General features: G+C 39.9%; 3 long non-coding RNA genes across 3 annotated transcripts; 1 reads left to right on the top strand and 2 right to left on the bottom strand.

Annotated features, from left to right (window-relative positions):
• Positions 1 to 7,174: 7,174 nt before the first annotated feature.
• Positions 7,175 to 8,249, bottom strand: LOC134203801 (uncharacterized). Its single transcript, XR_009977709.1, has 3 exons — positions 7,673 to 8,249; positions 7,339 to 7,559; positions 7,175 to 7,240 (listed from the first exon to the last, which is right to left on the bottom strand). It is a non-coding gene; the product is annotated as an uncharacterized LOC134203801 (long non-coding RNA).
• Positions 8,250 to 13,310: 5,061 nt separating this feature from the next.
• Positions 13,311 to 13,943, bottom strand: LOC134203802 (uncharacterized). Its single transcript, XR_009977710.1, has 2 exons — positions 13,519 to 13,943; positions 13,311 to 13,459 (listed from the first exon to the last, which is right to left on the bottom strand). It is a non-coding gene; the product is annotated as an uncharacterized LOC134203802 (long non-coding RNA).
• A 13,046-nt stretch (positions 13,944 to 26,989) lies between these two features.
• On the top strand, positions 26,990 to 28,092 carry LOC134203800 (uncharacterized). The gene is made up of 3 exons (XR_009977708.1): positions 26,990 to 27,293; positions 27,444 to 27,520; positions 27,594 to 28,092. It is a non-coding gene; the product is annotated as an uncharacterized LOC134203800 (long non-coding RNA).
• The last annotated feature ends 27,119 nt before the right edge of the window (positions 28,093 to 55,211 follow it).

Here is a 55,211-nt window from a genome sequence, read left to right as displayed (position 1 = left end):
TCCTGGAAAGGATTCCCATGAATCCTAGAAAGGATTCTAAGGAATCCCGAAAGGATTCCCCTGGTTAAGGATTCCGAAAGGATTCCTAAGGATCCCTGAAAGGCGATTCCCCAATGAATCCTGGAAGTGACTCCCTCATGAATCCCTGGAAAGGATTCCCAAGGAACCTGGTGATTCCCCTGGCGAACTCCAAAGGATTCCATGAAGCGAATCTCAGCGAAAGGATTCCCAAGGAATCGAAAGGATTCCCCAAGGAGTCCTGAAAGGATTCCCCAAGGAATCCCGAAAGGATTCCCAAGGAATCAGGAAAAGTTCTGAGCGAATCGAAAGTTCCCCAAGGAATCCTGGAAAGGATTCCCAAGGAATCCCGAAAAGATTCCCCAAGGAGTCTCGGAAAGGATTCCCCAAGGAATCCTGAAAGGATTCCCAAAGGAATCCCGAAAGGATTCCCCAAAGGAATCCTGGAAAGGATTCCCCAAAGGGAATCCTGAAAGGATCTCCCCAAGTGAATCCCCGAAAGGACAATTCCCAAAGAGAATCCAGTTTAAAGGTCGAAAGGATTCCAAGCGAATCGAAAGGATTCCCTGGAATCCCGAAAGGATTCCCCAAGCGAACTCCCGAAGTTGAGGAATCGAAAAGTTCCCCAAGGAATCCCGGAAAGGATTCCCCAAGGAATCCTGGAAAGGATTCCCCAAGTTGAATCCCGTTTAAAGGATTCCCGAAAGTTCCCAAGCGGAATCCTGGAAAGCGATTCTGAAAGGAATCCTGAAAAGGATTCCCCAAAAGGAATCCTCGAAAGGATTCCCAAGCTGAATCCCGGAAAGGATTCCCCAAAGGAATCCTGGAAAGGATTCCCCAAGGAATCCCGGAAAGGATTCCCAATAAGGAATCTTGGAAAGGATTTCCCAAGGAATTTGAAAGGATTCCCCTCAAGGAATCCCGAAGAATCGAGGAATCAGAATAAATCCCAAGGAATCCTGGAAAGGATTCCCCAAGGGGAATTGCTGGAAAGGATTTCCCCTAAGTGAATCCCGGAAAAGGATTCCCAAGTTGAATCCTGGAAAGGATTCCCCGAGGAATCCCGGGAAAGGATTCCCCAAAAAGGAATCGAAAATCTGAAAGGATTCCCAAGGAATCCCAAGATCGAAAGGATTCCCCAAGGAATCCTGGAAAGGATTCCCCAAGGAAATCTCCCGGAAAGGATTCCCCAAGGAATCCTGAAAAAAGGATTCCCCCAAGGAATCGAAATTTAAAGTCGGGGAAAGGATTCCCCCAAGGAATCCCGAAAGGATTCCCCAAGTGAATCCCAGAAAGGATTCCCAAGGAACTCGAAAGGATTCCCCAAGGAATCCCGAAAGGATTCCCAAGGAATCCCGAAAGGATTCCCCAAGGAATCCTGAAAGGATTCCCCAAGGAATCTGGAAAGGATTCCCCAAGGAATCCTGAAAGGATTCCCAAGGAATCCTGAAAGGATTCCCAAGGAATCCCTGAAAGGATTCCCCAAGGAATCAAAAGGATTCCCAAGGAATCCCGAAAGGATTCCCCAAGGAATCCCGAAAAGGATTCCCCAAGGAATCCCTGAAAGGATTCCCCAAGGAATCCCGAAAGGATTCCCAAGGAATCCCGAAAGGATTCCCTCAAGGAATCGAAAGGATTCCCCAAGGAATCGAAAGGATTCTAAGGAATCCCGAAAGGACTCCCACAAGGAATCCCGGAAAGGATTCCAAGGAATCCAGAAAGGATTCTAGGAATCCTGAAAGGATTCCCCAAGGAATCGAAAGGATTCCCCAAGGAATCGAAAAGTTCTGGAAAGGATTCCCCAAGGAATCGAAAGGATTCCCCAAGGAATCTGAAAGGACCAAGGAATCCCGAAAGGATTCCCAAGGAATCCTGAAAGGATTCCCCAAGGAATCGAAAGGATTCTGAGGAATCCTGAAAGCGATTCCACAAGGAGATCGAAAGGATTCCCAAGGAATCGAAAGGATTCCCCAAGGAATCCAGAAAGGATTCCCTAAGGAATCCCGAAAGGATTCCCCAAGGAATCCCTGGAAAGGATTCCCCAAGGAATTCTCGAAAGGATTCCCAAGGAATCGAAAGGAGTTCCCCAAGGAAGTCGAAAGATTCCCCAAGGAATCCCGAAAGTTTTGACAATCCCGAAAGGAATCGAAAGGATCGAGGATTCCCCAAAGGAATCCCGAAAGAAAATTCCCGAAAGGAACTCGAAAAGGATTCCCCAAGGAATCTTTGAAAGGATATCCCGAAATCCCAAGGAATCGAAAAGTTCCCAAGGAATCCCGGAAAGGATTCCCCAAGGAATCGAAAGGATTCCCAAAGGAATCTTGAAAGGATTCCCGAGGAATCGAAAGGATTCCCCAAGAAATCGAAAGGATTCCCTCAAGGAATCTCCCGAGAATCTGATTCCCCAAGGGAATCCCGAAAAGGATTCCCCCAAGGAATTCGAAAGATTCCCAAGGAATCGAAAGGATTCCCAAGGAATCCTGAAAGGATTCCACAAGGAGAATCCCGAAAGGATTTCCCAAAGGAATCCCGAAAGGATTCCCAAGGAATCGAAAGGATTCTGAGGAACTTCCAGAAAGTTCCCAAGGAATCCCGAAATAGGATTCCCCAAGGAATCCTGAAAGGATTCCCCAAGGAATCCGAAAGGATTCCCAAGGAACTCGAAAGGATTCTCAAGGAATCCGGAAAGGATTCCACCAAGGAATCCGAAAGGATTCCCAAGGAACCCGAAAGATTCCCGAAAGGGAATCGAAGGAAATCCCCAAGGAATCGAAGAAATCTGAGCCCCAAGGAATCGAAAGGATTCCCCAAAGGAATCTGAAAAGGATTCCCCGAAGGAACCTTCGAAAGGATTCCCTGAAGGAATCGAAAGAATTCCCAAGGAATCGAAAGAAAATCCGAAAGGATTCCCCAAAGGAATCGAAAGGATTCCCGAAGCGAATCTGAAAGATTCCCCAAAGGAATCGAAAGGATTCCCAAGGGAATCGAAGAAAGTTCCCCAAGGAATCCTGAAAGGATTCCCCAAGGAATCGAAAAGTTGATTCAAAGGAATCGAAAGGATTCCCAAGGAGATCGAAAAGGATTCCCCAGGAATCCTGAAAGGATTCCCCAAGGAATCCCCGAAAGATTCCGAAGGAATCGAAAGGAATCCCCAAGGAATCCCGAAAGGACTCCCAAGGATCGAGAGAAAGATCCCTGGGGAACTCGAAAGGATTCCCCAGGAATCGAAAGGATTCCCAAGGAATCGAAAGGATTCCCCAAGGAATCCCGAAAGGATTCCCAAGGAATCGAAAGGATTCCCCAAGGAATCCTGAAAGGATTCCCCAAGGAATCTGAAAGGATTCCCAAGGAATCCTGAAAGGATTCCCAAGGAATCCAGAAAGGATTCCCCAAGGAATCCTGAAAGGTTCCCCAAGGAATCGAAAAGGATTCCTGCGAACCTGAAAGGATTCCCCAAGGAATCAGAATCCCCCAAGGAATCAGAAAGTTCCCAAGGAATCGAAAGGATTCCCAAGGAATCGAAAGGATTCCCCAAGGAATTCCGAAAAGGATTCCCCAAGGAATCCCGAAAGGATTCCCCAAGGAATCCCGAAAGAATTCCCCAAGGAATCCCGAAAGGATTCCCCAAAGAATCCCGAAAGGATGCCCCAAGGAATCCCGAAAGGATGCCCCAAGGGATCCCGAAAGGATTCCCCAAGGAATCCCGAAAGGATTCCCCGAGGAATCCCGAAAGAAATTCCGAAAGGATTCCCCAAGGAATCCCGAAAGGATTCCTCAAGGAATCCCGAAAGAATTCCCCAAGGAATCCCGAAGGGATTCCCTAAGGAATCCCGAAAGGAATCCCCAACGAATCTCGAAAGGAATCCCCAAGGAATCCCGAAAGGATTCCCCAAAGAATCTCGAAAGGAATCCCGAAAGGTTTCCCCAAAGAATCCCGAATGGATTCCCCAAGGAATCCAGAAAGGATTCCCAAGGAACCTGAAAGGATTCCCAAAGCGAATCCCTGAAAGGATTCCCAAGGAATCGAAAAGTTCGAAAGGATTCCCCGAGGTCGAAGGAATCCCGGAAAGGATTCCCAAGGAATCCCGAAAGGATTCCCCAAGGAATCGGAAAGGATTCCCCAAGGAATCCCGAAAGGATTCCCCAAGGAATCCTGAAAGGATTCCCAAAGGAATCCCGAAAGGATTCCCAAGGAATCGAGAACCTGCAAGGAATCGAAAGGATACCCCAAGAATCCGAAATCCGAGATTCCCCAAGGAACCTGAAAGATTCCGAAGGAATCCCCTGGAAAAGATTCGAAAGTTCCCCAAGAATCCCGAAAGTTCCCCAAGGAATTCCGGAAAGGATTCCCCAAGGAATCCCGAAAAGCGATTCCCTAAGGAATCCCGAAAGAAAATCCGAAAGGAATCCCGAAAGAAAACCCCTAAATCGAAACCCCGAAATTCGAAAGGATTCCCCAAAGGAATCCTGAAAGGATTCCCAAGGAATCCCGGAAAGGATTCCCAAGGAATCAGATTCCCCAAGGAATCCCGAAAGGATTCTAAGGAATCTGAAAGGATTCAAGGAATCCCGAAAGGATTCCCCAAGCGAATTCCGAAAGGACTCTAAAGGAAGTTCCCAAAGGAAATCGAAAGGATTCCCCAAGGAATCCTGAAAGGATTCCCCAAGGAATCCTGAAAGGATTCCCCAAGGAATCGAAAGGATTCCCCAAGGAATCCTGAAAGCGATTCCCCCAAGGAATCCCGAAAGGATTTCCAAGGAATCCTGAAAGGATTCCCCAAGGAATCCCGAAAGGATTCCCCAAGGAATCCCGAAAGGATTCCCCAAGGAATCCCGAAAGGAATCCCGAAAGGATTCCCGAAAGGAATCCCGAAAGGAATCTCGAAAGGAATCCCGAAAGGAATCCCGAAAGGATTCCCGAAAGGAATCCCGAAAGGATTCCCCAAGGAATCCCGAAAGGATTCCCCAAGGAATCCCGAAAGGATTCCCCAAGGAATCCCGAAAGGATTCCCCAAGGAATCCCGAAAGGATTCCCCAAGGAATCCCGAAAGGATTCCCCAAGGAATCCCGAAAGGATTCCCCAAGGAATCCCGAAAGGATTCCCCAAGGAATCCCGAAAGGATTCCCCAAGGATTCCCCAAGGAATCCCGAAAGGATTCCCCAAGGAATCCCCAAGGAATCCCGAAAGGATTCCCCAAGGAATCCCGAAAGGATTCCCCAAGGAATCCCGAAAGGATTCCCCAAGGAATCCCGAAAGGATTCCCCAAGGAATCCCGAAAGGATTCCCCAAGGAATCCCGAAAGGATTCCCCAAGGAATCCCGAAAGGATTCCCAAGCGATCCTGAAAGGATTCTCAAGGAATCCCGAAAGGATTCCCCAAGGAATCCTGAAAGGATTCCCAAGGAATCCGAAAGGATTCCCCAAGGAATCCCAGAAAGGATTCCCTGAGGAATCGAAAGGATTCCCAAGGAATCGAAAGGATTCCCAAAGGAATCCCGGGAAAGGATTCCCCAAAGGAATTCCCGAAAGGATTCCCAAGGAATCCTGAAAGGATTCCCCAAGGAACTCAAAGAAAATCTGAAAGGAATCCCGAAAGGATTCCCCAAGGAATCCTGGAAAGCGATTCCCCAAGGAATCCTGAAAGGATTCCCAAGGAATCCTGAAAGGATTCCCAAGGAATCCTGAAAGGATTCCCCAAGGAATCCCGAAAGGATTCCCCAAGGAATCGAAAGGATTCCCAAGGAATCCCTGGAAAGGATTCCCAAAGGAATCGAAAAAAGGATTCCCCAAGGAATCCCGAAAGGATTCCCCAAGGAATCCCGAAAGGATTCCCCAAGGAATCCCGAAAGGATTCCCCAAGGAATCCCGAAAGGATTCCCCAAGGAATCCCGAAAGGATTCCCCAAGGAATCCCGAAAGGATTCCCCAAGGAATCCCGAAAGAAAATCCGAAAGGAATCCCGAAAGAAATCCCCAAGGAATCCCGAAAGGATTCCCCAAGGAATCCCGAAAGGATTCCCCAAGGAATCCCGAAAGGATTCCCCAAGGAATCCCGAAAGGATTCCCCAAGGAATCCCGAAAGGATTCCCCAAGGAATCCCGAAAGGATTTCCTAAGGAATCCCGAAAGGATTCCCCAAGGAATCGAAAGGATTCCCCAAGGAACTTGAAGAAAATCCGAAAGGAATCCTGAAAGAAATCCCCAAGAATCACGAAAGGATTCCCCAAGGAATCCTGAAAGGATTCCCCAAGGAATCCCGAAAGGATTCTTCAAGGAATCTCGAAAGGATTCCCCAAGGAATCCCGAATGGATTCTTCAAGAAAATATTTCACCAAAGTATTTCGCTCGGAATCTCCAAAGCACTCCGCTCCAAATCTTCAAACTATTCTGCTCAGAACATTCAAGTTATTCCGTTCAGAACACACAAAGGATCATCATTTTCAAAGTATTTCGTTCAGAATCACTACAGGATTTTGCTCGGAAACCTTAAATTGTTCCACTAGGAATTTCCCAAGGATTCCCTTTGGAATAGCCAACACACTCCGTTTGGAGTCCCTAAACTAAAGTTTCTTTGAAATCCATGATGGATTTTATTTTCTTCAAAGGAGGATTTCGTTTCGGGATCCCAAAAAAAAATGCAGTGCAAAATGATAGGATTTCTATACGGGTACCATCCGTTATGACCCATTTCTGTTTAGAATATTAAAAGTAATCCTTTCATAATCGAATATATTGAGAAAATCATTTGGGTATGTAAGCCTAATGCTACGTTTAGACAAGGCAAGTGAATTGAGCAAGTCGCTTGAATCGAACGCGAACTGAACGTGTAAACACCTTAATTCAATTCACTTGAACGAAAAGAAAGTTGAACATGTTCAACTTTTGGCAAGTCAATTGATTTCAACTGAGTTGTTCAACTCACTTGCCCTGTCAAAACGTAGCATAAGGCTCGATGCACACGTATTGCTTTTTCAACACTGCGTGCAAGCAAGCGGCGTCAAAAAAACGCAGATGTGCATCGGGAAAAAGCGGTAACGCTGCGTTGTCGCTTCGATGCACACCTGCGTTATTTGGAAAGACCTACGTGGGCATTGGCCCTAACTTATTACTATGTACTTACGTTACGCCCGCTCTTTGACGGACTTGAGAATAACAATCAGGAAGATGACGTGCAGTTATGGACCGAGCGAAAAGAAAACAATGCAGATGCCACTCCATCTTCAGCCTAAAAAGTGGATAAAATAAAAAATATAACTATTTGTAATCAAAATAATTAGGGTAAAATCACGTAAAATAGTTAACAGTAGATCTCCTATCTCCTACCTCCACGTAGCCAGAATGTCGGACAGTAATCCGGTGAAAATGGTTCTCGACAACGATCCGACGGGAACAAGAAGGCGAGGTGCACAGCGGGCAAGGTGGATCGATCAGGTGGAGGACGATTTGCGGACCCTCCGTAGACTGCGTGGTTCTCGAAGTGCAGCCATGGACCGAGCTGAATGGAGAAGACTTTTATGTGCAGCACAGGCCACTCCGGCCTTAGTCTGATAAATAAATAAAAAAGATCTCCCATTATGAAATTTCATAGAAAAATGTTATTATACTGTAATATTGTGATTCTGCCCCTATTTCAAATTATATCCTAATCAATACTTACCTTAATCATTACATTATTCTCCAATCGGATAAGCGTTAGTTCGCTCAAGCCTTCCTTCGTAAAGTCGACCAACAGCTTGCGGAGAACCAGACCATCTGTTTCCGTTTGGGGAACTTTCACAATGTGTCTCCGTCTCGCCGCAACCCATCACGAAAAGAGGTCCCCTTCGTCAAACGCACAGTGCAACACCGCTGAACTTTGGCATAGAAACGATCACATTCGGCAGCAAGTTGTAGAATCGTTTTAAGATCCGAAAATTTCCCATCGTGAGCCAATATTAACGTTCCACGGAGAACTTGATCGCTCGTCGTTTTAGTTTCTCGAACAGCGGAAAGCAAAAACCCGGGCGAAGGATTTGAAGTGGCACTTTGCATCACATTTTTAAGAATTGCCTTCAGGATCCGCATGCGTCCTTTTTCTTCATTGCCGTCGTCGTCGAAATCCGCGAACATACCAAACGATCGGATCATCCTGTACTGGAAGTAGGCACTTTGTACATATCCCATATTAAGGATTGCATTCAGATTCGGCCTGCTGAATTCCATGGCCTGAAATCCACTCTTCTTCTTATTTTGCTTTGCCGTCACCATCGAAAAAATCAACTGACACTTCAGTGAAAATCCAGGAAAACGTTCGGATCTCCTGTTTATCCATGTCGATGATTTTCACTTAATTTAAATAACACATTCTTTTGACCACAATTGACCAAATGCACACGAAATATATCAAACTAGCCGCGAGAAAACCTGGAAAACCTTGAATATTGCCGTCAAACAACTTTGCTTCCAACACAACATGGCGACAAAACAGAATCAACGTTGCAGAAGTGCGAGATGTCAAGTCCGCAGTGTTGCGAGGAAATTAAATATCAATGTACATAATATTGTATCGAATTTGTGTGATTTTACACAAGTCTGATAAATCTTATTGGTTGCATCATTTTCTGTGTGATATTAGATGTTTTGACAATCGAATATTACACAAAAGCGACGTAATGGGAAGATGATCAATTTGTTTTGTGTAATTTCAAGGCAATGTGAAATTACATCAAAATGAATGTTATTATGCATTATGATTTTTGAGTTACATAGAAATTTTCGTACATCGCTTGAATTACATCGATGCAGATTACATTATTTTTTGCTGTGTACATTTGAACGATTAATAAAAATAATGACTGAATCATATACAATGATTTACAGATTATACAGGTTTTAGTAAGGATTACCTGATACAATTTTATTGTAAACGTATCATATCATAAATGATTTAGCTAGCTTTTACCCAACACAAAAATTGAGTGTTTTCTTTTTTAGTGTATTAGTGACAATTCGTTTATGGCGAAGTTGTTTTGGCCAACCGCCACATAAGTTTTTGTCATGAAGCAGCGGCAATGTGGATTAAAAAATAGAACGTTTAAATGCCGAAAACGAAACAAAAACGGATGACAATGCAGATAAGTTTAAACTAAATATTACGAAACAAAAAACTGATGTATATTTCTTGTTTATTTTCAGAAAGTCTACCTCCTTAAAGAAAAATTGTATACACTAGCGGATTCGGCTGAGCCACAAAAAATGTTTGCAAAGGTAAGTACGGCGGGAGCTAAAAGGCTGGCCCCAGTTCAGGGCATCATTTGAGGCATCATTCAAGAGATTTGGGCACAAAAAACGAAATTTCCGTCTCTTTGAAAATATATGGGGGACAAATCCCGTGACACCGTTTTCTGAACTGTAAACCAGCCTTAAAATATGTATATGAACCACAATTGATCCGATAATTGAACAGTCTTGCAATGGCCATACCATTATTGAAACACTAATGCCCTCAGTCGCTCTCAGTACTAAGTATTCAGGTTTTCCGTATGTTGGCACAGTAACCCGCAATGTCCCTTCCTTTAATTGACATTTGCCGTCAAAAACTTTTATTGGCTTAATCGATTATTTCATTTATTTGAAGTCATTTTTCCAAAAAACATATGTTTGATAAGTGTTTGATGCCTCAAATTCTTCAAAATTAAAATTTCAATAGGATTATTCCACCTCTAGCGATGTGCATTCCTCACGCATTATAAAAAATAATGTAGAAAATACATTAGAGAGGTGCAAATATCACTGTAGGAAGATAGATTTCATTATTTCCATCAATTCACATTTAGTTGCGCTCAAGCTTACTTATTTTTCTTCATATATTACAGTCATTCATTGTTTTCTTTGACTTAATTTATAGGAATATGCAGTCCAGGAATATACAGTACAATTCAAGTAATTGATGGGAGAACAGCAAAGTCATTGATTGATTGTACAACAAAAAAGATAATTGACTATGTCATTTGAAAGAATCCGTTGATTAGGAAAAATCTTTTTAAAAAACTATATGAGATGGTAAATAAAATGTTATTTAAACTTGCTTTGTGCTGAATTATTTTATCATGAACTGAAAACACAAAATCTAATAGCAATCGAAGCTGGAATCATAGCGTTCTTTAACTATCATATCCTGTATTGTAGTTCTTAAAATAGTATTATACATATTGTAATACGCCTATCGTATAATTAGATGTTTATTAAACACCTTACAATTTGGATTATCCATGGAATCTTCATTTGTTCTAACAAAAATCATACTATTGATCTTCTTTGCTAAAAACAATTATAATCCGAATCATAACATGACGAAAAATTATGATAAACTAACGATATCTGGTAAAATCGCTTGACAAAAATATATGGAAAAGCTGGCCTTTTCGAATGGTAACGATACTTAACAACCCATTCAATGTATCATCCAATATCGAATTATTATATACACTATCGTAAATATTATTTGTGGTGTAATTTCCGTTCGATCTTTTTTATGATTCCGTTTAAAATTCTATAACAATTCTTTAAAATTAAAAAACGATAACTAGAAAAATAGTTGTACAATCTCATTCTATTCGGGATTGTTTAATTTAAAATTTGAAAATAGATGAAAAATGCTTCCTCGACATTTTTGGTCTTGTTTGACGTAAGGATTCAAACGCTCCAGCAGAACACCGCAGGGCACTTGACTCAACCTTTGACAGTTAATATATGGGCCTGACGTTTTGGGCTGATGGTTGATTCGTTCTGAAATGTTGCACAGGCCAATATTTGCCTCAAAATGTGTTAAACATAAAAATATTATTTTTACTGATTTAGACTTTTACCAGATTTTTTATAACATCGGTTCAAGTATTCTTGACCGATGCATTACACTGAGAACAGTGCACGCAGAAAAACATATTGTAGAAACAACAATATTTCGGTTTGAATTCAACAATAAATATTGTTAGCTCAGGGCTAATAATATTTTCATTTTGAAACAATCCAGAATATTGTTGTTTCTACAATCATGATTTGAGTTGCATTATTGTTGTTTCAACAATAATTATTGTTGAAATAATAAAATGTATAACCAAAATTACCTTTTTCATGCAAAACAAATAAACAACCATACGACGATTCAGTATAAATATATCAATTTTATTTAACATAATTTGTTAATATTTGAAAACCATATACAACATCGCCACAACTTATTGTTGTTTCCGAAATACACGTCCTCCATGGTTATGTTTATGCCGGTTTTGATCCTTTCTTCCGGTCATCTTTTTTTCCGTAAATCTTCTGTAAAACTAACGGAAGAGTTATTTAATACTACAAAATATTTGGAAAATAAATTTGATGTATTACCTGTAAAGTCCATAAACTCTGTTGTTTTTAAAATAGTGTGATGTATAAAGTTCCTATTACGAAAATACTTGACAGAACACTTTTTCATTTCTTGTTCATCTCACAGCAAACAGCAAACGGAACTACACTTCAAAAAATACACGCTGATAGAAATTCATGCAAGTTAAAATCAACAATAAATATTGTTGAAATGACAATTATTTTGTTGATTCAAACAAAGAATATTGTAGTTTCAATAATATACATTTTTAAATTCAACAATCGACCGTTTATTGATTCAACAATGATATTCATTAGTTTAATCATACAAAATTTCGCTGCGTGTGGTGCAGTTAAAATTACCATATTGATGGTTTAAATTAAATGCACAACGCCACTTGATTTGTGCAGACTACATAGTGCAGTTATTTCATTCGAAATATGTTGTAGAAAATACTATGGCTTCAGAGAGTGAGATGACAGCAAAATTACCATGCCCATGGTCAGCCTACACGGAAGATTGAGAATACCCATTAAATGGAGTTTATTCACCCATTTTTTTAAATTGTTCGGATATGTCATAAAATGGGTCTTTTTTCGAAAACAAAAAAAAGGGTATTTTATCCCCACTCATAAGATTGTACATCAGTCTTAATAGTGGGTAAATGGTACCCACAGAAAATTTTGGATAGCCATATCGCCATTTTTACTTTCAACTTTCGAAATCGGAAAACCATAAGTTTATCGAACAAAAACCGATTAAAGCTGAGAAGTTTTCGAAAGAAATCAAGAAAATCGATTTCAATTTGATTGGCGAATTGCAGCGGTGTGTCATTATTTAAACGAGGTAAGGAAAATACAAGTTTATTTCAGTCCCGGATGATTGTGATTCTAAATTATACATCACTCGTGCAGTAAGTGAAAATAATCAACGCCTTTATTTATTACCTATTATAGTGAATCCGTTAACCAACTGTGAAGTTTTCATCAGAAGTGCAACTTCCAGTAGACCCGTTGATGCCGCAACTTCCAGTAGACCCATGAAGTTCCATATTGAACTTCTAATGATTTTTCCCAGAAACCACACCATTGTCTCCGGAACTGCCTTCCGGTGCTGCTGTTCGACAAGATGGAATGCAACCAAAGAACGAAAAAAACCTGTGCGATACCGATGCCGCTTTCATCAGGGGCTGGTAATTGAATGCAAAAATTGTTCCGGCGCGACCGAATCGGCTTTCCCCAAAACCACACATTTTTACATGAATTTGTTTATGTTTTATTTTCAAATATGATAAAAATCGATGGAAATAAATATATTTGTCCCTGATTAGGGATACTTGATACGATTTTATTTTAAATCATTTATTTTTGATTTCTATGCCATAACCTCAATCTTTTGTTTATACTTAATGTGGATTTTTTACCCATTTTATATAAAAATATCAAGTATAAAAAATACCCATTTAATGAAGTTTAGTGAGTGAAGTGTGGGAAGACGACAATGAAACACACGCGAGACTAACTTCAATTAAACTATGGATTGGTTATTTATTAATAATATTGTGATTGTGCGTCTGCACCGGTCGACGGTCGGTAAGGAAAGAGATCGAACGGAAGTCATTCTGTGATGAGCTACCTGCTCACTATAAAACTATAACAATGGTAATTAATTGAGGCAACACTATAGCTATAAATAATGCTAAGTATACAACAGTGAGCTTACTCATTAATGAGTAAATGCGATTTACCCATTAAATGAGTTATGCCGCTTTTCTTTAAAATGGGTACGAAAATACCCATTAATGGGTACTCCCAAGCTTCCGTGTAACGATAATATATAGTGAAACTGACAATCATCGGGCGTTTAAATTAACTATGATTGTTTGGTCATGGGATAATCATTATTTGTTTTGAAATAATCTGGATTAGAAAAATGCATTGAATTAGATTTTTTTCAACTTCTTTATACATAGTTTTTTATTTTAGACAACACTGATGAAAATTATTCACTTTTGGGTGGACCATGCTGATTGATGTTCTTGTGGTGAATACATTTTATCGGATACGGTTGTCATCTGCATAACTTGCTGTTCTGCAAATAGAAAATTGAAGAGTATACTATTAGGAAACATAAGAGAAACAAAAACTTACCCATCGAATTCTCCGGAAACATTGTTGCAGCACTTGGTGATACGATTCGATGAGGAAACATCCAGGGTTTTTCATTGATGATTTGATCGGCGTTAATATAGGTAACTAACAACTTTATGGTATAAATATAAGCCATGATTCGGGCGTAAAAGTTTTCATGAGAAATATATGCAAATCTAGTTTTCAAAACCCTATTCTAAATGTATTATATTAATGTTTTATCTCCATATCACCGGCACCAGCAAAGCGTAATGGCGTCTTCCACTGAGTTTTCTCTCTGACAGCAGTACCATTTTTCACCATTAATAATACCATGGTCCATTGGCAGCATAGTATTTTCAACAATTAAGTAGTTAATTTATACTAAAGACACACTGGTGGTACAAGTACCACGGTTATATACCCTAGTACATATTGTACCATGGTTTTCCACGTTGTACCTGCATGGTACAAGGTGACACACTAGTGGTACAACTTGTACCATGGTACGAATACCACCAGTGTGTCATTAGTATTAAGCATAATTTGATTCAATATAAAAACATTCTAAAATAAGGTACTCCGGGGCAAGTGAAAATACGGGGTAAGTGGGTACTATGGCTGCTGATCAATCGATAAACGTTTTTAGTGGTAATAATCTTCTAGAAAGATTAAGCAGGACTATCAACGAATACAGCCCACACAAAAATATTTGGAATCAAAACCATTTGAGGCACCATGCTAATGCTATTGCTTGATCATGACTTTAGACTCCCGGGCAAATATATTACTTATATTTTAATTCAATGGATTTCCACCATAATAGTCGTTTTTAAATTTATCATTGATGTGGAAGGTGAATAATTTGAGCAATCAAATAATTGTGTGACATCGAAAATGATTTATAAGTTTTAATTTAAGCCAAAATTTGCAATTTTCACTTACCCTTTAGTTTTAACATACATGGGGCAAGTGGGACATATTTGAACAACAATTTCGATAGAGCCCTTTTAATTGTTTTTAAATCGTTGTCTAGTGAAAAATAACTTCGAAACTCATAATATGATAATATTATATCATATGGATCTGAATCAGATGTAGTTTGCTTATTGTTGGTTTCGCTGTTAAATAGTATTGTACAGTTGATTAACAATAATACAAAATTCATTCTAAAAATTATCTCCCGCAATAGTTATAACAATGCGATATTTTTTCATTTACAGTGCAAATAATCTATTTGTTCAACGATAGGTCAACAAAATTTGTCTAGTGTTTTGTTATTTTCAAATTGCGCATCAAATTTACAGATTTTCAGTTAAATAAAGTGTTCAACACATAAATTGGCAATTTCGTTCAAATTTATAGCAGTGCGCATAGCCTGAATAAAAACGTTTCTTTTGAAGTACTGATTTATGTAATAATCTGTGCTTTAAACACAGAAACATTCACTCGAATGGTGAATAAAGAATTGCTTATCCTTTCCATCTAAAACATTTGGTACAAAAGTAACCCAGTGAAGAGCAAAACAAGAGCCAATTAAACAGTAAATCGGCTGTTGTCTGGTGTTCATATTTGCTAAAATTATAATCCTTCCTTGTAGCAAAAAACAAAAATCTGACATGCAAAAAACCTCCATCCATGATCTGAAAATACTACGACTCAGAAGTAACCTGAACATTGTAGATCCCTTTAATTAGTTTAGTTCGACAGCATAAAACAATAGAACAGGTCCCCACTTCTGCCCCGTTTGAAAGGGTAAGTGAGTCCTACAGGTGAATTTATTTCTTTCACTACCAATATTTTTTTTAATTGAATAAATGGCTTACAACACGTCTACACTTCAACAACGGAAGCATATAATGATGTATGCGTGGTTAATGTTCTGAAATATCGTGTTTTATAAATATGCGTTAACAATTTTGCTGAACTAGCGTTTTTTTAGGTCCCACTTGCCCCGGGGTACCTTAGTCATTTTAATCATAGTTCTATAGTCAAAATTACTACAATGTTTATTTCAGTGTATCGTTTGCAGCCATAAACGACGTAGGGCTTTATAGCCTATTCAGATTGGGCTATTTATGACTTTGTTAAGTGAGAGGGTATCCAATTATTACGAGGTGTTCAGACTGCAGCAAGATAATATATCTTGACGTTTCCATGTTTCCTCATTTGCACGCTAATACAGGGTTGAATTCAAGGAGAGTTTTAAAATTTAATTTGCGAAATCAAGCATTTGTGTGGCGACAATCGAACATTTTTTTCTGAACAAAGTTTCTACGAAAAAAAAAATATAAAAAAAAATATGAAAAGGGATTTTCGAAGAATATTTGAAGCTCTCATTAAGGATAATGAGCGAAGCTACATTCATTAGTTGGGTGAATAGAGGTAGTAAACTATAGAGGAAGGTTGTCGCTGTCGTCACTGGCGAAACATGTTTTGCTGGCGAGGATAGGGCACTAAATGTCAACTAAGGAAAAATCAGTACGTTTTGACAGATAGGTACCCAACATGTTTGGGGACGATAACAAAGGGAACCGCAGCGACAATCGTCCTCTATAGTTTATTACCTCTATTGTTGGGTGCGCCGTTCTTCGGGGAATCACACTATTCCTCAATTTATTTTCAATTTTAAAAAGTATTTTGATTCTGTACTATGATCAAACGGAGATTTGATAGAAAAATTTAGATACTTTTGGGAATTCTCACAAATAAATAAAAAAAGGACGATTGGACCAATTTTCAAGAAATATTATCGAACTAAAATGTATTTCCACCAGTATCTCCATAAGGCTATCTGACGTTTATCATCTTTCTCTTGCACGCCCACAGACGGGATAGGGTTTGTTTTCATACGAAAACGCTTCCGAAGCGTTTCCGTATGAAAACAAACCCTATCCCGTCTGTGCGCGTGCAAGAGAAAGATGATAAACGTCAGATAGCCTTATGTATGAAGGGCAACTCAGCAATTTTTTTTTTCAAAAATGGAAACTTAACCATTGAGCTCTAATCGACAATCAATGATACAGCTACTAACAAAATCGAATCGTGTGAATGTGATATAATTTAAACTGGATTTTGGATGAATTAATGCATTACCAATCCATGTTTTATTTAAGGTTATTCTACTTTATATATACATCCCATTCAAATCGTTCAGTTGTCCCACGTGAAAAATGTTGTAATCCAAAGTATATTTAGCCATTCAAGGAGCAGAATTGAAACAATTTATGAAATCATGTTTATTCATCAAATATATTCGTTTTACAACCATTCCTACGTTTGTCTACGTTTGTCCTAAATTGCCTCTCCGCATTGGCCCTTGAACTTTGAAAATTTATACGATTTGTTCTATTAAATCTAGGTTTAAGTTAAATACTTCATGTTAATTCTCGAGAGCATCTATTTTTTAAACAATTCATGTTGAATAAGTTGAGAATAAATAATTATCATCATTATTTTCCATCATATAAAATGCTTTCCACAAAACCATCACAATCCGAGTTATTCTTCAGCGCTCAGAAGATTTCCATCTAACATGCATTCGACCCTGCTGCGACAGAAAGAGCATGACTGTCAACTACGAAACGAAATGAAAACAGAGAGAATTTTCTCTCTGGCAAAGAGAGCGTGACGCTTGTCAGTTTTGTTTTGTTGAATTTCTCCCTGCATTCCAGTTAGAACGAAAGCTCTCTCGTAATAATTGTTCGTAATAAATTCTTAATGACTCTTTTTAGCGGGTATCTTTTGACAGCGCAAAATGTATGGAATATTACGTAAATAATGACATCATAAAGCGTATTTACCCTGAAACGCCAATTATTATGTCATTAATGGCGTAATCTGAATAGGCTATTAGGACCAAATTTATTGCATTGCTTTTTGTATTTGTAGGCAAAAACTTGCAATTAGTTGAGGTATATCGAGCCTTTTGTACATGTTATTAACTCAAAAAACTGTAATATGTACTGTCAAAATTTGCATTTGAAGGAATAGAGCCGCTTTTCTGCTCTCAAACTGGCTGTCAAACATTTCCCGTTCTTCGATTTTATCTTTTCATGCTGCATGAGGGACTTTACGATGGTTTACATACATTCCTGCTCCAATCAGCTGCGTTGAATATCATGAAATTTCGTAGCGAGTGCGTTTTAATTGACCTTTCCCGTCAAAAATTTGTATTTGCACAATCGATTCTTTATTCTACAGTCGTGATTCGCTGGTTGGGATTTCAATACTTGGGTCACTTTTTAGTTTGGCCTCCGCTGGTTGGGTCATGACCACATAACATATAGGCATATTTGCCGTGAAATTTGGTCCTTCCTTGATTTTGAAACGCTAGCGAACCTAGCGGTGGAAGTCAAGCTTTACTCAACAACGAGCATAAGACAGAGCAGCAGCGCATGCTTTTCTGTTTCTCTCTATCGCCTTGGATACCCGGGAGGGCCGTTCGTCAATTGTTGATACACAAAGAGTTCACTTTGAATTTTGCTGTTTGTTCTATGATGTCTATCTGTTTTGTGGTCATGGCCCAACTGAAAAGCAACCTTATTATACGTCAAAATTCAATGTAAACACGGAAAACGGGATTGGGCGTCACTGGACATCATTTGTGATGTTCAAGTTCGAAACTCATGTGTTCAAATCGAGCCGGTGACAACCCGGATAAAAAATATGATTAAAATACCATAAATTTTACTGTTACATCACCAATCAAAACATAGTAGTTACCATTGAATGTAATGGAATTTCAACAATTAAATCACATCAGAAATAATGGTTTTCCACGATAAAATGAATAGTAAATGGGACTTTTACAATAAAAAAGGGGGGTTGTTATGTATCTTTACAATAAAAAAAACGAAAATTTTCCATACAAAATTCAGAGCAAAACAATTGATTTAACGGTTCTTCAATGGGATGATTTCGAAGGACAAAACCATAGAAAACAATGTGTTTTATAACGTTTTATTTCATTTGAAGATTGAACATGTTCAACTTTTCAAGTCAAATCAATCTATCTGAGTTGTTCCAATTCACTTGCCCCTGTCAAACGCAGCATAATGCAACAACTCAGTTGAATTCAATTGACTCAAAGTTGATAACATGTTGTTCAAAATCAAACTTTTGTCCATTGAAATTTTCATTCTTGAACTGGCGCTGTCATCAGCTGTAATTCATTGCGTTACCAACAAGTCCTGTGCTGCTGTCACTTTGATTTTCACCAAACAGTCACAGATTGTCTTATGACTGCTTCATGTACCTCACTTTTTCATACGTCCTAATGAGAAACCCTTTCTGACTTGCTTCATTTTGAAACTTTTTTCAAATTTTGACTGATGACATATCTGTTTTGACTTTCTTCGCCAAGCCCCTGCATGATACGGAGCTTGGCAGAAGGAAGGTCGTGCGATATGTGCCATCACAAATATTGCCCTCCGCTCGCTTTCAAATCGACTTCTATAAAAACATTCTTCATGCCTGCCGTATCCTAACGGAACTATCAATTCTATACTTTCGCCTCTAATGCTATCATGAACATGTACGTCCAAGTTTGGAAGATGATATTAGCATTTCCATATCATTGTAAATCTTCATATTGAGTCACGACTAACTTTTCAAAAGGGTGTATGTGAAAAAGGTTCAAAAATATTTAAAAAGCTGCACAGCAAAAACGGAATGTTCGATTGTTATGATTTTTTAAGCAAAGTTAGACAACTAAATGGTGATTCTTAAGAAAATGTGCACAGTAAAAAAAAAATTTTTTTGCCTTTAAAAATATCATTTTTGTCACAAAAACTCAAATATCTCAAAACCCTATCTTTTTTCGAACGTAATTTTTTAGGGAAAACGGTCCATTATATTAGCTATCTACCATAAAAATTTGGTGATGGTAAACTAATAAAAAAGTTATGACATTTCAAACATTTCACAATTTTCACATCTAGTAAAAAAATTTTTTTCTGTGTAAGTTATTTCGAGAATTGCAGTTTGATGCAGATTTTATTGTTAAGGGACGGATTTAAACAAGTTGTTTTCTAAGGATATTTTGATTTAATTATTCATAGCATCTATAAGAAACTTAGACACGATCCAGTGTTGTGATCAAAACTATTGATAGTGTCATAATTTTCATTGCACGTGACTGGCGAAAAATTCTTTTAATAGTGTTGAAACCTGTTGATAATAACGTTGATAGAAACATATCAGAAATGTTTTTTTTAAGACAAAAGCTGCAAAATCAAAGATTTATATACACGTGTACGTCTATAGTTTACCTGCAAAAAATATACCTCTTAGAGAATAGACTTTATGATCGGGAGGAAACGGGTATCTTCAACAACAACAAATGCATGATAGGTACATACCATGACAATGCTCACGAAAAAGCAAAAAAATTACTACTACAAAGGTTGTTAAAGATCTTATAGTAATTTTTTTCTTCAGTCAAGCAAATGACACCAAACTAGTCAGTAAAAACTTAAAAGTGATTTTGTTTATTGAAATATTACGAACAACATGAGTAACCGCTTTCTCAACTGTTGTAGGCCGTTTGATGGAAAAAAGTGTTCAAAAGAGTTACGAAATCTCACCGAAAGCACCATAGATAAACTGAAAGCGACTGGTTATGCTCCAATGTCCACATTGAATACAAATTTACGCATTTGCACATCCTGCCAAAATGGTGAATTTTTAGTCATTTGTGATTTTTCTGAAAATTACAGCTTTGTATTGCAAGATGAAGTGCAGTCCCATCACTGGAACGTACAACAAGCTACAATTCATCCATTCGTTATTTATTTTAATGGAAGTACGCAAATTGAACACTTAAGTTTTATTATAATTTCCGAAGATTTAAGACACGATTCAGTATCCGTAAACTTGTTCATTGAAAAAATGATTAACTTTTTACGCGTTGATAAGCATTAAGAAGTCAAAAAGATATATTTCATGTCTGATGGAGCAGCGTCGCAGTACAAAAATCGTAAGAATTTTTCGAGCCTATGTCAATTTAAATCAATGTACGGAATTGATGCAGAATGGCATTTTTTTGCTACATCACATGGCAAAGGTCCTTGTGATGCTATTGGAGGAACAATAAAGCGCTTGGCCACAAGAGCAAGTTTAGCCAAAAAACTGCGAAAGAACTTTTTGATTGGGCAAATCGTAGAAAAGAAAAAGATTTAACCAAATTATCATTTTGTTTTACTACTACTGAAGAGTACGAAATAAAGGCTTCAGAGCTCAGCGAGCAATTTAATAACGCGAAAACGATCCAAGGAACCCAAAAATTTCACTGTTTCATTCCATTGTCGGAAAATAAAATTAAAGCAAAACTATACTCAAACTGTGCTGATAATAATTCAAAAGTGTTAGATATTTTAAAAAATTTGAATAAAAAAAAAAAAAAAAAAAAAGTATTAATAAACTGTTTTCATGATATCATAACCCATACCAAAATTCAAACCCAAAACTCTTAGAGTTTCTATAACAACATTGTGTAACTGCCACATTTAATTTAATACTTAGGATAATATTAATTCATTTTTATTTATTTATACATATAATATTTATACATATAATATACATAATATCGATGAATACATAAATATGGAATATCATACAAACAACTTGTTTAACTCACGCAAGGCCCTTAACAATAAAATCAGCATCAAACTGCGATTCTTGAAAAAAAATACACGGAAATTTTTTTTTGTTTACTATATGTGAAAATTGTGAAATGTTTGAAATATCATAACTTTTTTTGTTTATTAGTTTACCATCACCAAATTTTTATGGTAGATAGCTAATATAATGGACCGTTATCCCTAAAAAAATTACGTTCGACAGAACATAGGGTTTTGAGATATTTGAGTTTTTGTGACAAAAATGATATTTTTAAAGGCAAAAAAATTTTTTTTTGTACTGTGCACATTTTCTTAAGAATCACCATTTAGTTGTCTAACTTTGCTTAAAAAATCATAACAATCGAACATTCCGTTTTTGCTGTGCAGCTTTTTAAATATTTTTGAACCATTTTCACATACACCCTTTTGAAAAGTTAGTCGTGACTCAATATGAAGATTTGATATCGAAAAATGACGATTTAGATGAAATTGAAAAACTGTGCAAAGTTTCAACTCAATAGAAAATCATGAATTAAAAATTTTCTTAAATTTTGATGCTGTTGCTTGGAATCGCTCAATAGTATAATATCCCGCAGAACAATCTTCAAATAAAATGTTGCCGTTGGAATTGCTTTGAGCATTATTCCATGAACGGTGTTTGGCATTGAAGTCACCAATTACGAAGAATTTTGATTTGTTGCGAGTCAGAATTTGAAGATCAGCTTTCAACAAATTCTTTTGCTGCCCATTGCATTGAAAAGGCAAATAGGCTGCAATAAAGGAAAATTGACCAAAATTTGTTTCAACGGAAACTCCCAAGGTTTCAAAAACTTTGGTTTCAAACGAAGAAAATAATTTATGTTTGATACGTCTATTGATGACAATGGCGACCCCACCACAGGCGCTGTCAAGACGATCATTTCTGTAGATAAAATAATTTGGATCTCGTTTAATGGAGAGTCCTGGTTTTAAATAGGTTTCAGTTATAATGGCAATATGCACATTATGAACTGTTAGGAAGTTGAATAATTCATCTTTCTTACCCTTTAGAGAGCGGGCATTCCAATTTAGAACTTTCACACAATTATTTAGATCCATTGAAACGGAGTCCAATAACAATTTTTTGTGTGTACTTTATACCAACCTGAACAGCTTCTGGTATGGTATTTGCTTTGAACATTGCATCAATCATGTGATGCAATTGTTCAGTTAAAAAATCAAAATCGGAAGCAGTCATGCTACCTGAATCGGCAACATGACCGTTATTTTCCGTTGGGACATGGGTATAAACCTCATTTTGAGAAGAGAAATTTTGTCTACCAGCAGCGATGTTTGCATACGTACACTGAGGAAAATGGACGTATGATTTACAAGCAAACGCCTTATGAAAATTTGCCACAAGGAATCGGCATGAATTTCAATATGTTGCCTTATGAATGGTGATTTCCATTTGAAAAAAAGTGAAGTGCGGCAGACTGGGTTCGAACCATGGACGTCGGGGTCGGGAGGCCGGTATGAAGACCACACGCCCATCGACGCTTGATTACTCCGGAAGGTAACTACGTATAAGAAGCACTGTTGGTGGAATAATCAGTCGAAGATTCATAAGGCGCAAGTTATGAATTTCTATAGTCCAGTTCGCTACATAGTCCAGGTACATTGGAAAAATTGGAATTTACTGAAGTGCTTGCTACCCGTTGACGAGCGGCAAAATTTGTTTGTGAATTGTGGTGGGTATGAATTGCTCGACAGGTAACTGGTTTCGAAATTTGAGCGTTTGAAAAATTTCTACCCGTCGAATCTGGGATCCGATTGGAATTTCCCGTCATCAATTTTGCACGGGAATTCAAAACTTTTTTGCGTGAAGGGCATTCCCAGAAATTGGATTTATGCTTGCCCCCACAATTTGCACATTTAAATTTATTGGAATCTTCTCTCACAGGACATGCGTCCTTGGCGTGAGAGGTTCCAGCACAAATCATGCATTTAGCATCCATGTGACAATGTTTGGTTCCATGACCCCACTTTTGGCACTTACGGCACTGGGTGGGGTTTTGAAATTTCCCCAGGCTCGGAAATGTTCCCATGTAACACGGACATGGGACATAATACAGGCCTTTTCCAACTTTTTATATTATTTAGTTCACTTTTGTTAAAATGAACTAAATAAAATTCTTGAGAAATGCCCCTCTGGGAAGTACCAGGGTGGGATTTCTTTTTCATCTTAATTACTTGGACTGGTGAAAATCCAAGTAATTGAGAAATTTCAATTTTAATCTCATCCAGTGATTTATCATCACTGGGGAGACCTTTCAAGACGACTTTGAACAATCGTTCAGTTTTGTCGCCGTATGTGAAGAATTTATGGCGCTTCTCAGTTAAATACTGAAGAAGACGTTTGCGATCGTCAAAGGATCCAGGCAAAACGCGGCAGTCACCCTTCCTAGCAATCTGAAATGAAACCTTGATCCCCTGAAGGTTACTCAAGATCTCATTCCGGAAGCCAGAAAACTCGGCAACAGATACCACAATTGGCGGAATCCTTTGCTTTTTCGCATGAATCGAATCACCTGGACTAGAGGTATATTCGATTTGCTCAATTTCATCATTAATCAAATCGAACTGATTGCTCAGTTCGATTGGAGAAGAATTATTTCCGATATCAGAGTTAGAAGGAATATCTGAATTCTCCAGCTTTCTTCTATTTTTTCCGCGCTTTGGCAGGACGGTCTTGAAACCTTGTTTCTTTGAAGGAAGTGGAGAATTCAGAGACTCCCCCTTCCTCTTGTTTTTATTAATGCTCATGGCTGAGCGTGGAGACGTGACCTTCTAAGAGGTTTTTTCCCAGAACGGTGTCCCTGCAGGATTACCACCGCTTGTCGGAATTTTACTTCCGCAAACGGGTCCAACGTAAAACGAAGGCACGGGTCCTTGCAAAGATCGTAACGGGATCAGTGGGTACAAATAGCGCTAAGAAGCACCGTTGAAATTAAAATAGCTTCGGGTAGTATTAAAAACTTCCTTCCGCAACGAGAGAAAGAACCGCACAGCACGAAAGCACGATGCGGTCACACCTTGTCAATAATTGCCTAGAGCTAATGACAACAACTTGAACTACTTGGAATGCAAACATATACCAACAGCCTACCGTTCGGGGTTAATCTACAAGTCATTACTGTATCGAGTTCATACATTGTTCCTGGTACCATGGAAACAACTAAAGCTACTTGGAATGCATACATTCACTCAGATGAGGTTACACAACTTGTTATTTTTCAATTAATGGCTCCATCACGGAGATTAATCAGCAGGTCCTGACTCTACGAAGCTCGTAGATTACTTCGAACCCATGACAATAACAAGCACCACATGGAATGCGAACATATACAGTATTGACCCGATTTTGTCATTCTTCGATTTTGTCTACCCTGATTTAGTCGACCCCGATTTTGTCACCCCAATTTTTTTTGAAATTTTTTGTCGTTTTTATTGTTTTCAAATAATACCGCAAAAACAATAATTTTCATGAAATAACTGTCACCTGTCAAGAATTTCAGAACCTGTCAAGAATTTTGTAAGCCTCTTCGTCAAGAAATTACGGGTTCCTTTCACGTATTTTGCCTTCTTCTATTTAATCCCCCCAAAATTTACTAGGATTTAAAAATCGGGATATTACTGTGCCAAGAAGCGTTTAATGCTCAATAACTGCATCCATTACGGAGCCCAGGACAACAACAAGAACTATTTTAAAGACAAACATATACCAAGAAGGGGTCACACAACTTGTTTATTTTCAAATAACTGCCTCCATTAAAGAGGTTGATCCACCGATCTTGATTCTATGGAGTTCGTAGACTACCTGGAGCTCACGACAACAACAAGAACTACTCGAAATACAAACATATATCAGGAAGGGGTCACACAATTTGTTTATTCTTCAACAACTGCCTGCATTACGTAGATTGACCCACAGAGCTTGACTCTATGGAGTTCGTAGACTACCTGGCACCAATGACAAAAACAAAAACTACTTGTGATACAAACATATACCAAGAAGGGGTCACACAATTTGTTCATTCTTTAATAACTTCCTCTATTACGGAGGTTGATCCATGGACCTTGACTCTATGGAGTTCGTAGACTTTCTGGAGCCCACGACAACAACAAGAACTATTCCGAATACAAACATATACCTAGAAGGGGTCTCACAACTTAATTATTCTTCAATAACTGCCTCCATTCCGGAGGTTGATCCGCAGACCTTGCCTCTATGGAGTTTGTAGACTACCTGGAGTCCACGACAACAACAAGAAATACTCAGAATACAAACATATACTAACTAGGGGTCAAAATACTTGTTTATTTTTCAACAACTGCCTACATTACGGAGGTTGATCCACAGACCTTGAATCTATGGAGTTCGTAGACTACCTGGCATCAGTGACAACATCACGAACTACTTGGAATATAAACATATGCCAAGAAGGGGTCACACAACTAGATTATTTTTCAACATCTGCCTCCAATACGAAGGTTGATCAACAGACCTTGAATGTATGGAGTTCGTAGACTACCTACAACCCATGACAACAGGTAATACCACTTCACATGTAAGCTTCCCAAGCAACCAGAAGTTCAGATTTTACTTAAATTTACTCTTAACCGAACTAATTGGTTCACTATGGTTCCACATAAAGTTCCAAGCATCCTTAACGGAACTTTAAAGTTCACTTTTACGCTCCCACCATACAGAAAATTACTTAAAATGAGAGCTGATTAAGCCAAAATAGCCCTTCTTATCCGAACTTCTGGTTGCTTGGGTTAATTTCTGTTCCTAGAACATCCGCAGTACTAAGATCATCTAAATCAACCTCCGAAATTAATCCAAATTTGCTTCATATAAATGCTTGAAACTTTTCTTACGCTCCTATAGCACAATAGTCAGTAAACCTGTCCACAATCAAATCAACGTCTTCTTCTTGCTCAGGACGCAGACCGAATGTGCTAAATACTACGTTACACCGTTACACCTGAACCCCATTAGATTTTTTAGTAGCGCCAACTGACAGCCATTTGAACCAGGCTATTGACATCCTATTGTTTAGCCCATCGCCAGATCGTAGCAAGGATGTCCCGGGCAGAGTGTATGTAATTAAGAGTGACGACACTGTCAGAATTGGAACAAAATTCATCTGTCATTCCCATACAAAATCGTGTTCCAAACGAGCAGGAGACCTGTCAAATGCGGCACATGTCGCCACATTCTGGTCCCGGGCTATAATTTTTACCATACTGCGTTTCAATGATGAAAGTGGGCTATGTCTATTGATTATGATGACACCACGCTTCCCGGATAAAAATTTACAGTACCTTGTATGGTTTAATCCATTGGAATATTATAGATTGAATGGTAAACAATACAATCGACTGTTCGTTTAATGTAGATTTTTTACGGTTAAAAAACATCTATATTGTATTTACCTCAAAAGAACAATAAATCCAAATGTCACCCATACATTTTATAATATTATTATGGTTCGCTTATGTCAATTAAACTTTTGACCAAATTTTTAAATTAGTCCATTTTCTTCACCAAAAATCAATTTTTAAAGATAAGAATCTGGAAAATTAAATTAATTTTTGAAGTATTTATTATAATGAAGAAACAATAAAAACAATAAAATAACAATAGTTTCCAATGTTGAGTAAAAAATATATATTTTGATTTTTTATATATAAATTATATTGCAGATCTTAAAAGACCGTATCTCTACAACAATTAAAATTAAAAAAAAAAGTTTTTTTTTTTTTTCTACTCGGTGGAAAACTAATTCCATTTAAGCGTGTAATGTTTTGTTTGCGGCTAGGGAAAAATATTCCGTGTATAGTAGAAAATCGAAAATTTGTTTTCAATAAAATGAAATACCTGCAGTTATCAGACGTCGCAACTCATTTCTGATTAGTGCGCATGATAGTACATCCATGCGTGCATGATGCGCACTACTAATGAAATATTTCAAATTGTCGCGAGTGCTCAATCGCGCGGTCCGGTTTGGTGCCGGCCCGACAATAAAAAAATCGAACAGTCAAAGTGCAGGACTCTTCGTTCTTCCTGCTCTTTTAAATTCTGCTAGTGGTTGAATGGATCATTGGCTGCTGTGCCTTGTAATGGTGGTAAGTACTTGTAAGTGTTGTTAGCACCTGAAGATTTCAATTAACTGACCATGCGGAGAAATCTGTAAAACGCTTCCCGGGGGGGTTCTTGATAGTAATCGCCAAAGCAAATCTGACGTTTTAGTTAATATTTTGACTTGTTTCTTTCAGAACTATGAAGCTCACTGGAAACCATTTAATCAACGTTTTCCATTACAGAACAGCCGTCATACCCACCGCTGATAAAGGTAATTTTTCTTTATATTTTCTATGTGCTCTCGAAGAACATTGACATTCTTTTATAATGTTCATCATCCACAGGCGCATCTCCACGGAAGTTCTAAAGCATGATTAATTGGAAAGGATGCCGAAAGACAGCGGCCACAATCAGCGCCGCCATATACGAACATCACCATTCTTCACCAGCAGCAACACTTATGCTACGTTTAGACAAGGCAAATGAATTGAGCAAGTCGCTTGAATCGAACGCAAATTGAGCGTGTAAACACCTTAATTCAAATCCCTTGAACGAAAAGAAAGTTGAACATGTTCAACTTTTGGCAAGTCAATTGAATTCAACTGAGTTGTTGCATTATGCTACGTTTTGACAGGGCAAGTGAATTGAACAACTCAGATGAATTCAATTGACTTGCCAAAAGTTGAACATGTTCAATCTTTTCAAATCAAAGAAATAAAATAAAAGGTAAAACAATTAATTGTATTGAATTTCTATTGTTATATTTGTGTGAAATCGTGTGAAATGTATTACAAATGGTATTGTATTTTTACTGTAAACAAATAAAAAACGTTATAAAAACATTTGAAACACAAGTTTGGAAGATGATATTAGCATTTCCATATCATTGTAAATCGTTTAACTTCACGTAGAAGTAACACACACTAAATCATTAATTTAATGAAGATTTGATATCGAAAAATGACGATTTAGATGAAATTGAAAAACTGTGCAGAGTTTCAAATATTTTCGAAATGGTCGCTCAGGATCGACTGACATGCCCCCGTGGAATGCCTCTAAACGACTTCGAATTGGCGGATGACGTTGCACTACTCGCGCAACGGCGCTCTGATATGCAGAGTAAGCTCAACGACCTTGCCGATCGCTCCTCCTCGGCAGGTTTAGTCATCAACGTCAACAAAACCAAATCGTTGGATGTAAACACGGTGACTCCTTCCAGTTTCACAGTAGCCGGGCAACCAGTGGAGAATGTTGAAAGCTTCCAATATCTTGGTAGCCAAATGGCGTCAGACGGCGGTACCAAGATCGACATAGGCGCACGGATCAAGAAAGCAAGGGCTGCCTTTGCGAGTTTAAGAAATATCTGGAAAAACAGGCAGATAAGTGAACGCACCAAAATACGAATTTTCAACTCTAACGTGAAATCTGTGCTGTTATACGCTAGCGAAACATGGTGTGTATCAGTGGAGAACACTCAACGGCTGCAGGTGTTCATTAACAGATGCCTGCGGTATATAATTCTCAAACAACGAGCTCCATCGTCGTTGTCACCAGAGGCCGATAACAACAGAAATTCGGGATCGGAAGTGGGGCTGGGTCGGCCACACTCTACGTAGGGGCGGAAACGAAATCTGTAAGCAAGCATTAGACTGGAACCCAGCGGGACATCGCAGCAGAGGCAGACCCAGAGGCTCATGGCGGCGAAGCCTCAATAAAGAAATAAAAGAAGTCGACCGAAATCTAACCTGGCAACAGGTTAAAGCGATAGCCGGGCATCGCTCAGGATGGAGATCTTTCAAGTCGGCCCTTTGCACCACCGAAGGTGTACAGGATCCATAAGTAAGTAAGTAAGTCTGTACATTATTAAACTGATCCAAAATTATTTATCAGACCGCTCACTGCAGGTAAACTATCAGAATTCTAAATCTGATAGATTACCTGTAAGGGCTGGTGTCCCCCAAGGCAGCATACTGGGGCCCATTTTGTATAACATTTTTACTTCTGACTTACCTGATTTACCACCAGGGTGTCAAAAATCTTTGTTTGCAGATGACACGGGCCTTTCAGCCAGAGGGCGAAGCCTTCGTGTCATTTGTAGTAGATTGCAAAAAAGTTTGGATATTTTCTCCACTTAAACTCAGCTTATAATTTTCCCACATAAGCCGAGAGCTTCTTATTTGAAACCTTCTAGCAGACATATTGTCACTATGAATGGGGTTCCAATTAATTGGTCTAGCGAAGCTAAATATTTAGGACTTCTGCTAGATCAAAAATTAACTTTTAAAAATCACATTGAAGGCCTTCAAGCCAAATGTAACAAATATATTAAGTGTCTATATCCACTTATAAACAGAAAATCAAAACTTTGTCTTAAGAACAAACTTTTGATTTACAAACAAATTTTTAGACCTGCCATGTTGTATGCTGTGCCAATATGGACTAGTTGCTGCAATACCAGAAAGAAGGCACTTCAGAGGATTCAAAATAAAATTCTGAAAATGATTCTGAAGTTGCCTCCGTGGTATAGTACCAATGAACTTCATAGAATTTCTAATATTGAGACATTTCTACAAATGTCCAACAAAATAATTTCCAATTTTAGACAAAAATCGTTGCAATCTTTTATTGCAACGATTAGCTCCTTGTACCCTTAGTATAAATTAGGTTAAGTTTAGTTTAAGTAGAAAACATTGTAATTCCTACATGGTTTAATTCAACCAGAGGAAAAATTATAACTGCCAGAGGCAATTGAAATGTATTAATAATAACTAAAAATATAACATAGCAAATAAGGATGATAGTGTTAAGAAAACACGGAACACCTAGTCTAAGAGATGAATGCATGTATTAGATAATTAGCAAATAAAATTAGAAAAAAAATGACAAGGTGTGCAAACTCATTTTGATATACTCGAATTTCAAGTAGTTCTTGTTGTCATGGATTCCAGGTAGTATACAAACTTCATTCATACCACGTACGAAACTGTTTATTCCTTGGCAACTTCACGCCAAAAACGTAAGGAAAAAATGGGCTAATATAGCAATGATCATGTAACGTGTTACTATAGTTATTCGTGTAAGTCTAGAAGCTCCATAAATTTCTAGGATGGCCATTAGCATATGCCATGAACGCATTTTATTCTATGGACTACAAAGGACAAGTATCAAATTGAAAACAGGTTGATATATCTCTGGTTAAGCATGTAGATCCTAACGCCTTACTGCCGGGTTTTCTTGGATGACCATGAAAATTTGAAATGACGCATTCTATTCTATGTACCATAAAGGGCATGTTTAACTTTTCAAACAGGCCAAAAGATCTCTAGTTAAGCGCGCAGGCCTTTCCTAGGGTTTACTTGGATGCCCATCAATCTATGTAATGGACGCTTTTTTTCCATAATTTTCTTGAATGAATATGAACCTATGCATTGAAAGCGTTCTATTCTATGTACCACAAAGGGCATATTCTTCGATCACCGTGAACATATGCAATAGACGCATTCTATTCTTTGTACCACAAAGGAGTTGTACCACTTTTGAAACAAGCCGAAAGAGCTCTGCACTATGGGGAATTCTCATGCAAAAGTTTTCAAGAAAACTTTGATTGCAGCGTTCTCGTAAAAGCGCAAATATGCGCAAGCAAATCACTCACTAAAAGGTGGAACTAGGGTTATATTTTAATCCCCAATTTACAGATGAGGGGACATTTGGGGACATTAGGTTTGCGGGACCATTTTATAGCGAAGAATTATGATAGTTGAAGTTTTTCTTCTACAACTTTTTGATATTAATCTTTGCGTGCAAAATAAAGCAAATCATCAAAAAGCTAAAGTTTTCAGTTTTGAAATGGTACATAAAACTTTAAATTTGGAGAAAAATTGACTTCATAACATACAAATCAAAGTAAGGAACGATTTTTTATTTTTATCAGCTTTTTTCCACTTCGCCAGCCCATATCTTTTGACTTAATATACATAGCGCTTCAATATTTTCCGTTTCTCTTATTTAGGGTATATACTTTCATATGATATATAAATTAGACAAATAGGAGATAATAAATTTTTCGATTAATGGCCACCCTTTTCCCCATAGTGCTCTGGTAACGCGTGTAGATCTTAAGTCCTATTCCAGAGCTTTCTTGGATCATCGTGAACCTATGCAATGGACGCATTCTATCCAATGTATCACAAAACACACGTCTAAGCTCCAGGAAGTTCTCGATAAACTTTAAAACCTTGAAAATTATGATGAACGTCTTACTGTGCGTTATCAAGGATCTTTACCACTTATCACTTCTTGATAAGGCGTACCAAGAACATCTTAAGGCCTCAGCACTCAAACAATGGGACGACCATGATAACGAAATCAATTTGGACGATCCTAATACCTAAATTGGTAAAAGACACATCTTGAGACTAAAAGTGAGTTAAATATCAAACTTTGCTTACCTAAAAGATTGCAAACTTTTTTTACGCACCGAATTTCAAATTGCGCTTCCTCTTTTTACGCCCTAAATTCGAAATAACGCTCCCTCTTTTTATGCGCTGATTCAATTTACGCTCCCCCATTTTGGGCGCAAAAAGAGGTTTTGCAGTATTACGAGACGAGCCAGCCTCGGGCTGAAAGTCTCGATAATAAAGACAAAAAAAAGGTTTTGCAGTACTGGGATGCACTTCTTCTTGGGGTCCAAAATAGGACAGTTACCCTATTGCTCAGTATTTAGAAATTTATTCAAATTTGGGGAAAAGTAGGTCCGAAAAATGATCCAGGAATCTTCCTCGATAAATTTCGAAGAGATTGCCAGCGGGTATAAGCGAAGTTCCTTTCCAATTCCACGTTTTAGATATTTAAGTTCCAAAAGAGCGCTTTATTGCGAGAGAGCTTCCTTCATACCTTAATTATTGATTGTCTCTCAATAAGTTGCATTCGACAGGGGGCTAATCCTAGTTGATAACTTTTGAATTTGATAGGCATCAGCCGTTGCGTTTTAAACATTTTGGATCATATCTATGGCAATTTTTCAAAATCATTTCGTATATTTAGTGTTCGTTGACACTCTTTGTCGAGCTATCGTGCGAGACAGACGTTCGGTCTTGTACCTCCGGGTTCTAGTTCGGTTTTTTCCCTCAATAGTTGGTTTTTTTTCTGAGACCCATCTCCCGTAAATTCGGCTTGAGAAGCCACGTGGCGTGCGCATCATCATCCGTATCAGCCGATACAAGGTGAAATCATCGCTGCCCCCCGCGCAGCAGTTATCCCGTTGTCCCGTCATCATCCAGAGCGAGATCACCCTAGTAGAAGTCGTCGAACAAAGCAACACATAGCCGGCCGTTGGCTCATCGGCCGACGCCAGCGCAGCCCAAGCCATCCATTCGTTGTTTGTGCCGAGTGCTTTCGTTTGGTTCGTACTGCGGTGATTGTAGGTAGCTGTGCATACCGCAATAGAAAGTTAAGTATTGTTTATTTTATCCCGTAATTTCCCCTCCACCTTCTCATTCGATATTAAGTTAGATTTTCTGCAGTAAGTTTTTTTTTTCTTTTTCTCTCTTCCTTATTTTCCCATTCTGTTGTATTTAATAGTTATTTAGTATAAGTATTTTTCTCTCCCTGTGATAAGTGTTTTTTTTAATTATTGTGTGTGCCTCGCTGCAGCGGGACCTTCGGTCTCCGCAATGCGCGATGGCGAAAGTGGCGGGGGTTCGTCTCATCCCTTGTCCCATGATTATTTGTTGCATTCTGGTGTTCCAAACCAGAATATAATGGAAACCAACAACACGAATACCATCCCTCCAGTAGCTAATGGTGCTTCTTCCGCTACGACGGGCCCCAAGGTCTACCCTCACGACTCTGATGGGCCATATGTTGTTTTCTTCCGACCCAAAGGCAAACGCTTGAATATTAGTCAGATCAGCAAAGATCTGGAAAAGCGATACTCGTCTGTCACGACCATTGACCTGGTTGGGTCCAGTAAGCTGCGCGTCACGGTCAGTGATCGCAAACAGGCCAACGAGATTGCCACCTGCGAGCTCTTCACTCTCGAATATAAGGTTTATCTACCGTCAGCAGTGTGTGAAATCGCGGGGGTGGTGACGGAGGGAAGTATGACATGCGACGATTTGAAACAAGGTTTCGGTCGTTTCAAGAACGTTTCTTTGCCTCCTGTTTCAATACTGGATTGCAAACAAATGTATTCAGTGTCGCAGGAGGGAGAGAAGCGGATTTATTCTCCGTCTGATTCTTTCTGCGTCACCTTCTCCGGGTCCGCGCTGCCTGACTACGTAGTGATTGGCAAACTTCGTCTACCTGTGCGGCTGTATGTACCGAAGGTGATGAATTGCGTTAATTGCAAGCAGCTGGGCCACACCGCTCAGTACTGTTGCAATAAACCTCGCTGTGCATCATGCGGAGAGAAGCATGTGGATGGCGCATGCAAGACGGCACCGAAATGTGTCTATTGCAACGACGGCCCTCCACATGCTCTTGAAGCTTGCCCGACGTACATACAGCGGCGAATTCACCAGAAGCGTTCTCTTCAGCAGCGTTCGCGACGTAGCTACGCCGAGATGCTGAAGAAGGCCGCTAAACCGGTTGTTTCTGACACCATCTACTCATCTCTTCCTCTGGACGATCAAGGTAGTTCTGACTCTGAAGTTGGAAATGGGGTTCCCTTCGTTTTCAAAGGCTCAACGAGGAAAAGAGTGAAACAGAGCCAGCGACCCTCGAAAAAGCCTAGAAAACTGGCTCAAAGTGAACCCCAATCCAACATGGTCAAATCAAAAGCGGATGGAAATGCTCAAAAGCGTTCAACTTTTGTGATTTCACATCAGGATGAGCGAGAGTTTCCTCCGCTTCCTGGTACATCAAAAATCCCAGATGTCTCAGGTTTTGCAAATTTCCAGCCAGAAAGAGAGCATAGAGATCGAACGGAGCAACCTCCGAGCGCTTCAATGTTCACGCTTTCTGGCATCGTGGAGCTCATCCTCAACTTCTTTAATGCTTCCGACTCCGTTAAAAACATGGTGAAAACAGTTCTTCCTATTCTGACTCCTCTCCTGAAGCAGCTGGCTTCAAAAATGCCCCTCCTCGAGTCATTCGTATCCTTCGATGACTAACTTCATCAATAAGGGTAACATGATTTCGATTTTACAGTGGAACTGTCGAAGTATTCTTCCCAAATTAGATATTTTCAAATTTTTAGTTAACAAATTACAATGCGACGTTTTTGCTTTATGTGAAACATGGCTAACACCAGTTGTGAACCTCCATTTTCCAGATTTTAACATCATTCGCCGGGATCGGGCAAATGGATATGGAGGAGTGCTTTTAGGGATCAAAAAACAGCACTCCTACTATAGAGTCGATCTTGCCCCCATGTCTGGCTCCGAAGCTGTTGCATGTCAGGTGACTATCCGAGGAAAAGATCTCAGTATCGCCTCGATATATCTTCCTCCAAACACCGCGATATCTCGTAGAGATCTCTCGCACATCTGCTCGGTTATGCCCGAGCCACGGTTGCTCTTGGGAGATTTTAACTCCCACGAAACAGGCTGGGGGGAACTGTACGACGACAACCGTTCAACAATGATATACGACCTCTGCGACGACTTCAACATGTCAATTTTGAATACAGGAGAAGTGACACGAGTGGCACCTCCAGCAAGAGATAGCCGTCTAGATCTTTCCATTTGTTCGAGCTCATTATCGTTGGACTGTACTTGGAAGGTGGTCCAAGATCCCCATGGTAGTGATCATTTGCCGATCGAAGTTTTATTTTCCAATGGACATAATCAATCCGCTTCTATCAACCTATCATACCTCACAAAGCACATCGATTGGGGAAATATGGGGAGGCCATCATCAATGGCGTACAGTCGATAGAAACACTTCCACCGCGGGAAGAGTACCAGTTTCTATCTCAGTTGGTTATTGACAGCGCTCTCCATGCACAACGCCGACCGGTGCCAGGAGCTTCGGTTCGTAGGAAACCACATAGTCCGTGGTGGGACACCGCGTGCACACAGCTCTATCGTGAGAAATCCAACGCGTTTAAGGAATTTCGGAAACACGGATCGATCGTTCTTCACAAACGGTACATCGCGCTTGAAGTCCAGTTCAAGAAGCTGGTCAAGGTGAAGAAACGCGAATATTGGCGCACTTTCGTTGAAGGCTTGTCGCGCGAGACTTCAATGAAATCTCTTTGGACCGTCGGAAGGAGAATGCGAAACGCGTCGTCCGTTAACGAAGATCGTGAAAGCTCGTCGCGGTGGATACTCGACTTTGCAAAGAAAGTTTGTCCGGATTCGGTACCAGTGGAGCGAGTATCACGTGATACTTTTGCTGACAGGGATGATATGGATCACCCCTTTTTGATGATCGAATTCTCGCTCGCTCTCCTTTCATGCAACAATTCTGCTCCGGGAATGGATAGAATCAGGTTCAATTTGCTCAAAAACCTCCCAGACGCCGCGAAGAAGCGCCTATTGAATTTGTTCAATCAGCTACTGGAGTGCAACATTGTTCCGGATGATTGGAGAGAAGTGAGGGTGATAGCCATCCAGAAGCCCGGAAAACCCGCGTCGCATTATAATTCGTATCGCCCAATCGCGATGCTATCATGCCTTCGGAAGGTGTTGGAGAAGATGATCCTCTTCCGGCTTGACAAATGGGTTGAATCTAATGGTTTGTTGTCAGATACACAATTTGGTTTTCGTAGGGGAAAGGGGACGAACGACTGTCTTGCGTTGCTTTCTTCAGAAATTCAGTTAACTTTCGCTAAAAAAGAGCAAATGGGCTCAGTATTTTTGGACATTCACGCCTGTGGACTTTCTCCAATTATAAACAACTATGTGTACAATTTGTTGTCAGAGAAGTGTATGAGTTTTTCTCATGGTGACTTGGCAACTTCACGAATTAGCTACATGGGTATCCCCCAGGGCTCATGTTTGAGCCCCCTTCTTTACAATTTTTACGTTAGAGACATTGATGAATGTCTCATGTCAAATTGCTCGTTGAGACAGCTTGCAGATGATTGTGTTGTATCCGTTTCGGGGCCAACAGCGGTTGATCTGCAAGGACCATTGCAAGATACTTTGGACAATTTGTCTACTTGGGCTTTAAAGCTGGGTATCGAATTCTCCCCGGAGAAAACTGAGATGGTTGTCTTTTCAAAAAAACATAAGCCGGCTAAGTTCTCGCTTCAACTGATGGGTAAGACAATCACTCACTGCACCTTCGGGAAGCACATTGTGTATCTGACACAAAAATGCCAGAAACGAATCAACTTCACGCGAACAATAACCGGAACATGGTGGGGAGCACACCCCGAAGATCTCATCACGTTGTATCGAACAACAATTCTGTCGGTTCTCGAATACGGTAGCTTCTGCTTCCAATCCGCGGCGAAAACTCACATGCTGAAGCTTCAACTGATTCAGTACCGCTGTCTCCGTATCGCGTTGGGTTCTATGAATTCGACTCATACGATGAGTCTGGAAGTACTTGCGGGAGTACTGCCTCTGACAGATCGTTTCGCGGAATTATCGCTCCGGTTCCTCATCTGTTGTGAGGTTCTCAATCCATTGGTTATTGACAACTTCGAGAAGCTGCTCGAACAAAACCCTCAATCTCGATTCATGAGTATTTACCACTGGTATATGACGCTTGAGGTAAGATTCCGGGCAATGAGAAAGCGGACTCTTTGGCTAGGGTGGGCGCTGTGGAAGGTGATATTTACGATAGGCAAATCACCTTCGATGAATTTTTCACATTAGTCGTCAGGAAACCTTGACAAGCTGGCAGCAGAAATGGACAAATGAGGAGTTGGGTAGATGGCTGTATTCAATTCGCCCACAGGTGTCGAAGCGTCCATGGTTCAACAAATTGAATATGGGACGAGACTTCATTCGAACCATGTGTCGTCTAATGTCCAATCACTACACTTTAAATGCACATGTTTTCAGAATGGGGCTCTCGGAGGGTAATCTCTGTGTTTGTGGCGAATACTATCAGGATATCGATCATGTCGTGGGCGTGCGAAGAGCATCGTGGCCCCAGATCAACGCTAACTGAACATCTCCGGGTCCGAGGAAAACAACCAAAGCCTAGAAGGGAAGTGTTGGCGGGTCTTGACCTCGAATGCATGTCCCTTGTTTACCAATTCTTGAAAGTTGCTGATGTTAGACTGTAACCATTGTCCACCCATCCCTTTTGCTATCGTAATCCCTCAAGAATGTCTTCATCTTGTCGTCACTCCCCACGCCCGCCGTTTAACCCCATCCGTATGTCTTCCTCTCGTTGTTGTCTCCCCAAGGAAATGCGTCTTTTTCCCGTTACAGATGTGAAACATCACCAAGAATGCCAACCATGTGAACATCAGCAATGTAATTAATTAAGCACCCTAAATTCCTTTCCCTTCCTACTATATTATTGTATTCCCTAACCTCGACCAAACCGCGAGTCTTTCGGTTCCCCAAAACTAACCCTATATATAAGAATCATAAAATGTATAGAAAAATATGATTTCGGCTCCGTAACGCTTCATGGCAAATGAGCCTACCAAATAAACGAAAGATTAAAAAAAAAAAAAAAAATTTAGTGTTCGTAGCGCTATCGTGCTGTAGCTATTAAACGTATATCAGTGTATTGTTATACAAAATTGTAGTGAACATATACTGCCCATGATATCATAGTTGACGTAACAACCAGCACCATTGATGTTAGGAAAACGCATTTTTATTAATTTCACCCGAATCATCATATCAATCAACAAAATACATAAACTAAGCTGTCTAAATGGACAATATTAGTAGTTATTTTCAGGCCGCGGGGAATTAATTATTATTCCTTTGATTGAAGTGGTCAAAATATGCATACGACAGTTTATGCGATCGAACAAACGTTTTGTGAAATGTTTGTTCCCATAACATGACGTAAAAACCAGGCTACTATATGTGGTTATATAGCGCTAAAGAATAATTGTAGTTAGTTCCAACGATTTATTGATTGAAGAAGGGAAATCTTATGAAAAGTTCGAGTTTTCGGGAAAGGTTTTTCGGATAGCACTGTGAAAATTAAAATTATGTGGTAAAGATAAAATTATGTGTGGAAGAGTTCGTGTTGAAAAGAATTTAATCAGTACCGTATGGGGTTTTTTGCATTATTACAGCATTAAAATGGTTCTGTAACAAGTGTGCAAGCAGTTACCCCTTTACATGTATTGGCCAAAGCCCTCCTTCCAACCAAATTTAAAGCAAACATGGTTCCAATCCCTATTTTAAAATACCCGAGTAGACGAGGATTAGAAGTAAATCAATCGTGATAAGATTTATATGAAGGACATAAGCTTAGCTTTAGCTTAGCTTAGCTTTGACTGGCTACACATATCTATGGTTGCTACTCCGTGATTGACCAGAATCAGTGAAATTGCACAAAGAATCAACTGAATGATTGACTGGGATTGTTCAAGCATTCTCAGTGTGCAAGTTTCAGTGACTCTAAAATTCAAATGATCAATAACGGCGCCGGCCACGTCCTTGTAGTCAGTTAGGAAGAAGGAAGGAATATTAGTAGGTGGTTTTTGCTATTTGAAGACCGTGTTTACCTCTGCGTCTCCACAAAAACCACAGGAAGGATTATCAGTTAATTGGTAGGCATCGTTGGATCTGGATTCACTCTGATAAGCGATACGACCGTGCCATTCTTTATACACAGTGATTTTACCTAGCCATGAACCGGGCGCGAAAAGTAGTACAAACTAACTACCGGCCTACCGGGCGCGCAATGCAGAACACAATATTTCGGCCGATCGCGCCATCGTTCTGCTGTCCGAAACAAGAGAAATCACGCACTGAACTCCTGATTTATATGAAGGATATAAAAGCACAAAATATCAGACGACTATATCCAAATCTGCTCTGAAATATCATGAGGTTATCAGTTAATGGTATTTGGAAGAAGTGATTAATATCTCGAGCTATTAGTTTGTTTTTATCCATAACACATCTTGATATTTAAATAACACTCCGGTGCATTTTTTGTTGATATTTTTGCCTGCTCTTTTGAATCCTACATCAAAGTCCATATCATGTTTTATAATTCAGTTCTGTCCGGGTAAGGTAATGAAAAACATGAATAAGAATTGCATTGCATTTGTAAAAACTAAAATAACAGCCGTGGAATATATTAGGATCCTTCCCGGTAAATGTGCTCGAAATATACATACCAATATTATCAAGCTGAGGTACAAATAGAAAGCCATTTAACAAGCACTAATTTTTATGTGTTAAGTCCTCAGTGGCAGACCTCTCCTGCCACGCAAAAAATGAAGCTAGATTTTGGTTCTGATATGCACTTTTAGAAAATACCCATAATTTTTTTTAGGGTTTAGATAAGTTTGATTTCCCATACACAATTTTGATATGCTTCTAAAAAAGTGTGACACAAATGCGTTACATAATTAATGGATTTTCATTCTTCTTTTATATTATACTTCCTTTTGAATAATCGCGATTGTCTTAAATCAAAACTTTTGGCGACAATATTTAGCAAAAAAAAACATTATTTTATTGATTCAAAAGAATGTAAACGTTTATCTCCATAGCTACACCTCGATGGATGAAAGCTTATTTTGTCGGATTGTACCGTGGATTTCACAAGAAATGCTTGCTTTAGCAGGAACTTGCATATTAATTTTTGATTACAAAATCAGTTACGCCCAAATCATAAAGTAGTCCTGAAATACGACAAAGTAAAACGAAAACCTCTGTTGTGCTTAATTAGTGGATTGTGAATGTCGAAAAAATATGGGACAGGTTTTTGCTCCATATTGCAGCAGATAATGGAGGTACGCCAACTTATGCGATCAAATGACCATTTTTTCAAAAACAATTATCACCGTAACTCGAATGTTTCCGAACAAAACATGAATATTTTTTCATGGAGCATATGTATAATCGTACGAAGAATCCATATCCGCAAAAAAGTGTTTTGGTCATTTTGGCTTGGTGATCCACAAATTATGTAAGGGAATAGGGGGGAGGGGGGTTCCAAGTTTTCTTACATTTGCTTACGATGGAGCGAGGGGGGATTTGTTAAAATCTTACGTAAGATAAGAATATATATATAAAAATTTGAATGATATAATTTATTTAATTAAATAATGCAAATGGGCTATTTTTAACTTGCAAATTAGTAATTTGATGATACCGTGTAAACCGCGCAAACGTTAAAACAAATCAGCACCTACCGCGTAGTTCGAATTCAAACTCAATCCGCTTGCGTATCGGTCCACGATAAAGAATTCCATTGAAAAGTTGAAGTTTCAGTTGCGAAAAAATGTTAATTTGCAATGTCTAAAAAAGGCGATTTACACATCAAGTGGTGCCAGGCATTTAAAAATGCCAACCCCGGATTATCTGCCGCCAAGGCCCAGCCCGAGTAACATTTTAGGTTTTATTCCGCTCTAAGAATGGTTTTCAAGATCAATTTATAAGATCTAACAATAAAACCGAGTAATACACGGCAACCTTCTGATGACCACTATAAGAGTAAGATATTGCCAAGTGGCCCTCTCCAGATAACCACTATAAACCTATTATAAGAGCATTTAGAAACCCGCTTTAAACTAGAAATACTAGAATAAGAGATCGGCGAAGACGCCATCTTGTTTCCAATCGAACCGTCAAAAGCGGTTCCATTTCGACTTGTTTACTTTTTACACCCATAAGAAGCAAGCAAAAAGTTCAAGTGCTGCCAGTATCATTTTCACGATTTCATGCATTTTCATACGTTGCCATTTCGACAGTTTTTCACTCCGCCGGTCTCTGGTTATAGGGTTGCTACTTTAAACCACCCGCAAAAAAGGGAATTTGGCTGCGGCAGCTGTCAAAATGTTGCTTTGAAAAAAGAGAAACAAAACTTTGCAGAAAAATAATAACAAAATGGATTGTTGATGAAAATTATGATGATGACAACAAAATAATATTTTATTTCAGGTTGTTTTTTCGATTCAGTACCATTGAAAAGAAGTGCGCGTCCGATTTTATGGTCAAAGCTGGTGAAAAAATAAGGTTGAACACCACGCGCCGGCAATACAACGTAGTTCAGGGAAATAAATCGAAAATATTTATTACCACAACATCTAGGATGTCCACTAAATCGATTAATATTTTGGCCCAAACTATTAATTAATAAAATTATTTATCGGAAAAAGTATTATAAGCGATGAAAATTTCGTTAAATCATGCATTTCAGTATTATATTTCACTGACTGCGAAATGCTTTTCCGTTTTCAATATGGCCATCATGGCCATTTGACCAGAAAAAAATTTGCTTTTATAAAACACCGTCATAAACTCTTCGCAATACAAACATTCTTATGGGAGTAATTCATTTGACCACATTATGACCAAAAATTGTAGCTTTATTCGACCGTTGAAAATTGGATTTATTACGCTCTTCATCACTACCATAGATCTGTTCATATGGTCAATAGGCATTTGACGTTTGAAGCATTTTTCATGGGAGACTCGGTGGCCGATTCGGTCGCTGGAAAAGTGCCTAAGCGCACTGCTCTTGGAGGCGCGGGTAACCCCTCCAAGCAGCTTTTGCAGAGCAACGTGTTCTCGCCGTTGCCGCTTGATGACGCCGGCAATCCGCCGAAAAAGAGGAAGAAGCAGCAATCGCAGCTGCCGCAGGTGCAACCGGAGCGGAAGGAGAAGTGCCCGCCCGTGTTTGTGAAGTGCGATCCGCCGGATTTACGCCCAAAAATTTGCCAGCTGATCGCTAAGGGGCTGAAATGTACTTTTCGGCTCTGCAGCGAGGGCGTGAAAGTGATGCCGGCCAACAGGGACCATCATCAATCCGTCGTGGAGTTCCTCGAGGTCCACAAGTATGAGTACTACACTCATGACCACCCCGGCACGAAGCCGCTCAAGGCTTTGCTGCGAGGACTTCACGACATGAAGGAGGAAGAGCTCCAAGCAGAGCTTGAAAGTTGCGGACTGAAGCCAGTAGCCGTCCACAAGATCGCTCGTCACAACAAGGCGAGGAAATATCGCGACCAGCTTTACCTGATCCATCTGGAGCACGGCTCCACTACCTGGAAGGACCTGAAGCTGGTTGGCGTTATAAATTACACCGTCGTTGACTGGGAGCGATATCGGCCAGTGCACCGCGATGTCACGCAATGCACCAACTGCTTCAATTTCGGGCACGGCACCAGGAACTGCCGCTTGAAGCCGCGCTGCAACAAGTGTGGCGAACCCCATCCGACTGACGAGTGCGACAAAATGGATGTGGCCGATCCCAAGTGCGCCAACTGTGGCGACAAACATCGGGCCACCACAAAGGGCTGCCCAAAGCGAGCCGAGTTCCTGGAAATCCGGAAGAAGGCTTCCACCAGGACCATTCCGAAGATGAACCGTGTTCCTGTAATCAACGAGGTGAACTTTCCAGCTATCCTGACTCCCCGTCGTGTGATTCCAATACTCCACCGCTACAGCCGCACAAGCGACTGGCGGCGGCAGCTGCATCGGTCCAAGCTCCAGCATCGTCGGCACCATCCACCAGCGAATGGCCCCGCTTCCTCCTTCTGGGTTCCGTCGGCAGTCGGAGAACGAAGCCGTCCCACCGGAAGAATCTGCCCGCTGTACACTCCGGAGCAACTGATGCCGATCTTCGCGCAGCTCGCCACTCGACTGCGCGGCTGCAAAACCGATTCGACCAGGTCTTCACACTTGGCATGTTCATCATTGAAAATGGCTGCTAGGGTGGGCCTGGTCAACTGGAACGCTTGCTCGCTAAAGAGCAAAACAATCGAGCTGAAGGATTTCCTTGAGGAGAAGGAAATAGACGTGGCGTTCATCACCGAAACGCACCTAAAACCGGAGGTGAACATCAACATCCCGGACTTCCGCATCGTGCGACTCGACCGGCCGACCAGGGGAGGTGGTGTGGCCATCGCTCTTCGCTACAACATCAACTGTCGTCTGCTTCCAAGCTTCCAGCTCAGTGTCATCGAGGCCATTGGTGTCGAAATCACCACTTCGGTCGGCACAATCGCGCTCATCGCGGCGTACTGTCCAACGCAAGCCAAAGCCGGCGATGGATCATCGGCTGCCCTTCGGAGGGACATCGTCAAGCTGACGCGGAGGCAAGGCCAGTATATCATTGCCGGCGACTTGAATGCTAAACATCAAGCCTGGGGCAACAGTCGCGGCAATCGAAACGGCACCATCTGGAGCAACGACATGGAGGAAGGCCACTACACGATCCTGAGCCCGGATTCCCCCACTCGGCTGAGTCGGTCCGGTGCCCACGCAACGCTCGACCTCTACGTAACAAACCTGAGTGACCACGTCTCGCAGCCGGTTGTATACCAGGAGCTCAGTTCGGATCACTATCCGGTGGTGGCGGAACTGGGCTCCTCGGTCAATCGGCACCAGCAGTTACGGCGGAACTACCACCGAGTGAACTGGCAGCGTTTCCAGCAGTGCGTCGATAACACCGTCGACTACGAGGTGCGTCCGAAGACGCCGGAAAGTATCGACCGCCAGCTGTGCGCTATCGAGGAGGCGATCACGGCGGCCCGAGAGCTACACGTACCGACGGCTCGGCAGGTAAGCAACTCCTTAAACATCGATACACTCACCAAAGATTTGATTCGATTGCGGAATGTCACTCGCAGGCAGTTTCAGCGTACTGGACTGCCTGAGCTTAAGGCACGCTGCAATCGAATCACAAAAATTATCAAGGCCAGAATGGTGGACCTCAAAATAACGACTTCTCGAATAAGATCCGCACTCTCCCAGATTATGCTAAGCCGTTCTGGAAAATGACCAAAATTCTAAAATCCAAGCCTCGGCCCATTCCACCTTTGATCCCACTAGACAATAATGGCTCTAAGGATCGCTTGATAACTCCTGCAGAGAAGGTCGCTGAAATAGGTCGTCACTTCGTCAGCTCACACAATCTTGGGCAGAACATCGTCAGTCCACACGAAGCAGCCGTCAACGAGCATGCTAACAACATCCATTTGATTCCCAACGACTTCACGGAGGAGTTGGAGATCTCAGCTGACGAATTGACGGCCTATATCAAATCGTCGAAGAACATGAAGGCCCCAGGCTTCGACAGCATCCTGAATCTCGAGCTCAAACACATGAGTGCTCCGTTCTTTGAGCACCTCTCGCTGATCTTTAATCAGTGTCTCCGGCTTAGCTACTTCCCATCGTCCTGGAAGTCAGCGAAAGTCATCCCCATCCGGAAGCCTGCGAAGGATCCTTCCTCCCCAAAAGTTATCGACCCATCAGCCTTCTCTCAGGGTTATCCAAGCTATTCGAAAAAGCTATTCATCATCGGTTACTTGAGTCTGCCGAAAATCTCAACATCTTGCTCGAGGAACAGTTTGGTTTCCGACGCGGTCGGTCAACTGTACACCAACTGACCTGAGTTACCAACGTCCTCAGACGGAACAAGTTTGTCTCGAAAACATCCGCCATGGCCTTACTCGATGTCGAGAAGGCATTTGACAATGTATGGCATGATGGCCTGGTGTACAAACTACAACGCTACAATCTTCCCAGCTACCTGGTGAAAATCATCAACAATTACCTGTCGGCAAGGACATTCCGGGTCTCAATCAGCGGAGCGAGTTCCAATGCGCACAACATCGTCGCAGGCGTTCCCCAGGGCAGTATCCTCGGGCCCCTGCTTTTCAATCTGTTCACCTCCGACATGCCAGAACCTCCAGAAGGCGGCATTCTGTCTCTGTTCGCAGATGACACATCCATCGTCTACAACGGTAAGAGTGATCAGAGCGCTAGTGGCAAAACTCCAACGAGGCCTGGATGCCCTGACAGAGTACCTCACCAGCTGGAAAATCTGTATCAACGCGGCGAAGACCCAGGTCATCATTTTCCCCCACTCCAAATCCCCTAAACTTGTTCCGCCTGGGGACTGTAAAATCATCCTCAATGGCACGACTGTGGAATGGGCCAATGAGGCCGACTACCTTGGCTTGACCCTCGACAGCAAGCTTATTTTCAGGCAGCAGGTTGACAAAACGGTGACAAAGTGTAATGTCTTGTTGAAACTACTGTACCCTTTGATCAACCGCCGGTCGTCATTGTCCCTGAAAAATAAGCTTGCAGTCTACAAGCAAATCATCCTCCCTGTGATCGAATACGGCATGCCGGTCTGGGAGAGCTGCGCTAAAACCCACCACCTCAAACTTCAACGGGTCCAAAACAAATTCCTGAGGATGATCCTCAACACCCCTCCCAGGACAAGAACATCCGAGGTCCACCGTCTGGCCGGAATAAAAACCTTACATGAACGCTTTGGTGAGTGTAAAGAAAAGTTTAGGGTCCGTTGCTTGCACTCGGACCAACAAGCGCTTAGGGCGCTAGTTCCAATCTAGGTTATCAAATTTTTATTGTAAATATTAGTGTACATAGTAGTTAGGTTATCAAATTTAAAAAAAAAACACTAGCGCCTCCTGAAGGCCGTCATGATACATTATTTTTTAAAAATTAAGTCAAACATTATAATTATAATAATAACAATAATTGAAATTGAAGTTGGAGGGCCAACCGGCCGATCACTGTACATGTTAAAATTAATTGTAGAACCAAAAATGTTTTAAATAAAGAAGAATTTTACTACTACTAAGCATTTTTCAGCAGATTTATGGGAGGCTTATTGATAGCAATAAGAGCGCCAATAAATTTGAGCAATCAGCTTGGTAATTGCTGTCATAAGTCCGCAATAAGAATTAGATAAATCCAAGAAGCATGGAAATTGTTACTTGGGAGCTGAAGGCTAATGAAATCTGGAACCAGATGAAGGCGGAAAACAAAACATTCGAGAGTCTCGAAAGAGCAATTCAACAAAAACTCAACCTCCTGGAAGCAACGAGGTTGCAAAAGCAGAGCATATTCAATATTTTTTTTGTTAAGGTAACTATAAATGTTGGTTTAAAAGTTTCATACTAAATTATTGTATTATTTTAGGCGGCTCAAAAACAACGTCCGGAGAGTAGCTCGCAGGATCAACCGACTTCTTCTTGCGTCTCCGCAGCATCGGGTTCTACTACAACTGACGCTGAATGCACATCGGACCAGAACAAAAACTCTTCTAAGCCCGACGAGTCTGTAACAACGGCTTCTACGCAAGAGAGAAAAACTCCGACGCAGGACAAAATTGCATCGGAGCTATCAGTTCTACGAGCAAGGAAGGACGCTTTAATCGTGGCAAGAGATGCGGGGTTGGATGATACCGCTGACCGGCAAATTAAAAAGCTGAAACTTGAAATTGAGGCTAAAGAGCAGTCCCTGACGTCAACCAAGAGAAACGCCGAGTATCAGCGTAAATTCCGAGAAAACCGTAAAAAACAACTCGAAGATATCTTAGCCAAAAATCCCCAAGGGTCAGAGTCCTTCAGATTGCGTAGTGAAGCAGGAAGACCAGTATTTGCGGAAAATGACCAGTTATTGGAAACGATTGTCGACTTCGTTGTTCTGAAAACTGCAGCGGATTCAAGAAGACGTACAGAAATGCTTAGAACGTATCGAACACTTGATGAGCTGCACGACGCCGTGAAGGGAAAGGGATTTAACATTTCACGAAGTGGACTCTATATTCGATTGCTGCCGAGAAATTCGGCGACATTGGAAGGAAAACGACACGTATCGACCGTTCCGGTGAGTAGCGAGGGCATCACTGAATCGTGCAGTGCAACATGGTAGTCTGGATTTGTCCCTCCTACTTTTCGCGCCAGGAGCAGCAATGTTGCCTGTTGAGTAGTTACACAATTAGCGCCAGAAAACTACGATAGAGATAAAAATCGATTACTAATCATTGGAACGATCTTGAGTATTTCTTTTAGCTATGTGGGTTTTCTTTTTGCCTGCGTTCAATGTGGAAGCGTTATAGTCAGTACAATGGAAAATTTAATTTCTCCATACTAATTTCCATGCAAACTTGAAACGGCTTGTGCTAAGTCAGTTTTTATCCAAATCAGCTCAAATTTTCGGAGAACATCCAGAATTTGGGACAGAATCGGATGAGCGGTGTGGAGCAAACTCGATTTTTTGAACCACCCTAATATATACTCAGGATTGCTCAGGGTTACTTTCAATTACTCACTGTCTTCCCTCTTGTTTTAAAATGATTTGTAACGGCCTAACTGTTTTGTCAACAGCCCCAGAGCCCCTCTTTTCTCGCCAATTGTGAATATGAAAGGATTGAGATTTGATTATAGCTATTTTATGATAAAATATTGATTCGACTGTCATATTTAGTGCATCAGGATTATTAGAATTTGAATTCAAATTTATGTTCTCTTTTTTCTTACTGTTTTTTATCGGAGCTATTTTGGGTAAATTTCATTCAGAATATTAACTACGATCACAGACAAACAGACATAACATATTGAAAATTCACTAATGAAATTCATCGTCGTACAAACCCTAACGACATCTGTTGTTTTCATTAAGTTGAGCATACCACGAACCAGACGGCGGTAGTGAGCAAACGTCAAACTCGAGCCAATCCGATGCGCGCGCCACGAATGATCGATTGGCCAACTAATGATGATTTACATTGACCAGTAAATCAGTAAACAATGAGAATTTCACAAGTGTTATGTCTATTTGTCTGTGCTACGATGCTCTGCGTTAATCTAATTCTATAATCCTGATTTGGTAATACATAATAAAGTTTATATTATATGACTAATAATAACATATTACATTTTATTTGCCTTAGCGATAATTTTTTTATAGTATCCATATGCATGATCTGTTTCGTCTAAATTTTCTTAAACGGCCCTCATTAAATTTTTGTGGAATTTTGGCTTTTTTTGGATCTTCAAACGATTCGGTCAATTAAATTTATAAGTAGGGCTTCGCAGCACTTCGGCACCCCCAAGAATCACTTCGTCATGGGTTTTTTTATTGATCGATTTACTTGAAACTCGGTATGCTAACGCAGAATTATAGGAAGCATGTTGTTGCCAAGTTTGTGCTATGTAAGTTTTAAAAAATGCTTCTGACGAAGTGATGCAAAATTGCCTATATTTAAATATTTTACAAAATGAGTTCTGAAGAAGTAAAACCAAAAATAAATTTTGTGTTATCGCAAATTTCAGGTAAAGCTATGCAAGGCTCAAGCGGATCAACATAAACAGCATCCAGATAGTACGTTCTGCGTCTCAACAATTCGAAACATTGAATCCATTGCCTCACTGCTGGGTGGCGATCAGGTTATCTTTATCAGTCAGGACGACAGAGCTAAAGTCCCGATTGGACTCACAGCGGCACACAAACAGTCACCTCTACTTATGCACCTTGAGTACCGAGTTAGTCTACCTGACCATGACTACTACCCGCCCCAAAACACAAACTTACACCTTCCGTCTACAGTGCGATTGTAATTAAACCACATGGACAAGGCTATCCAGAAGCTGTGACTTATTCAGGGCCAACGTATATTGTTATTAGAAGCCTCAAGCATGCTGCTTCCAATGTCGCAACGCATTCGGATGATTTAGATACTTTGATGGATGTTGAAGCTTTTCAAAGTTTCATGAAAACTGAATATGGATTTGTAAAACCGGTCATGATTATCTCCGTCGATGGGGGCCCTAACGAAAATCCGAGGTTAGGCTCTCATATGTATGTATTTCAGTTAAATCCATTTTTCATTATAGATACCCAAAAGTTATTTTGTATGCTGTGCAACACTTTCTTCGGTATGACCTTGATGCAATGCTTGTGATGACCAATGCGCCTGGAAGAAGCGCGTTCAATCGCATAGAGCGGAAAATGGCGCCACTCAGCTCCCAACTAGCTGGAGTGATCCTGCCTGCAGATTCATATGGATCCCATCTTGATGAAAGAGGTAAAACCATAGATGGAGAACTCGAAAAGAAAAACTTCACAGCAGCGGGTGAAGCATTGGGTCAACTATGGAGTGCATTGATCATTGATGGATTCCCAGTTGTAGCCGAATATAAAGAACCAAGGAAAGCATGTGATCCTCCTAGCTTGCCAGATCATGAGTGGTACAAGGACCATGTACGCGAATCTCAATATGCCTTGCAAATCGTTAAATGTGAAAATACTGGATGCTGCAAGCCATTCCGAAGTAGCTATCTCTATGTTTTACCGAACAGGTTCCTTCCACCACCTTGCCCATTGAGACAATCTAGTGCGGGTATCATGGTACCAAGACCAGGTGATGTAAAACAGACAGATCGGTTTTTGCCTCTGTTCCAGCGTCTTGCATTGGGTGTACCTATACCTGTTGATTCTGACATGGTTAATGTACCATACGACATGTACTGCCCTTCGCTTCGTAATGAAATCAAGCAAAGAACCTGTAAGACTTGTGGTTTGTATTTCACATCGATGGAAGCTGCTGGTATACACACTAAATCGGTTCATGGATCTTCGTGCAACAAACAATCTGGTAAAGTTCGCCCCGTGCGAGTAGCAGCTCGCCGATGTAAGGAATTGCTGTGTGTGATCCGTGACGATTACACAGGAGCTGAAGACGTTGACTGGATGGATGAAGAGGATGTTGATACCGACAACGCAACTGATTTCACGCCACAATCAATGGACGATTATTTTGCTGAGGTTCAAGCCGTCGAAGCCTGGGTAACAAATGAGTTCACAGCAGCTGATTAATCATTTATATTTGCTGAATCGTAAGAGCACATAAATTGAAGGTTCTGCTGATTCGTTTGCGCCAAAACTGATTTCTAATTTTTATTCAACTTTCTTTTGTATCCAAAGATTCAATAAAAACATAAACTGCTTTAAAAACATTTCACAAGCAAATTTGAATAATTTTAATGAAAAAAACCCAGATTAATCCACCTAGCGGTGATGGTGCCTTTCTCGTTCGTTCAAAAGGTTTGGAAAAATTTGGAAGAATATGTGGATTGGTCTTATTTTTCATATTTGTTTATGTATGTATGTATGTATGTAGTTAGCCACCATCCTGGCTGGAGTCTTGCTCTGCATGCGGTTCCACTTAACAGTAAGGTCAAATTTCAATATAATTTTGAATTCAACATATTGCTGTATGAAAGGCCAAACATGGGGGTGGTGGACCTGTAAGTAGAGACACTTAGAAGGGCGCGTCAACTGGTTAACAACTGTTGGAGATAAAAGTAATAGACGCGAACGACTGATACTTTCCTTCCTTGACTCCGATTGGCTACCACTTCATTGTCCAATTGTAACTTCATTGATGCCCTGATGCACCCTCCCAGTCCCATTTCATATATTTACAGTCAAATCAGTAATATTGTAGAGGAAATAAGGTGGTGTTTCGGCTGATGATTACCGTTATCCCTGGACCTTGGGCCTGATCTGAAAAAAATATCCCTGATGGCATAAAAATAATATAGCATATGTATTATAAGTAACTAAAATGAAATATATGCATGATAATAGCCAATGTAAGGAGTATAAAATAATGATAATACATATTTACAATATAATGTTCTCAATAGATTTGCGAGCAAAATATCATATAGCCATTCGAATGAGTTTGATTGTTGGCCATATATTTGATTTCACAATAAAATATATGCCATGAAAAAAAAATATATGAATGTTACAAATCATTTGATGAAGCAAAATAAATATGTATATGATGAAACATTAAAACAATGAATGAAGCACAACCGATTGATACCGAAGCTTGCTGTCATCTGATCGAACATTTTGTTCACCTGGTTCTGAAAAAAGGTAATTCTACTATGGGATCACTAGAAAAAAAAGTAGGTCCTGAAAAATGGTGGCTCTGGTATCGTAATCATTGAATATTTTTATTGGTGTCAACCGGCCCGACAAAGTAGTCGAACCTCCATTAGTCAAAACGGAAACCCGAAAACAAGTTATTTTGTATGGTAGGATTCGATTTCATAAATGTAATTTAATAATCACAAATTAAATGTATTCCTATAACAACAGAATATTTATTCATAGGGACTAGGGAGTCTCGTAATAAGTATTACGAATATTATAAACATGTTTAGAAGGAGTAAAACGATTATAAAAAGTAAAATAATTCAATAAAACGTTACGATGTATGTAATATATGATAACCAATACGGAGACAATGAGCTTGGATATTTCCGTTGGTAAAAAATAACCCTTTAGCTGTTGTACACAATATACAGTTTATTTTATGAAAATACTGTTGAATACACTGCCATATGATGAAAATATTCCATATAATTTGCTATTTGAACTCAAAGAGTTTAATTCATATACACTTGAAAGAAATTTAATAAAATTGAAATTACTATATTAGAGGTGATGGACATTATGTGTTAAAAAATAGGAATGAAACAAATGTAAAGAATATGATAAGAATAATAAAATCAATAAATATTCTGAAAATATTAATTATAATAAGGTAATGAATTAACAATAAAAACTTCACTTGTCATAAGACGAGTCTGCACAATCCCACTCAATTCCACCACTCAACTGTACCCCGACAGATACGTACCTCGACCCTAACAGTAAAGCCGTCTTCAGTGTCTCGTACTTGACTCGACTTCGAGACGTCGAAGACGACCCCACCGCTGAGGTCGAAACACGCATCTGTCAAGGCACAATCAAGTGTTGGAACCAAATGGGACCGTACAAAATCGTCTTATGACAAGTGAAAATTTTCCACTAAAAAGCTCAAAACTAATTTTCACAGGCTGACTACTTTACCCACAATTTAAAGACTTGGCAGCTCTTCGCTTCCAAGAGGTGGTAATCCTGAAAGATCTCCAGCGATGCCGGCGGCACTGGTTACCAGTTTCCCACCGACCAGTGAGCTGCTACCATTTTCACTTGAGCACTATTGTCAGCTATTACGATCTATCTCATTGATCCGAAGAAAACACGATCGGCTAACGGACGCCTTCAGGGCCGTATGGTCTCCCTCGGGGGTGTAGGTTAAGTTGGGTTAAGTCGACCATTCTTACCCGCGGAAGTTAATATTTGTACACCAACAATTTTCAAAATTTGAACTAAACAAAATGTCACACGCGAGAAAAAATGCTTCCGTTTTAAACGATGCCGAGTGTTTTTTTTATATTTGTTTATATGCATAAAAAAAATTCTCGCCAAACGCAATTTGTTGCAAACAAATCGGATGAGCATAAGAGCAAAAAATGGCATTTTATTTTGTAGTTTTAAAATTAGTATTTTCGCCATAACTTTTGACCCAATTGTACGATCCGGCCAAGTTTCTATAGGAAACAATGGGACAAGATTCTGCGTCGAATGCAATCTGTTGCGAGCGACCTGAGAAGCACACATATTGCACATCAATCACAGTAACTTATATATGACCGGATTCAATCACAATATGGTTACTGCAACCAGATTTGTTAAACTTGTGTTGCTTGGGGAATATATGAAGTCAAAGTGCTAAAAAAGTGAGATAGCCTTTTTTGAACTATTTTTCGCAATAAATAGTAATTTGACCATAACATCTAAGCTCATAGTCCGATCTGGCCAATTTTTAATAAGAAAATATGAGACACTCCGCGTCGATTGTAATTTAATGCGAGTAAATCGGTTGAGGAAAAGTGCCTGAAAAATGAGTGAGTTTTTTTTAGCGATTTTTCCATAAAAAATGGTATAACTTTCGATCCCATAGTCCGATATAGCCATTTTTCAATAGGAAACAACGGGACAGGATTCTGCGTCGAATGCAACTTGTTGCGAGCAAATCGGTTGAGGATAAGTGCCCGAAAAATGAGTGACATTTTTTACGCGATTTTTTTGTATGAATTTGTATTTTGGCCATAACTCTCGATCCCATAGTCCGATCTGGCCAATTTCAAATAGGAAGCAATGGGACAGCATTCTGCGTCGAATGCAACTTGTTGCGAGCAAATCGGTTAAGGATAAGTGCCCGAAAAATGAGTGACATTTTTTACGCGATTTTTTGTATGAATTTGTATTTTGGCCATAACTTCTGATCCCATAGTCTGATCCAGCCAATTTCAAATAGGAAACAATGGGACAGGATTCTGCGTCGAATGCAACTTGTTGCGAGCAAATCGGTTGAGAAAAAGTTCCCGAAAAATGAGTGACATTTTTTACGCCATTTTTTCGTATGAATTTGTATTTTGGCCATAACTTCTGATCCCATAGTTCGATCTGACCAATTTCAAATAGGAAACAATGGGACAGGATTTTGCGTCGAATGCAACTTGTTGCAAACAAATCGGTTGAGGATAAGTGCCTGAAAAATGAGTGACATTTTTTACGCGATTTTTTTGTATGAATTTGTATTTTGGCCATAACTTCTGATCCCATAGTCCAATCTGAGCAATTTCAAATAAGAAATAATGGGACAGGATTCTGCGTCGAATGCAACTTGTCGCAAGCAAATCGGTTGAGGATAAGTGCCCGAAAAATGAGTGACATTTTTTACGCGATTTTTTCGTATGAATTTGTATTTTGGCCATAACTTTCGATCCCATAGTTCGATCTGGCCAATTTCAAATAGGAAACAATGGGACAGGATTCTGCATCGAATGCAACTTGTTGCGAGCAAATCGGTTGAGGATAAGTGCCCGAAAAATGAGTGACATTTTTTGAGTAGTTTTGCGCACACACACACACACACACACACACACACACACACACACACACACACAGACATCACCTCGATTCGTCGAACTGAGTCGATTGGTATATAACACTATGGGTCTCCGGGCCTTCTATAAAAAGTTTGTTTTTGGAGCGATCATATAGCCTTTACCGTATACTTAGTATACGAGAAAGGCAAAAAATGAAATCTTACTAAGATGTTAGGGAGGGGAAAGGGTCTTTGAAAATCTTATGATGCCTTACAAGGGAGGGAGGGGGTTAAAAAATGGCAAATAAACCCTTACGTAATTTGTGCATGACCCCTTATACGTCAACTATGTGATCATGGGCAGTTAGAGTTTCAATTTTACCGTACATTTCATTTCAAAATTTAAAATGAACTATTTGTAAATGAGGGAAGCTTATACTATATTATATGATCGTCTGATTGCATCTAATGTCCAGTCAGGGTGGCTAATTCCCGGAAATTAGGCAATAAACTTGGATTGAACTGAACAAACACATAATCCGATTAAGAATCGGTTGATAATCGAGAAGAATTAATCGATTAGTTTTGTTATTATGAGTGTTAATAATCGATTCAATATTTATCGATTACCTCAATGATGCATGGACTAATAGTAGTAATCGATTTATTTTCGACATCTCAGACACACAAGGAAACGGGTATTTTTGATTACCGATTCCTGATAAACCTTGATTTGTTCATTGCGCCAATAGTAAGCAATGGAATATAGGAACTCTAAAATACCTAAAATACATGTTGCATACAACTTAGTGAGAGTCAGTAGTTGGGCTAGCGTTTAAATTAGATTTGAAAACCAAGCAGTACAAACTACGACGGGAGTGAGAAAGACAAAGGACAAGAAATGGAACATAGACATAGAATCGATAGATCAAAAGAAACATATATAGTTATTACGTTTATCGATGATGCAACTATCGAGCATATCAGTTAATTAACCAAAAAGTTCTAGCTTTGAAGAAATTGTTTCGGCAGATAAAGGCTAAGACTATGTGCTAAGGCCCACACATCCGTTAGCCGATTCTAAGAACCAAAAAGTTCTAGCTTTGAAGAAACAATTTAATATGATACATAAACGTCATTATTACGTATTCATTAAACAGGCGGCCCTCCATGCATCGCCGTCTGCTATTCTGATACTTTTCTCGCGTTCGTTACCAGGGAATCAGACGGCAGGAGAGGCAGATCGCAGCACGCCCGAGTATCCTGCAAAGTAGGCAGGACAACTGCGAGGGGACGACCTGTACCTCTAGGAAAAATTTGCGCTTACGCAGCCGGATTTGCCGACTGCAGTG

This window comes from Armigeres subalbatus, unplaced genomic scaffold (assembly GCF_024139115.2).
Source record: "Armigeres subalbatus isolate Guangzhou_Male unplaced genomic scaffold, GZ_Asu_2 Contig237, whole genome shotgun sequence".
Lineage (NCBI taxonomy): Eukaryota > Metazoa > Arthropoda > Insecta > Diptera > Culicidae > Armigeres > Armigeres subalbatus.
The sequence above is the reverse complement of the archived record's forward strand: the minus strand, read 5'-3'. Positions and strand labels throughout refer to the sequence as shown.